The sequence below is a fragment of the Chionomys nivalis genome, chromosome 4 (assembly GCF_950005125.1).
Source record: "Chionomys nivalis chromosome 4, mChiNiv1.1, whole genome shotgun sequence".
Taxonomy (NCBI): Eukaryota; Metazoa; Chordata; class Mammalia; order Rodentia; family Cricetidae; genus Chionomys; species Chionomys nivalis.
Window position 1 is genome coordinate 19,501,898 of NC_080089.1, and position 72,089 is coordinate 19,573,986.

General features: G+C 38.5%; 2 protein-coding genes and 2 pseudogenes across 3 annotated transcripts; 3 read left to right on the forward strand and 1 right to left on the reverse strand.

Moving 5' to 3' along the window:
- The first annotated feature begins 2,452 nt into the window (after window positions 1-2,452).
- LOC130872674 (40S ribosomal protein S29-like) lies at window positions 2,453-3,521 on the forward strand (annotated as a pseudogene).
- A 7,393-nt stretch (window positions 3,522-10,914) lies between these two features.
- LOC130873391 (olfactory receptor 7G2-like) lies at window positions 10,915-11,853 on the forward strand. The gene has a single exon (XM_057768201.1). It carries the CDS (start codon window positions 10,915-10,917, stop codon window positions 11,851-11,853), a length of 939 nt encoding a protein of 312 aa, XP_057624184.1.
- Window positions 11,854-27,642: 15,789 nt separating this feature from the next.
- Znf317 (zinc finger protein 317) lies at window positions 27,643-57,666 on the forward strand. Of its 2 annotated transcripts, none has more exons than XM_057768975.1 (8): window positions 27,643-27,815; window positions 37,747-37,807; window positions 48,492-48,710; window positions 49,446-49,585; window positions 50,089-50,215; window positions 51,105-51,200; window positions 52,584-52,666; window positions 54,524-57,666. In XM_057768975.1, the coding sequence occupies exons 3-8, from the start codon at window positions 48,680-48,682 to the stop codon at window positions 55,841-55,843; spliced, it is 1,797 nt and encodes a 598-aa protein (XP_057624958.1). In that variant the 5' UTR covers window positions 27,643-27,815; window positions 37,747-37,807; window positions 48,492-48,679; the 3' UTR covers window positions 55,844-57,666. The 2 variants fall into 2 exon arrangements, with proteins under 2 accessions (XP_057624958.1, XP_057624959.1); XM_057768976.1 differs by having other exon boundaries at window positions 49,503-49,585.
- A 9,831-nt stretch (window positions 57,667-67,497) lies between these two features.
- On the reverse strand, window positions 67,498-68,464 carry LOC130872675 (olfactory receptor 7A17-like; annotated as a pseudogene).
- Window positions 68,465-72,089: the final 3,625 nt, after the last annotated feature.

Consider the following 72,089-nt stretch of genomic DNA (forward strand, 5'->3'; position numbering starts at 1 on the left):
ATGTACTCACTCATTAGTGGACTCTAGCCATAAACAAAGGACCTTAAGCCTATAGTTCACAAACAAAGGACCTTAAGTCTATAGTTCACAAGCCTAGAGAAGCCAAATAACAAGGTGAACCCAGTGCCATTGTCCTTGGCTTTGTGGGAGCTTAGCCTGTTTGGACGCTCACCTTTCTGGACGTAGATAGAAGGACCTTGGTCTTCCCGCAGGGCAGGGAATTTGGACTGCTCTTCAGTATCGAGAGGGAGGGGGAATGGAGTGGGGGGAGGAGAAGAGGAGTGGGGATAGGGGGAGGGAAGTGGGGGGAGGGGGCAATATTTGGGAGGAGGGGAGGGAAATGGGAAACGGGGAGCAGGTGGAAATTTTAATTAAAAAAAAATAAAAAGTCTTAAGAAAGAAAAAAAAAAAAAAAAAAAACAAGGTGAACCCAAAGAAAAACATATATAGATCCTCCTGGAAATTGGAAGCAAACAAGATTGCAGGGCAAAAGTTGGGAGCATGGGGGTGGGGGTAGGAGTGGGGGTAGATTTGGGGGAAGGGGAGAGGGGGAGAGAGAAGGGAGAAAGGAAAGACTGGAGCTTGGAGGAGAGGAGGGTGGAGATGGAGGAAGGGCGGATATAGGAGCAGGGAAGAAGATATCTACATTAAGGGAGCCATTTTACAGTTGGCAAGAGACTTGACTCTAGGGGGGATCCCAGGTGTCCATGTGGATGTCCCCAGCTAGATCCTTGGGCGGCAGAGCAGAGAGTGCCTGAACTGGCCTTGCCCCACTATCACACTGATGAGTATCTCGAATGGACTAAGCTCCAAAGTTCCGGTTGAAGAGCAGAAGGAGGGAGAAGATGAGCAAGGAAGTCTGGACCACGAGGGGTTGGTCCACCCACTGAGACAGTGTGCCTGTTCTAATGGGAGCTCATCAAATCCAGCAGGACCGGGACTAAATGAGCATGCGATCAAACTGGACTCTCTGAATGTGGCTGACAATGGGGGCTGACTGAGAAGCCATTGATAAAGGCACTGGGACTTGTTTCTAGTGCATGCACTGGCTTTTGGGGACCCTAGTCTATTTGGATGCAAAGCTTCCTAGGCCTGGATGTAGGGGGTAGGGCCTTGGACCTCCCACAGGGCAGGATTCCCTGACCTCTCTTAAGGAGGGAGGGGGAGGGAGGAGGGGGAGTGGGGGAGTAAGAGGGGACTGGGAGGAGGGGAGGAAGTGTAAATTTTTGAATGAAAAAATAAATAAAAATTAAAAAAAAAAGAACCAGATTTACCAGGAGGAGTAGATAACAGGAAATAATCAAACTTAGGTCTGCAATCACTAATATAGAAACCAAAAGAACAGTACAGAGATCCAATGAAACAAAGAGCTGGTTCTTTGAGAAAATCAACAAGATACATAAAACCTTATCCAAACCAACCAAAAGACATAGAGGGAATATCCAAATTATCAAAGTCAGAAATGAAAAGGGGGACATAAAAACAGACACTGAGAAAATCCAGAGATTTGTCAGGTTATACTTCAAAATCTTTAATCCACAAAGTTGGAAAATCTAAAAGAAATGGACAATTTTCTGGATAGGTATCATATACCAAATTTAAATCAAGAGCAGACAATTATTTTCTTGGTGGGTACAGTAGACTTTATTGATGTTATTCAAGAGTGTACAGCTCCCTAAGTCCCTCCTGTTATTCTGGAGGCTTGGGATGGAAATTTTGAGGGAGACACCCAGGAATAGGAGTTGAGTTAGGACAATGACTGCTGAGCATCCAAAGGCTTCTCTCTTGTTCTGTGTCCTTGCTGATATGGGTGGTCCAGGATTGGCTTCTTACTACTTGGAGGCCATGTAGACCATGAGGTCCACCAACCTGTTGCTGTTGCTGAAATCATCATACCAAGAAATGAGATTTACAAAGTTGTCATTGAGAACTATGCCAGCCCCAGCATCAAAGATGGAAGAGTGGGCATCACTATTAACATCACAGGAGACAACCTGGTACTCAGTGTAGCCCAAGATGCCCTTTAGTGAGCTTTCAGATGCCTGTTTTACCACCTTATTGATGTCTTTATACTTGGCTGCTTTTTCCAGACGGTGTGTCAGATCTACAATGGACACATTGGGGGTAGGAACATGGAAGGCCATGCCTGGAGCTTCCCATTCAGCTCTGAGATCATTTTGTACACAGCCTTGGCAGCACCACTTTATGCAGTGATGATGTTCCGGGCAGTCTAACAGCCATCACACCACAGCTACCCAGAGGGGCTATCCACAGTCTTCAGTGTGGCAGTGATGATCTGGACTCTATGGTCATGAGTCCTTTTACTATGCCAAAATTGTCATGGATGACCTTGGCCAAGGAGCTAAGTATTTATGTATATGTATGGGAGGTGACATGAATTAATGGGTACCAAGTGTATGCAGATGTATGCAGGTGCCCATATGGCTAAAAGATGGCTGATCCCCTGGAGTTATTGACTTTGTAAGCCTTTTGATGTTGGTACTGGGAACTGAATCTGGATCTGCTGCAAAAGCAATATAGGCTTATATCCTCACCTACCTCTCTAGCTTCTAATAATGATCTCTAATCCCTGAGAAACTCACTTCCAAGTGTCACTGTAAATGATCATAGGGAGAAAAGAAAATAAGATAGGAACTGATGTTTTATTAGACTACTTTTACTCTATAATTTTCTTTCCTAGGCTTTTTTCCAGTCATATTTTTTTCTAATTATATCAGGAACAAAAATGTGGAACCCAGTAAAAAAAAAAAAAAACAGAAAGAACTGTTTTGTATTTATTTTTGTGATTCACAGTGACATTCTTCAACAACACTAACCGATATTGATGTCTGCCACTTTATCATTGCCACGAAATCATCCCAGGACTTGTTTTTGTTGCTGTTTATCTTTTTTCTCCCAATTAAGGGACCCAGCACTCATGACCCTTTGCATTTGCTAAACATGTGCTCTGCTGCTGGGATTCCTTTTTTGTCCTATTTTCATTATGTCGGTGGCTTTCCTTGAATTATGCCAGAACACTCAATATCTGAAATATCGGTGACAGTAGGGAAGTCGTCTTTGAAAGATTGCAGGTCACCCCCAATAAAGAAACTGAGATGATTGAAATGGATTAGAAAAGTCATGGGCAATTGTTTCACAAATTGTTTTATATATGTCCTTTCTAAAATTGGCATACCTTCCATAGTGAGGCCTTCCAAAAATATAATAATAGAACATGCTGGTTAGATTTTGTCAGCTTGACACAAACTATAGCCACCTTAAAAGAAAAAAAAAAAAAAAAAAAAAACCTATGTCGGCCGTCAGTGAGGCAGCACGGGTCACCAGCAGCTCTACTGGAGTCACCCGCGGAAGTTCGGCCAGGGATCCTGCTCCTGCTGCGTCTGCTCAACCGCCACAGTCTGATCCGGAAATATGGGCTGAACATGTGCCGCCAGTGTTCCCGGCAGTACGCAAAGGACATCGGCTTCATTAAGTTGGACTAAGCGACCTTGAATGGATTCTTCAAGACTCTACCCAGTGGAAAAGATCAATGCCAGTCTTTGTACATAAGATTTAAAAAAAAAAAAGTCAAGACCTTCAAAAAATTTACAATAAAATACTAAACTTTTATAATCATTCTTCACACTTATATATGCAAGACCCATTTTTTTTTTTTTTTTTTTTTTTTTGGTTTTTCGAGACAGGGTTTCTCTGTGGTTTTGGAGCCTGTCCTGGAACTAGCTCTTGTAGACCAGGCTGGTCTCGAACTCACAGAGATCCGCCTGCCTCTGCCTCCCGAGTGCTGGGATTAAAGGCGTGCGCCACCACCGCCCGGCTAAGACCCATATTTTATAGCACAATTCAGAACCAGTTTTTTCTGGAGTTATTGTTTAGATAGTAAATTCTTTGCAGCTACAAAGTATAACTTTAATTTATCTAGACATAATATGTCTACCACCATCACCATCTTTGGAAACTTACTCATGATTCTGGCTACTAGTGATAACTCATCCCCATACTCCTACATATTTTTTTTCTCTCTAATCTTTTACTGGTAGACATCGATATAAGCTCAACCACCATTCAAAAGATGCTAGTAAACTGTGCTGCAGACACAGGATAAGAGCATCACTTACGCAGATTGTCTCAATCAGTCTGCTTTATTTTGGAATTTGCTTCCTTGGAAAACACTTTTGCTGTGATAGCCTATGACTGATATGCAGTCATTTGTCACCTTATAAGCTACAGTCATCTTAAATCTTTCCTTTTCAATTGGTTAATTTAATACTCCTGCTCCTTAGCCTTGTGTGCCGGCTAGTTTTATGTCAACTTAAAAAGAAGGATAATCAGTTTGGAAAATGCCTCCATTTCAACTTCAAAATACGGAAAAAAAAGAAAGGAAAATGCCTTCATAACATCCGGCAGTAGGGCATTTTCTTAACTAATGATTGACAGGGGAGGGCCTGACCCATTATGAGTCATGCCATCCTGGAGTTGGTGGTCCTGGATTCTGTAAAAAGCAGCTTGATTGAGCATCCTTTGGATATATGTACAAAAGTGGTAGAGTTGAGTCTTGAGGTAGATCAATTCCAATTTTCTGAGAGAGCACCGTATTTGATTTCGAAAGTGACTGACAACTCTGTGCTCCCACCAGCTGTGGGGCAGTGTTCACCTGGTTCCACATTCTCTTCAGCATAAGCAGTCATTTGTGGTTTTCGTCTTAGCCATTCTGCCAGGTGAAAGATGAAATCTCAGAGTCATTTTGATTTGCATTTCCCTGATGACTAAGTACGTTGAACATTTCTTTAAGTGTATCTCTGCAACTTTAAATTCTTCTGTTGAGAATTCTCTGTTTAGATTTTAGTATCTGTGCTACTAGTGTTCTATTCAGAAAGTTGCTTCTGCGCCAATCAAGGCTATTTCCCACTTTCTCTTCTGTTAGGTTCAGTGTAAATTAATCTATGTTGAAGTCCTTGATCCACTTGGACTTGACTGTTGTACAGCGTGATAGATATGGATATATTTATATGGTAACATCCAGCTATGCAGCACCATTTATTGAAAATGCTTTCTTTTTCTATTGTATACTTTTTGTTTCTTTTAAAAAATCAGGTGTCCATAGATGTGTGGATTTATGTCTGAAACTTCAGTTCTATTTTATTGATCCTCTCTTGTTTGTTTTTATGCCAGTACCATGCTGTATTTATTATTATACATCTATAGTAGAATTTGAAATTAAGGATGGTAATACCTCCAGATTATTAGTCTAGTCCAAAACCCATACCGTAAGAGTGAGTCAACTCCTGGTACTGCCAGGAGTGCCAGAACCTAAAACCTGGATGATGAGAGACCCAGTATAGAACCAAACACAACTGAGAAAAATTTCAATGTATTGATACCTAATGATAGTCTGCTATCTCCATAGATTGGTGACTACACTAATTGTTATCAGAGAGTCTTCATCCAGTAACTGATAGAAACAGATTCAGAGACCAACAGTTATGCATTGCACTGAGCTTGAGAAATCCTGCTGAAGAGAGGGAGGAAGGATAGTATGATCCAATGAGGGTCAGTGACATCACAAGGAAACCCAGAGAAACAATTAACATGGGCTCAAAGGAGCACACAGAGAATGAATGGACAGCTAGGAAGCCTGTGTGGGACCAACCTAGTTCCTCTACATATGGGTGACATTTGTGTAGCTTGGTCTACCCTGTGGTACTCCTATTAGTCAGAGCAGGTGCTGTCCCTAATGTTTTGACTGACCTTTAGGAACCTATTCCTCCGACTGGGTTACCTTGCTCAGATTTACAACAAGGGGAGGATATGAGTTCTACGGTTACTTGCTATGACATGCTTTTTTGGTCCCCATGGGAAGCTTGCCCTGTTCTGAACAGAAACAGATGAGGAATGGATTGGGTAGGCACTGCTTCAATCTGTATCCTCGAACATTTCCTCCTAAAAAAGCAGAAAAAAATCAAAGTATTATTTATTTTTATCTTTACTTTGTTACCTTATTTGGGTTTTATGTTCAGGTTCCTGATATTAGATAAGTTGGTTTAGAAATGAAGATAATTTTTTTCTCAACTTACAGAAGCAGAGCATGAGCTAGTGGCTTGAGATTAATTGAATTTTAAAATATAAAAATGCAATTTAATGTCAAATGGTTTTTACATTAAGTTATTAAGTACAATACCCTGTGTGTCTAATAATGTTTAATAATATGCACAGGTCAGTAAGATAGCATTTTAAGACTTTTCTAAGTGGACATGAAAACAATATCAATCCACACTAAGTAGAGAAATCAATATTCCAGAGAGTCCAGATTTACAACGTATATGCTATTTTATTACAGTTACTTACAGGACCAAAATTCAATAGCTGTTCATCACATTCCTAATTTGTATGGCTCTAGGCAGCATTGGTGTAAACATAGAAATGACTACAGGCTGAAGCATCTTCAGGTCTTTATAAATTAAACCAAAGGGAAATGTATGGTTTTGGGTGCTTCATCTGGACTTTCACTGTTCTTGGGAAACACTGTAGTCATTAAAAAAATGAACTGTTTCCATATAGGCTGGCTTAGAGAACACATAAGGGGCATCATGCTGTAGAATGGAGTCTAATTCTGTGATGTTTAATACAGTTTTTCATATTGTGATGACTTCCAACCATAAAATTATTTTCATTGCTATTCCATAAGAGTAATTTTGATACTGTTATGAATAGTAATATAAATATCTGATATGCTGGATTTTTTATATGCTAAGTCAGTGAAATAGTTGTCTAGCCCACAAAGGAGTTGCAACCCACAGGTTGATAATGTTTGATTTTTGAGACATCATCCCACTATACTTAACCACTTTTTTATCTGTTTGAGCTCCTTCTTTCTTGTTTCCTGAATCTCCCATGGAATGGCTGTTGGGAGAGGCCACTTATTCATTCCCCAGCCAACCAGATCACGAAATAATCACACAGAAACTATAATATTTAAGTTACTGTTTGGCCAATAACTTAAGTGTAATGCTAGATAGCTCATATATCTTAAATTAACCTATTTCTTTTCATCTTTGTATTGCCATGTGGCTGTGTCTTACTGGCAAGGTTCCAACGTGTATGTCCCAAGCAGTGGCATGGCTTTTCCTGACTCCACCTTCTTTCTCCCAGCATTCAGTTTAGTTTTCTCACCTAGGTCTACTCTGCCCTATCACAGGCCAAAGTGGTTTCTTTATTCATTAACCAATAAAAGCAACACATATATAGAAGGATTTCCCACATCAAAAGTCATATTGTCATTTACTCCAAAATAGAGGAAAATGTTGAATATTAGAACAATAACACAGGTCACAGCAACTGATACTTCAATTTAGAATGATATAGAAACTCATCCAGACAGTGTGTCCTCTATTTCCAGATGGAAGTCCATTATGTTAATCATCAAAACAGCTTATATGACCTAAATAATGATAATACTTTTTTAACCCATTGAAACTGTCTGTTGGTTTTGTTATCTGCACAGCACCTAATGCCAATAATCCCTTAGTAGTAGCTATCCTCCATGGAAAAAATTTAATGTTTTCCTAGAAAATTTTTTGTATAATGTCACTTTCTTCCTTTGTACTGTCTCTCGGTTCAGCATTAGTATGCTTTCATGTGTATATTTTAATGTCTTGGCTATAAAACTGACAAGAAACTTAAGTTAAACAAATACTAATACATTCAATAACCTACTGCCTTGATCATCAGCAGGGCCAGGGTGTACATGAAACATGGCATTCTGGGGATTGGTATCTCCAGAAAAAATTAAGACTTTAGCAATTTAAGATTTTCAGAATTGATTCGCAATGTGTTAGTGGTGTTGATGGGCCAGAAAGATCAAACTGAGTAAGAACTTAACTGTCTAGTTATTTGGCATATATAAGCTAAAATGATTTCCACATAAGGATATCCTACCTGTTTCTGAATAGTAGGCCCAGTGTCTTTAATAGACATTTTTCTTAGTTTATTTAGTTTATCTTACCAGATTTGTGGTAACAGCCTCTGCACCAATAAGACAAGCTATGCCTCATGTCCATAATAATTCAGTTAAAAGAGACAAGTTAATAATTGAAGAAGAAAAAGAATGTTTCTTCAATAAATTCATAATGGGAAGAGTGGAGTGACAAAGAGCCTCAGTGACCCTTAAGTCATCTTCTGGGTCCTACAATGAGGTTACAGTCTAAATATAATCTAAGAAATAAGTATAACTGAGTAGTTGGTTAAGAAGCATTCCCTTGCCCATCATCAATGTGTCAGCTTCAGATCCATCCTACAAAGTTATCTGCTGTTAGTTTTTCATTTGCCAGTCAAAACAGAAACACTGCAATAATGCATTCTATGGTTTATCCAAAAGAGCTGTACATTTTGTATTTTTGAAATTATAATATATAATTCCTCCTCTTCTCTTTCTTCCCTTTTATTCTTCTCCTATATTCTTTGGCTCTCTCAAACAATGCAGAGCTTCTACCATAGACTGAAATCTATATGCAACTAGAAGAATGTTGCAAACAGGGGAAACAGTCTTAGCCAGGCAACATCACAAGGTTTAGTCAGTCCTAAAAACGTACATAAAATATCATACAAACTGATCAAAGTAGAACACTGCTCTGCAATCTTAGTGAGATGGACATGAAAGTGACATAAGCATCACATTAAAATATATATTCAAATATAAAATTCAAATAGGTCTCCTAACTAAATATATTGATATAGTTAAAATAGGGTGTTTGAATTCACTAAAATTTTAGTTTGTTATGTTTGTCGGGTCTATGAAATCAAAGTGACAGAAAATATAATGAAGGCAAATAAGGCCTCATGGGTCAAGATACCAGGCACTCGGAATTTCTTCCATCTACAAAGTTGGTCTTTAAGGACCTACACTCTTGGGATCTTACTGAAATTATTATTTACTGCCTATTAAAAAGCTTTGGCTATTAAACTGTCATGGATCTGGAGACTATAGGTGTCAGTCAGTGAAATCTCCCCTTAAAAGTTCTGCAAAGTCAAAAAAGAATAGTCTCACTTTCCTCTACAGATTTTATTTCTACCAGGAGCCCCTGATTCTTTCCTGTGTGAGCAAGATATGAGTGCTGTTTTTTTTTTTTCCGATTGTGTGGGATGCGGAAGATCATTCTTCATGAAGCCATCCAAGTAATGCAGAGTGCTGTATTTAATGATTTGATATAGGAACAGGTCTTTTATACCAAATCTATCTCAGGGAATCAGTGAAGAAATAGTATGTGAAAGACTTTGAGAGGCGGGTCTACTGTGAGGATCCTGACATTTTATTGATACAGTGTCATTTTCTAATGTGACAAATATTCACCTTTCTTCCATTCTACTAGATATATATTAGCTGTCTTCAAAGGATCCAGGCCATTTTCTGACAAAAAAGAAATATGTTCCTTCTCAAATATGATAGCTGTCCTAAATAATTTTTATTATTACTATCTTTGATGATGAAAGCAAAAGTTTGGGCTACTTAGTATGCTAGCTTTCAAAACTTTCTATAGTAAAGTATCACATATTGGGTAAGTTAGTCATAATATTTTTCCAAAATTTCTGAAATGTTGGATATGTTCATCAACAGAATCAGTCAAACCTATGGCCAGAATAGTTTGTCATTCAGATATAGATGGGTATGGGTATGTTCTTTGTGTATCTTTCCTATTTCTGTCACTGTGATAATTTTATATCCTTGTAAGATCATATTTTATGCTGTATTGGAACATGAACTGTTGGCCAGATTCTTCATAATTGGTTTTGCCATTGTATGATCATAGTTTGAAATACTGAGGATAAATCAAGTAACAAATAAAATATGGGGTAAACATGACACTTTCAAACAATTACAGTGTTCTTACTCTGTGTGGCCTGTACTTACCTTTGTGAAGATATATGGGGGATCTGGGCAGAAACCTGAAAAGTTAAAAGCCATAGTTGTCATCTTCATAGTGCCGATGTTGTATCTAGCTGTAAAAAACATTTTAAACTAGAATCACAGAGAAGTCCTATGCATGGAACATGGTCAAAAGCATTTAGAACATAGGTGGGATAATATCAAACCCAGTATAAAAGCTGGAAAAAGAAGTGCAAGCAAGTATAATCCTAGTACAGAAAATAGGAGACAGAAGGTAGAACATGAAATGCTCCCATAAAGTCCTGGTCCAGATATCTTGTAGTGCTGTATTGTAAAAACAGAAGAGAATTTATCTCAAAGATTTAGAAGCAAAAACACACACCTGAGACTTTCCTCTGATTTTAATAAATGCGCCATACCATGCAGATGGAATGCCTCCTATATGCTCAAAAGTTTTAAACTTGATTTCCTGTGATAGCAGTGTTTAGGAAGATTGTGAAACCTTTAGGTAGTGAATCAAATGGGTATGTAGGCTGGACATTGAAATTTTATAGCCAAGACCCAACTTCATCTGTAGCCCAACTGGTGAACTCACTGGGTTTACAAACCGAGGACACACAGATGGCTTTGGTTAAACTGGGTGGCTCATCAAACAAACAAACAAACAAACAAGCAAAAAGACATGAACATGGAACAGGGACAGAGTGGAATGAGTCAGTGTGTGACAGGGTGGGAGAGAGGTATAGTGGGGTAAAAGTAACCAGAATACATTATAGAAGAATAAAGTTGTCAAAGAAAAAATTTAATCAATAAAAAGGAAATATAAAACATTTGTTAACATATCTGTTAAAATGCTAACTATTCATTCTCATCAACAACTGACATTCAGTAAGACAATAATAATTGACATAATTTTTATTTTTCTTCAGGTGCACTGTGATATTGTTTTTCCTCATTAAAAATTAATTAATTAGAATTCAATTTGTCCCATTTTTCCTCAAAGTTTGACAAGCAACATGGAGCCCAAAAACCTAACATTTGTGTTACAATTCCTTCTTCTGGGATTTACAGATGACCCAAATCTCCAGTCGCTCATCTTCAGCCTCTTCTTGTTCATAATCTTGGTCACCGTCCTGGGAAACCTGCTCATAATTCTAGTTATAAGCTTTGAGTCCCACCTCCATACGCCCATGTACTTCTTCCTCTCTAACTTGTCCTTTAATGACATCTGTTGCAGCACAGTCACAGTCATCAAGATGCTGGTGAACATCCGAGCAAATGATCAGAGCATCACCTACACAGCCTGCCTCACACAGCTCTTCTTTGCACTTGTTTTTACATACTTTGAAAATTTTCTCCTTGCGGCAATGGCCTATGACCGCTATGTAGCTATTTGTCACCCCTTGAGGTATAATATTATTATGAAACCTAATTTATGTGTTCTGCTCTCACTGATTTCTCTGTTCATTAGTGTTATTGGTGCCTTGATGCACACTTTGATGGTGCAGCGGCTGTCCTTCTGCACAAATCTGGAAATCCCCCACTTCTTCTGTGAACTTGTTCAGGTCATCAAGCTGTCCTGTTCTGACACCCTCATTGATCACATCATGCTCTTGGTTGCAATTTGTATATTTGGTGGTGTTCCTCTTTGTGGAATCATTTATTCTTATTATCATATTGTGTCTACAGTCTTGAGAATAGCATCACTGGAGGGAAAGTGCAAAGCCTTTTCTACCTGTGGGACTCACTTATCAGTGGTTTCCTTATTTTATGGGGCTGGTTCTATGGTATGCATCAGCTCTACAACGAGTGCCTTACCAAGAAAATCTGCAGTGGCTTCAGTGATGTATTCTGTGTTTCCTCAAATGATAAACCCTTTTATCTACAGTTTAAGGAACAAAGACATGAAAGTTGCCATTAAAAATCTTTTAACTTCGATCATTTCACTTGCATAATGTATCCTTTGTTTATGGTTTGCATATATAGAACTAGTCCAGATGACTATATTTTTTCTAAAGTAAATATCTGAGATTTCTTTTACTATACTTTTCTGAAATCATACTTCAACAAATTGAACATATGTTTTAATGTGTCTGAATTCTGGATTTTCCTTGTGTCAACAATAATACAAGGTTTTACTTCTTTAATAACATTTTCATTGTTCAGATTTTGCAGAGCGTAGTGCAAAGAAAAAATTTCCAAATCAGCACATTTTATTCTTGTATATTCTCAGAAAATGTAAAAATTTAGAAATATTAATGTAGAAACTGTTTTCAGTTTTCTCACATGCATAGAATAGTATCTGGACCAATAAATAGCTCTCTATGCAAACCCACTTGCCTCTAAGTCTAGGACCTCACTTAAAACCCTGACCACAAGGTAAAAGGAAAGGACTGACTTCTGCAAGATATTCTCTAAGATTCACATACACTCTATGATTGTGTATGTACCAAACACATATGTTGCATGCATTCATACATGTACACAAAAATAAATAAAAATATATAATAAATTTTTTAGATATTTTGTTGATCTTGGCTGTTCTAAATCATATAAAATAAAATCTCAAAGAGTTCTGATTTTTGTTTTCCTGATGACTAAATATGTAAAACATTTTTTAAATTTCTCAGCCATTTCTGTTTCATCTTTTGAGAATTTTCTGCTTAGTCCTCCACTTCATTTTTAAATGGTTTTTTTCTTTCCTTGATTTCCAGGTTTTAGTACTTCTTTATATGTTTTATATACTAAAGTCTTAAGTGTATAATTGTTAAAGGTCAAACCATCATAATCCTTCCCTAGTTTCCTTTTACTTTTTTCATAACATTATATTCTATTTCACCTTCTTAGAAGATTCTCTCCCACCCTCCAGCAACTTATTAGGCCCCTAACTTTGTGGTTATTCTGATTGTATCATATCTAATGAAAGCTTAAAATCTAACGTCTACATAAAGAAAAGATGTGACATGTTTGTTTGGGGGGATCAGATTACCTCAGCTGGAGAATTATTTAATAAATCTATCATTTACCTATAATTTTTATAATATTATTTTTTCTAAACATACGAATGATATTCTGTTGCATATGCATACCATGTTTTTGTTATCTGTTCATCAGTCATTGGGCATCTAGATTGCTTCCAATTCCTAGATACTGTGAATAGACCAGCAATGAACATGATAAGCAACTATCTCTGCATTAGGATTTTGAGTCCTTTGGGAATATGCCCAAGAGTGGTATATCTTGATCTCGCTTCCAGAGGAAACTCTACCCTGATTCCCACAATGGCAGCACCAGTTTGCACTCCCACTAGCAATGATTTCATGTTCCCTATTTCCCTGCATTCTCACCAACATGTTTTATTGGTCTTGACTGTTCTGACTAGAGAATGTGAAATCTCAAAGTAGTTTTAACTTCCATTTTCCAGGTGGCTAAGTTAACTAAAGATGTTGGAGATTTCTTTCTGTATATTTCAGTCAAATATTATTCTTCTTCTAAAATCCCTCTGCTCATTTCTGAACCTAACTTTCAACTGGGTTATTTCTTTCCTTGACAATTAGTTTATTTTTATATATTATAGATAATAGCCCTTTATGAGATGTATATGTGCTAAAGATTTTTTCTCAACTGAGAGTCTGTTACTTTATTTAAATTATGCTGTGACTTGCTGTACAGTTTTTTCAAATTCATGAGGTCACATTGTTTCTTTGCTTTATGTCCTTTAATCAGTGTCTTGTTCAAAAAAGCCCTTCCCTGTGCCAATGAGGTAAAGACTATTCTGTAATTTCTCTTCCACCAGATTGATTGTATATGGTTTGGATGAAAACTATGGTCCCTATGTATTGAGTTTTGTACAGAGTAATAAATATTAATCTATTTTCATTCATTTATATGCAGTGATCTGGTTCTATGACCATTCTTTGCTGAAGATGATATTTTTCTCAAATATGTATATTTTACTTCCTTATCAAAAGTCGGGTGTTTATAGGTGTGTGCAGTTGTCTCAGTGTTCAGTTATAGTCCATTAATCAACCCACCTGGTTTCATGTCAATACCATACTGCTTTTATTACCACATCTCTGTAATATAACTTAAAATTGTGGATAGAGATACATTCAGCAGTTCTTTTATTATTTGTGCCTGTTTTAACAATTCTGAGATTTGTGTGTCTGTGTGTGAAGTGTTTGAGTGTGGGGGGGTGTGAGCATGTGTGTGTATGTCTCCATATGAAATTAAATTTTCTTAGTTTGTGTAAAGAATTTTTTGGAATTTTAAAGTGGATTCCATTTATCCTTTAGATTGATTTTAGTAGGATGATTATTTCATAATACTAATCTTATGAATCTATGATCATGAAAAATTTTACCACCTTCTGGCAGCTTTTTATTTCTTCAGTGTCTGAAAAGTGTTTATTATGACAGTCTATCCTTTGCTATGTTAACAGTCATTGCAAGATATTAGAGGGGAATTTTGTGAATGACCAGAAAGTTTAGGAGAATGGGGAGCTCCCCTTTCCGGGTTGTCAGGCCAGCCGCTGGTCGGGCACTCACTCACCCCTCCGAAAGGACAGATCTTCTGGTATAGGATCCAGGTCACTTGCTGGCCAGGAACCTCACAGACAAAATGGCGCCCTTGCTGGTTGCAGGCTCAGTGGGACAAAGAAAGTCCTGCAGCATTTCCCTCACCACTTTAACCCCAGACCCTCAGCCCTGAAGCAGGCTGAGTTGGAGAATCCTATGACCCCGCAGATGGAGAGGGGTGTTTGGGGGGGAAGCTGGGATGGGATAAGGAGTAATGCAACAGTCACGGGGAAGCCCCCACTGAATAGCCAGAAACTTTAGGGGAAAGGGGGGGTCGCCTGAGCTCCCCTTTCCAGGTCGTCAGGTTGGCCGCTGGTCGGGCACTCACTCCATTTGAAATTCTTCTGATGACAGTTCTCTGTTTAGTTCAGTACACCACTTTTTCATTGGGTTATTTAGAATTTTAATGTCTAATTTCTTGAGTTCTTTATGTATTTTGGAGATCAGTCCTTTGTCTGATGTGGGATTGATTTTTTTCCCATTCAGTAGGTTGCCTTTTTGTCTTATTGACTTTGCTTTACAGAAGCTTCTCAGTTTCAGGAGGCTCCATTTATTTATTGATGCTCTTATTGTCTGTGCTACTGGGGTTATATTTAGGAAGTGGTCTCCTGTGCCCATGCATTGAAGGTTACTTCCCACTTTCTCCTCTATCAGGTTCAGTGTGGTCAGATTTATATTGAGGTCTTTAATCAATTTGGACTTGAGTTTTGTGCATGGTGACAGATATGGATCTATTTTCATTCTTCTACAGGTTGACATCCAGTTATGCCAGAACCATTTATTGAAGATGCTCTCATTTTTCCATTGTATCTTTTTTGCTTCTTTGTCAAAAATCACATGTTCATTGGTGTTTGAATTAATATCCTGGTCTTCAATTCAATTCCATTGGTCAACGTCTCTGTTTTTATACCAATACCAAGCTGTTTTCATTACTGTAGCTCTGTAATAGAGCTTGAAGTCAGGGATGGTAATGCCTCTGGCAGTTCCTTTGCTGTACAGGATTGTTTTTGCTATCCTGGGTTTCTTGTTTTTCCATATGAAGTTGAGTATCGTTCTTTCAAGGTCTGTGAAGAATTGTGTTGTGATTTTATGGGGATTACATCGAATCTATAGATCGTCTTTGATAAGATTGCCATTCCTATCTAAGTGCATGGGAGATCTTTTCATTTTCTGGTATCGTCTTGAATTTTTTTCTTCAAAGCCATAGAGTTCTTGTCAAATAGGTTGTTAACGTCCTTTGTTAGTGTTACCCCAAGATATTTTATGTGATTTGTGGTTATTGTGAAAAGTGATGTTTCTCTGATTTTCCTCTCAGCTTTTTATCCTTTGTTTATAGGAGGGCTACTGATATTTTTGAGTTGATCTTGTATCGTGCCACTTCACTGAAGGTATTTATCAGCTGTAGGAGTTCTCTGGTAGAGTTTTTGGGTTCACTTATATACACTATCATATCATCTGCAAATAACAAAAGTTTAACTTCTTCCTTTCCAATTTGAATTCTCTTGATCTCTTTATGTTGTCTTATCGCTGTTGCTAAAACTTCAAGAACTATATTGAAGAGGTATGGAGAGAGTGGACAGCCTTGTCGTGTTCCTGATTTTAGTGGAATAGCTTTGAATTTCTCTCCATTTAATGTTATTAGCTGCCATATTTCTTTATATTGCTTTTATTATATTTAGATACGATCCTTGTGTCCCTAATATCTCTAAGACATTTATCATAAAGGGATGTTGAATTTTGTCAAATGCTTTTTCTGCATCCAATGAAATGATCATATGGTTTTTTTCTTTCAGTTTATTTATATGGTGCATTACATTGATTGATTCTCATATGTTGAACCAGCCTTGCATCTCTGGGATGAAGCCTACTTGATCATAATGGATAATTTTTTTGATGTGTTCTTGGATTCAGTTTGCCAGAATTTTATTGAGAATTTTTGCATCCATGTTCATGAGTGAGATTGGTCTGTAATTCTCTTTCTTGGTTGAGTCTATGTGCAGTTTTGGTATCATGGTAACTGTAGCTTCATAAAAAGGGTTTGGCAGTGAGCCTTCTGTTTCTATTATGTGGAACACTTTGAGGAGTATAGGTGTTAGCTCTTCTTGAAAGTTCTGGTAGATTTCAGCAGTAAAACCATCCAGCCGTAGGCTTTTTTTGTTTGTTTGGGAGGTTTTTGATGGCAGCTTCTATCTCTTCACAGCTTATAGGTCTATTTAAATTGTTCATCTGGTCTTGATTTAATTTTGGTAGATGGTATCTATCTTTAAAATTGTCCATTTCCTTTACATTTTCCAGTTTTGTGGAGTACATATTTTTGTAGTAGGACCTAATTATTCTCTGAATTTCTTCAGTGTCCATTGTTATGTCCCCCTTTTCATTTCTGATCTTGTTAATTTGGATGTTTTCTCTCTGCCTTTTGATTAGTTTGGATAAGGGTTTTTCAATCTTGTTGATTTTCCCAAAGAACCAGCTCTTTGCTTCATTGATTCTTTGGATTGTTTTCTGTGTTTCTATTTTGTTGATTTCAGCCCTCAACTTGATTATGTCCTGTCTTCTTCTCCTTCTGGGTGAATTAGCTTCTTTTTTATCTAGAGCTTTCAGGCATGTTGTTAGGTGATTGATGTGAGATTTCTCCATTTTTTCTTATGTGCTTATGAACTTTCCTCTTAGCACTGCTTTCATAGTGTCCCATAGGTTTAGATATGTTGTGCCTTCATTTTCATTGAATTCAAGGAAGGTTTTAATTTCTTTATTTATTTCTTCCTTGACCCAGGGGAAGTTCAGCAGTTGACTGTTCAGTTTTCAGGAGTTTGTAGGCTTTCTGAGAGTAATATTGGTGTTGAATTCTAACTTTACTCCATGGTGATCTGATAATACACAGTGGATTACTTCAAATTTTTGTATCTGTGGGTGCTTGCTTTGTTACCAAGAGTATGATCAATTTTAGGGAAGGTTCCATGAGGTGCTGAGAAGGAGGTTTATTCTTTTGTGTTTGGGGGGAATGTTCTATAGATGTTTGTTAAGTCCATTTGAATCATTACATCTGTTAGTTTTCTTATTTCTCTGTTAAGTTTCTGTCTGTTTGACCTATCCATCGTTGAGAGAGGAGTGTTGAAATCTCCTATTATTAGTGTGTTGGGTTTGAGTGCAATTCAAGTTTCAGTAATGTTTCTTTTACATATGTGGGTGCTCTTGAATTAGAGGCATAGATATTCAGGATTGAGACTTCATCTTGATAAATTGTTCCGGTTGTGAGTATAAAATGTCCTTCTCCATCTCTACTGATTGATTTTAGTTTGAAATCAGTTTTGTTAGATATCAGAATAGTCACACCTTCTTGGTTTTTTAGGTCCATTTGATTGTTAAACCTTTTCCTAACCCTTTACTCTGAGGTAGTGTCTGTCTTTGAGGTTGAGGTGTGTTTCTTGTAAACAGCAGAAGGCAGGATCCTGTTTATGTATCCATTCTTTTAGCCTGTGTCTTTTTATAGGTGAATTGAGTCCATTGATATTAAGCGATATTAATGACCAGTGGTTATTAGCTCCAGTTATCTTTTGATAGTAGTGTTTGTGTGTTTCCCTTCTTTGCATTATTCTGTGTTACTGTGGGTGTAGTTAGCTTTCTTGGATCATAACTTTCCTTCAAGTACTTTCTGTAAGGCTGGTTTTGTAGATATGTATTGTTTAAATCTGTTTTTGTCATTGAATATCGTGTTTTCTCCATCAATGGTGAATGAAAGGTTTACTGGGTACAGTAGTCTGGGCTTGCATCCATGGTCTCTTGATGTCTGCAGCACATCTATCCAGGACCTTCTGGCTTTCATGGTTTCCATTGAGAAGTCAGGTGTAATTCTGATAGGTTTTCCATTATATGTTACTTGACTTTTTTCTTATGTAGCTCTTAGTAGTCTTTCTTTGTTCTGTATGCTTTATGTTTTGATTACTATATGTTGAAGGGATGGGTTTTATTTTTTTGATCCAGTTTATTTAATATTCTGTAAGCTTCTTGTACCTTCATAGGCATACCCTTCTTTAGGTTGGGAAAGTTTTTTTTTTTTTTCTATAATTTTGTTGAATCTATTTTCTGGGCCTTTGAGCTGTAATTCTTCTCCTTCTTCTACCCCAATTATTCTCAGGTTTGGTCTCTTCATGGTGTCTCAGATTTCCTGAATGTTTTGTGTTAAGAATTTGTTGGATTTAGTGTTTTCTTTGACCATTGAGTTTATTTCCTCAATAAAATCGTCAGCACCTGAGATTCTTCTATCTCTTGTATTCTGTTGGTTATACTTGTCTCTGTAGTTCCTGTTCGTTTACCCAGATTTTCCATTTCCAGAGTTCCCTTGGTTTGTGTTTTCTTTATTTCCTCTATTTCAATCTTCAGATCTTGAACTGTTTCCTTCACCTGTTTGATTGCTTTTTCTTGGTTTTCTTCAGTTTCTTTGAGGGATTTATTAATTTCTTCCAGCTTTTTGTTTGTCTTCTCCTCCATTTCTTTAAGAAAATTTTTCACTTCCTCTTTAAGTGTCTCCATCATTTTCATTAAGTAACGTTTAAAGTCGTTTTCTTCTATATCATTTGGGTTAGAATGATCAAGTCTTCCTGTTGTGTGTCGGCTGGGTTCTGGTGGTACCATGTTGCTTTTTAGGATGTTGGAGGAGTTCTTGCATTGGCGCCTTCCTATCTCTTCCTTCAACTCTTATGTCTCTTATGTCCACCAAGAATTGGTCTCCACAGAGCTTGCAGGGATCTATGCATAGATGGTTGTCTAGCAGACCAACTCAAGGCTGGTGCTCCTATGTCCACCAAATATTGGTTTCCACAGAACTCACAGAGAAAGATGCATTGGGACTGGGTAGATGGCTGTTTAGCAGAACAGCTCCCTGCTGGTGCTAGGAATGCCAAAGGCACCTGGGGGAGGGGCCCTGGTCTTTCTCCCATGTGGAGGTTTTAGGGAGTAGGAGTCCGGGGTCTCAGGGCCACTGTTGTTTCATCTCCTATGTCCACCAAGTATTGGTTTCCATGGAGTTCGCCAACAGTATTATTTCTAATAGCCAGAACCTGGAAAAAATCTAGATGAACCTCAACTGAAGAATGGGTAAGTAAAATGTGCTACATTTACACAAGGGAATACTACTCACTGGTTAAAAAAAAAATCTTGAAATTTGCATGCAAATGAAAAAAATCATTCTGAGAGAGGTAACACAGACCCAGAAAGACAAACACATTATGTAATCACTCATAAGTGAATATTAGATGTAAAGCAAAGAATAACCAGCCTATAGTTCATGACCCAGAGAAGCTGTGGAACAAGGAGTACCCTAAGATACACATTCATGGATTCCCTGGGAAAGGGGAAATAGACAAGATCTTCTGGGAAAATTAGGAACATGGTAGGGGGAAAGGGAAGGGCAGAAAGGGAGTGGGAAGACAGTAGGGGAAGATGGAGGAGAACATGAGGGAACAGGATGTTTGAGTTGGAGAAAGCACAGAGAAAGAGAGCAAGGAAAGAGATATCTTGATTGTGTGAGATGTTATGGGGTTAACATGAAATCTAACCTAGTACCAGGAAAATTTTCAGTAATCCATAAGGATGAGCCCAGCTAAGACCCTAAGCATAGTTGAGGAGGTGCCTGAACTGGCCTTCCCCAGTAATTAGACTGATGACTACCTTAATTGTCACCATAGAACTTTCGTCCACCAATTGATGGATCAGATATAGAGATCCACAGATAAGCACTGTGTTGAGCTTCCAGACCAGTACAAGAGAAGAAGGAACAATAATATGAGCAAAGGGCTCAAGACCAAAATACGGATACCCATAGAAACAGCTGGCCTGAGCTAGTGGGAGCTCACTGACTCTGGACTGACAGCGGTGGAACCTGCAAAATACCAAACTAGGCCCTCTGAATGTGGGTGACAGTTGTGTGGTTGGGGCAGTCTTTATGGCCACTGGCAATAGGATCAGGATTTATTCTTTGTGCTTGAACTGACTTTCTGGAGCCCATTTTTGAAGAGTTATCTTCTCTGCTATAATATAGAGGGAAGGGCCTCAGTCCTGCCTCAAAACAATGTGTTTTGAGATTTTGTTTTACTACCCCTGGGAAGTCTTACCTTCTCTGAGGAGTAGACAGTGGAAGGTGGGAGAAGCAGGAGTAGTGAAGGAAATGGGACTGGGTTAAATATGTAAAATGAGAAAAGATAATTTAAAAATAATTTAATTAAAAACCAGCTATGTACTTAAAAATGGCATCTTGATACCAACTAGAGACAACTGGAAAGGGGGAACCTCAATTCTCTAATCACCCCTATCAGACTGGTCTGTGGGAATCTGGGGGAACATATTCTTGATTGTAATTGATGTAGGAATGAATATAGGAACATCACTGTGCGTGGTGTTACCTCTAGGCTGGTGGTGCTATGTGTTATAAAAATGGCAATTAAACATGAATCCAGAAGCAAGTCTGTAATAGTGTTCTGTTGTCTCTACTGCAGTTTCTGCCTTGAGTTCCTGCCTTGAATTCTCTTTATTTTGTACTATAATTGGTGGACTAAATAACCCAAATTTTGTTGTTGTTGTTGGGTTTTTGTTTGTTTGTTTTGTTTTGTTTTTTATATCACAGCAATAGAACTCAAACTCAGGGCAGACATTGGTATCAAGATTAGGGTTTTAATCTGATATATTGCTTTTGTTGGGAAGATTGCAGAAGAAAGGGACATTGAATCCTTAAAGTTTAATGATTTATTATGAGGTTTTAAATGATATGAATGTTAATAGTTGTAAGATCATGGAAGCGTAAAAATCAAAGACTCTTTCAAGGTAGGTTATGTTACATTTTGGAATAAGAATCCTTGGAAGTCAAACTTGGTTTTGCTGGAATAGTCAACGGTGCTTACCTGTGGTTCTAGAGTCAGGTGTGACTAATAAGAGACCAGAATCAATGAGATAAACTCTACAAAGTATTTCCTCAGGGTAAGAACCCAGAAGTTGAGATCTAGGGGAGTCAAGGCTGCATCTCCAGATGGCACTCAAACTTGATGATATACAAGGTTTTCCTATACGGTACAGGGTTTATGGAAAACAGCTTAGTCTTGTCAAAAGGCGGGTTCAAAGGTCTCTGTAACAGCTGTCATGAGTGGACCATGGTGAATGAGTTGCAGTAGAAAATTCAGGATAGAAGGGTCATGGACAAAAAGAGAAGGCTGTTACCCTGAGGCGAGGTTGAAGTTCCTGAAGAGAGGCTAGGAAGCCACTCACAAAGGTGCAGCCTCATTTAAGTAGAGAGCCTAGGATATTGGATATGGCAGGTCTGTGGGATGGCCACTGAGCATAGTAGCAGGTGTGAAGTGAAGCAAGCCTGAGTCAAGCAGAAAATCTGCATGTGCTACAGGTGGGAAAGCCAGAGTTGGGGCTACCCAGATCGCTTGCGGTTCGAAAAATTATGGGTGGCTTCTAGATGTCAGACACTGAAATATTTACACTGATGGTGGTTTTATTGATTTTTGTTGAGGTCTACATTATTCTTTCCTGCCTCTCCCCTCCTTTTCAACCCTCCCCCAAGGTACCCATGCTCCCAATTTACTCAGGTTGCTTTTATTTGGTTGTTTTGTTCTGTGTGTTTGATTGCAATTATGTCCCGGTTTCTCTCTTGGTATAAAAAAATCTATGGCATTTGTTTTGAAATTTGCAAAAATTCACAATGAAAAGATTTCAAGTTATTTTTAAAATACATCGAATTTTTAGGTGCTGGAATTTTAAGAACTATGGCACTTTTTAAAAATTTTTTCTTATTTTTCTTTTATCAGAAAGGTTTATTTTTCAAAAAACATATTCTGAATTCCCCTTTCCCAACTCCTCCCAGATCTTCCCTGCCTCCCCTTCCATCCAAATTAATACACTTTTATTCTCCTGTTAGAAAACAGTCAGTTATCTAAAGATTAATAATAAAGATAAAATGAAAACAAATAAACCAGAATAGGACAAGGCAAACCACCAGAAGGGAAAAAAAAGCCAAGGAAAAAAACACAAGAAACACATATAGACATAGAAACAAACATGTTTGCTTATATAGAAATCCCATAAAAATACAAAACCAGAGAACATAATATATAAACAAAGACCTGTAAGAAAAAAAAACTGTCCTGAAAAAGCGTTTTGAGACAAAGACCTCCAAAATTACTATTGAGTTTGTTTAGTGTTGCATATCCGCTGATAGGCATGAGACCTGCCTGCCCTTAAGAGGGGTTTGAATCGTCAGTGAGAATTATTTTTTAAAAGTTAAGCTTCAATTTGTAAATGGTTATCAGTAAGAGATACCTTCTGGGTTTTAAATTGGGGTTTGGGTCCTCTTCCATCCCACAGTCTCACTGGATTCATATGTGCATCAGTCCCCTGTGTTTAGAAATCATTTTTTCCTTGGTGTCCTTCATCCACTCTGCATTTTAAATTCTAGTCCTCTTCCACGGTGTTCCTGAGCCCTGAAGGGAAAGATTTGGTAGAGTATTATCAGTTAGAACTGAGTGTTCTATGGTCTCTAACCTTATTCTCATTGTTGTCTGCGCTTCTCTGTATTTGTTCCCATATACTATAGGAAGAAGTTTCTCTGGTGATGGTTGAGCAAGGCACTGACTTATGAATATACCAGAATGTCATTAGGAGTCATTTTATACTATTTTCCTTCAACAGAAAAGTAGTTATCAGGTTTTCCCCCAGGTCTCTGGCCTATCTTGTTCCTCAAGTTCTTGGCCACCTAAGCAATGTCAAGATGGATTTTCTTATGTAGTGGGCATTCAGTGCAGTCGGATATTGGTTGGTTACTCTCACAAATTCTGTCCCACTACTGCACCAGCACATCTTTCAGGCCAGACTTTGCTGTACATCAAAGGATTTAGAGTTGGGTTGGTGTTTATCTTCCTCCTTTGATAGTGTGCAGACTACCTTCTGGTACCAAGAGCACTAGTCAGTAAGGGTGTAGCCTCTGGGTAGATAGCTGCTTGCCTTTCCCATGTTCAACGAGCTGTGTAGGTATTGTCTTAAAGAATAGAACTTTACAATTAGTTCATAGATACCAACAAATAACTTTGATTTTTTAAGGATTCTCATAGACCCCTAGGGCAAACAGTTATGTTAAATATAATCTATACCTAGAACTGAAGACTTTGTTTGGTAATGAGAGATGTCCAGTATATTAATATTTATCAGGAAGCCTCTACTGTGTTAAGTTTCCATATGACACCTCCAATGGTCCTCAGTTTTAGCTGTTCATCTTTTGTTTTTCCAAACTCACCCTTCTCCCTTCCCTCCCGGTTTGAATCTACTGATCAAATTCCCCCTCCTTGCCCACTTATAACATTGTATTCCATTTCTCTTTCTGAGGGAAATCCATTCCTTCTTGCTAGTCCCTTATCTATAGCTAATCTCAATGCTTATATGAATGCAGTATCTTACCATCCACATAAGTGAATACTTACTGTACTTGTTTCTTTGGTTCTGGGTTACCTCAGTCAGGATAATTTGTTCCAGTTCCATCCATTTACCTAATTTCATAATTTCATATTTTAACAGTTGAGTAATTCCATAGTGTAAATGTGCCATGTTCTCTTTATCTATTCTTCAGTTTCCAATTTCTGAATATTATGAATACAGCAGCAATTAAGATGGTTGAGCAAGTATCTCTGTGATAGAATGAGTGTCTTTTGGATATACATGCCCAAGAATGCTATAGCTAAGTCTGAGGAAGATCAACTCCCATCTTTCTGTGGAACTGGCACACTGATTTCCATAGTGGCTATACAAGTTTGCAACCCCATGTGCAATGAAGGAATGTTCCTTTTATTCCACATTCTCTCTAGTACTACCTGTCATTCATTTTTAGCCCTTCCGACAGGTGTAAAGTGAAATATCAAAGTAGTTTTGATTTGCATTTCCCTAATGACTAAGGATGCTGAACATTTCTTTAAATTTTTCTCAGACATTTGATCTTACCTTTTTTTCTGTATTCTCTGTTAAGATCTATACCCCTGTGGTAGTTTAAAAGAAATGCCCCTCCAAAGAGAGTGGCGCGATTAAGAGGTGTGGCTTTGTTGTAGGTGTGACCTTGGTGGAGGAAATGAATCATCGTGAGAGTAGACTTTGTGGTCTCCTATGCTCAAGTTACTCCCAGTAAGACAAACCATTGCCTATTGACCCCAAGATGTAAGACTCATGACGACTTCTCTAGCACCATGTCTGCCTGCACACACTGCCTTGTTTCACCATAATGATAATGGACTACGCTTCTGAACTATAAGTGAGCCAGTTCTATCAAATGTTTTCCTTTATAGGAGTTTTCATTGTCATGGCATTTTTTCATAGGTGTAGAAAGACAACCCCTCTTTTAATCAGGAATATAGGTCGTTTTCCTGATGTACAGTTTTTAAGTATTTATAAATTTTATTTATTAGCTTTTTATTGGATGTGTAGCTGGTAAAAAAAAATATTTTTATAATAAGTAGACTGATGCTTTCTCCAAATGTCCAAATGATGTTTCCTTTACCATATACAAACACTTCAGTTTCATGAGGTTAATTTATTAACTGCTCTTATTGCTTGTAATATTGCTGTTCTGTTCAGAAAGTTTTTTTCTGATCCAGTGAGTTCAAGAATATTCTCTTCAATTCTCTTCTATTGTATTAAGTATATCTGGCCTTATGCTGAAATCTTTTATCCATTTGGAGTTTAATTTTGGGCAGAGTTTAAAGTGTAGATCTACTTGAATTCTTCCATATGCAGGTGCCCAATTTGAACAGCACCACTTCTTTAAGTTACTGTCTTTTTTCCAATATGTATTTATTTCTGCTTTATATAAAAACAACATTCATAATCATGTGAACTTATGTCTAAGTCTTCAAGTAGATTTCATTCATCAATGTGTTTGTTTTGTGTCATTTTCATGCTGTTTTCATTACTGTAGCTCAGTAGTATAATTTGAAATCAGCGATCCTGATACCACCAAAAGTTTTTTATTATTCAAGATTATTTTAGCTATACTGGACTTTTTGTTTTCTTATGAATCTGAATATTGTCTTTTCAAGTTTTGTGAAGTATTGTGTTGGAATTTTTATGATAATTACATTGAATCTGTAGTTTTATTTTGATAGGCTGATAATTTTTTACACAACTCTATTAGTAACTTTCCTTGTTGTGACTACACAACAGACAAAAAGTAATTTAGAGTTGAAGAGTCATTTGGTTTGCAGCTTTCGAGGATACTGTACATTGCGGTTGGGAAATCCTGGCAGCGGGGTGATTAGGCAGCTTCTCATATGGCATCTGTAGTTAAGAAGTAGTGAACAATTGGGCAGTGGTGGCACACCCCTTTAATCCCAGCACCCCAAAGGCAGAGTCAGGTGGATCTCTGTGAGTTCAAGGCCAGCCTAGTCTACAGAGGGAATGTCAGGACATCCAGGAATACACAGAGAAAACCTGTCTCGGGGAAAGAAGAGAACAAACAGAAGTGCAATTAGACTATCAAACCTCAAGTCCCAACAGGCCAGTGGTGGCGCACGCCTTTAATCCTGGCACTCCGGGAGCAGAGGCAGGCAGTTCTCTGTGAATTCGACACCAGTTTTGTCTACAAGAGCTAGTTCCAGGACTGGCTCCAAAGATAGAGAGAAACCCTGTCAAAAACACAAACAAAAACAAAAAGACAACCCTCCAGTCCCACCTACTCAAAGCTCCACTTGCCAAAGGTTGCACAACCTTCTTGAATTGTTCAACCACATGAGCTATGGCTGTCATTCCACATTCAGACAGTGACAGGGTTCCAGCAACGGCAAGGAAATCACTACTGGGGGTCTCAAATTCTACATGGTGACATTTTTAGCTTCCAGGTATTTTAGATGCTCATGATGAACATACATATTTTAGGTAAATTAAGTGATGTTTTGTGTATTATTGAATGAAAATAAACGAGTAAAATTATGAAAAAAATGCTGACTGTCATAAATGAAGGTTCCCTACTGCCAAAAAGAGAGAAATAATACACATGCATACCTACTTTGAAGATTCTTCAATCCTGAATGACTCCATGATGTTCAGTTTGGTGTCATGGCCCATGCCAGGAAAATATGTTGCAAATGGAAAGATTATAGGGTCATGAGAGATTCATAATTTATGTGGAGTTAGAATATTGATCAAAAGCCAAATTAGTTTGAGCAATTTACAGTATCCTCATTTTATTTCATTTCCCATCTCTGTGTTTGATTAAACAAGCTTTAAAAAAAAATTCTTTAACATGTATTAGTAACAGATGAATAATTTCAACCAATCCAGAAACTAAGGATGCTATTGGATAGTAACCCAGACATATAGCAGTTTTCTCTGCCTTTCTGCAAGGCAGCTATGCACCCTTCCCCCACCCGCCATCAGCATATATGTTAAAAATCTTGATCTTTGACTTTCTTCATTTTGCAACCAATGAAATCTCTTGTAGGCGGTTCTGTGATGAAATTTGTCTTTTGTGACACTCTCAGTTGTTTCTAGGTCATGGTCACTGGTATTTGATTCATAATTTACGTGGACAAATGTGTCTAAGGCACGAGCTGTTTTGTATGAAACTGTTTTTGAAATGGACATGTGATAGAATTGCTATTATTTGAAGTTGGGGTTTCTATTTCAGCATTTTAGCATGTTTATAAAATATCTTCTAAATAAAGTAGCCTGTCTTTGGGGGTAGAGGTACGGATTATGAGTGAAAATTTGAGTTTGGTGAGTGTATACACAATATTCAAAGTTGGAAAAATTACTGCTAACAGGTTGATGATTATAGAACGAAGAAGCTGAGGACAGACGCATATAGCTCTGGTGCAATTAGAACTTGGTAAAATAGGTCCGATACACACACTCGGCTTGAGCATCCTTTCCATGGCTGTCAAACTTAAGAACTACATTTCCCATAAACCAATTCGATTGCGAGTTTCTTCAATCAATTGGTTTCAAGTGGAGATTTCCCAGTTTTTTCAATCTATTTGTTTCAAGTGGAGATTTCCCAGTTCCTCTAGACCGCAGGACGCATCAAAGGTATCGAACTTCATTTCCCAAAATGCATACCGTGAGCTTTTCACGTAATAAAGCTAATGAAGTTCCGCGAGATTTCGGAGGCGGAACTGAAGTCGGAGCCAGTAACCCAAGGAAGCGATTGACGTAAGACACGTGTGAGAAAGAATGTTTAGGGTTTTCTCCCTCCCATGTGTATCTCTCGGAACCCTTATGTTCCCCAAAGCGTTAGGGATCTTTTCTGTGAATTTCTAGCTTTTCCTGCCTTAGCTGAGAATACTTCCGCTTCCTGGATTCCACTCAGTCCGGTAAGCACGGGTTTCCATCACTTAACCCTTAGCTCCCGGAAGCAAAGGTCAGTAGGTGTCTGGAATGAGGACACCTGAAACCTTAGGAGGCGCGTCCTTTGGTCCCAGTAGCAGGCGACCTAGGAAAATTGGGATTAGAACACTCCATAGGTGACAAAGGAAGGTTCTGCCGCCCTGGTTTTAAAGCTCTGTAGAGCATGACCTGGCAGTGGGGTGCACGCCTTTAATCACCACACTCAAGAGGCAGAGGCAGGCGGAGTCTCTGTGAGTTCAAGACCAACCTGGTCTACGAGAGCGAGTTCCAGGGCAGGCTCCAAAGCTACAGAGAAACCCTGTCTCGACAAAACCAAAGCCAAAACAAACAAACAAAAATTCATAGAGCAAGGTGTTCGAGAGAGACAGAATGGCAGGAGTTGCTCTTAGCATGGGTTTTCGTCTAAAACTCGTTAGTATGAGAGCACACTGTTTTTGTTACTGTTAAATTTGCAGAATACTTTTTCTGTCTTAAATCTTCAATTACTTTATGCGTTTGTTGGGTGACAATCATGCGAATAAAGTTACTTGTCATTCGGTTTGATACACTGCCAATTTAACTCAAAAGTTAGTTCATTTAACACTGTAGTCGCTTATGTTTTTGTTTGCCATCTAGCAGGCGACAACAGTATCCATCAACAATAAGCATGATTGGAGAGGTCAGTGATAGTGGTTGCACAACGATGAATGTATTAGGTGCCAGCTAAATTAAAATAAAATGTTTATTTTATATTATGAAAAATGTAAAAAGGTGACCATTGAGTGACTTTACAAGCTAGACTATGATGGAGGTCATTAAACCTTAAAAGCTCATATGCTCTTGTTATAGTGCATGTCACTCTCCCCGTAATTAACCATGCTGATTGTACTCTTCCCCAAATACATGTTGCACTGTTCTGTACTTTCATAAAAATCATGTTGTTCATGCTGATGCAGGTATGCCATTCTTGTAAGTTAGAGATTTCTTAGTATCTTGTCCTCAGCGGGTTGTCTTCATTTTTCAGCAGTGTTATATCTTATATTTTAAAATGAGATTATAAAATCCAAATTCTGGATTTCTATTTCTGAGGTTTGTTGAATCCGTATATAAATCTTCAGAATACTGGCATTTTTATGCAAACTGACTATTAATAACTGAAAACTTTGACCTTGGGTGTCCAATTATATTGTCTTCAAACTGTTGTACTTACTGAATTTGGCATCAACGTTGTTGATAAAAGATATTTCTACTACTTTAGTATACTATTTTGGGTGTTATTCATAGATAGTTGTATCATCTGAATAAAATAAGTAGATATGTATGCTTCCTTTGAGTTATACATACTTGCTATATTCTGATTTGTCTGGAGATTGGAAATATCATTGATGGATTTGTATAGAAAAATCATAGGTGGTTCTGTTTCACTTCTGAGTATAAATGAAATGAACTTATTTGTGCTGGAATTTTTGACTTCTATGTTTATTTAGGTCAAGGAACATGTCTTTCTGGAGGGTTTTTTCTATTTTTATTTATCTATTTATTTTGTCTATTGTTTCCCTTTTCCTCCTTTCTTTTTCTGATATATTGCTTGTAGTCTTTTACCAACTATTTTTTTTTCTGTTCTTTTTTTCACACTGTCTTTCAGGTGTTGATAAATTTAAGTACCTTGACTTAGCTAGTAAAATGATGGTAAGCTGAATGAATGAGCAAATAACTGAGTTTTTGTTTGATTATTTTGTTGTTGTTGTTGAAAGAATAGTGAAATTAAGACAAATGACTTTCCAGTGGTATATTGAATTTGTATAGGTAACTAACTTATTTAGAAAGGACACATTGTCTTGATCTTTGAATTTCAATGTTTTGTGTTTTTGTTTTATGGAAACTTTTCCTTTTCTGTTTCAGGCTTATGCCAGTCATTCTCCTAAAATGAGGCACAGGTTTTTCCTCCTATAAATCTGGAATATTTTGAGTAAGAATATCACCATTTTTGTGCATATTGATGCACCTTTATGATTTCAACACGGAGGAAGAAGAAGCAGGAGGATCAGCAGTTCAGGCCCAGTGTAGACTGCATGCATATCTGTAGGCCACCCTGGACTTCATAAGACCCTATCTGATAAGAACTGCAAATGGGCCTGGTGAGATGGCCCAGTGGGTGAAATAAATCACTTGCAGAGCAGGTCTGCCTGACAACCTGAGTACACATTGTCAAATCCCATCACTCCTTAAAGGAAAATGGAAGGCTAAGACAGTAAAATGGGCTAGAAGTGCACACACTTGTGTCTGTGTGTGTAGGGGAAGGGTTACAGCTGTTCTATAAAACAGCACTGCAGAAATAACAGACCCTTACTTAACAAGGTGAAAGGAGAGAACTTCTTTTGCTTGTCCCGTGGCCTTCATGTGTGTGCTCAGACACACATGCACACACTTTTTTGTCTTAAAGTTATAATCTTATTTTTAGTCTCCCAATCTTCTGCTCCAGAGGCCTGAGTGCTGTGCTGGAGTTAAGGGTTTTCCATCATGCCCAGCTTGGGAAAACTTTATTTTATTAAAGCTGTACTTGAGTTTCTGGAGGACTATGTTGCGTTCTTGTTTTATATTTTGTTATGATAAAAATTTCTTAAGGAGGTTATTATTCCCATAAAATGTTTAAGCTGTGTAATCAAACTTTGTTCACAATCACTTATGTTTTAATGTGTTCTAAATATTCCTAATATTTATATACTTAATCTTTTATTATTATTATCATTATTATTATTTAAACAGGATCTCACAATGTAGTCCAGACTGGCTTCTTAAATTTATAATCATGTTTCAACTTCTCTCTGTGCTGAGATTATAGAGGTGTGTGTACCACTCCTGGTTTAGATACTTTTTTTTTTAATTTTTTAAACAAACATTAGAACTTTACTTAGATAATTCATTTTATAGTATGTATTTTCTGTTTCATAGGTTTCTGACTTTTTGTCTCTTTTTTAATGGGAGGGACAGGGTCTTTGAAGCCCAAGCTGGCCTTGAACTTTTCAGCTAGCTGAGAATGGCTTTGAACTCTCCAGATCCTTTTACTTCAACCTCTCAGTTGCTTCGATTCCAGACCTGCTTTGGCTTCATTATTACTTTCTTCCTTCCTTTAATGCTTGTAACACTATTTCATTTCCCCTGACTTAGTCTAGACAACTGTTACATCCTTCAAAATGAAAATGCTGTTTTGGGGTTTTGTACATTTTGTTTTGAGACAGTGTCTTTTTTTTTTTTTTTTTTTTTTTGGTTTTTCGAGATAGGGTTTCTCTGTGGTGAGACAGTGTCTTATTTTGAAACTCTGGATGACATAGAACTCACTGTATAGATCAGGTAGGCCTCTAACTCAAAGATGCCTACCAGTCTTTCCCTCCCTGGTGCTTCAATTAAAGTTGTGCGTGCATCATCACGCTCTGTAAAGTATAGTCTCTTTCATATATGTGTGTGTGCACATATAGATTTTTATTTCTAAATATGATTATCAATATTATGACTCCTTTGATATGTGGACTAATGTAGCAGTTTCTTCTGAATTTTATTCCTCAACATTTTGATGGAAATATAGCTCACTCTTCCCCTTTAGTTCCTGGAACATGGCCTAGATGGCAGCCAGGCATATTGATATATTGATTTACTGAGAATGCAACTCATATTGTTTTGCCCTAGTGCAGGTCATAACAGAGAGAAAAATGGATTTGAATCATAGTAGAATTGAAGAAATTATAGCGTATGGTCTTCTTCATCTTTGTGTATATTTGCATGCATGAATAGCACTGATTAAAATAGGCCCAACAAAGTGATGTTCTCTATTTAGTAGTTGCAATTAAATATGAATGCTCTGACACTGTTTTGTGCTTGCTTAGTAAACATTATGCCACTAAACTGTATTCCCAGATCTAATTCTATTTTATTGGTTATTTGGGTCAATAAAATGTACATGAATCTGTATTTTTATATAGAATATGTATCATGTGTTTGTCTTAGGTTTTTCATTGCTGTGAAGAGACACTATGACCCCAGCAACTCTTACAAAGGAAACATTTAATTGGGTTGGCTTGCTTACAGTTTCGGAAATTCAGTCCATTTTCTTCATGGTGGGGAGCATGGTGGCATGCATGCAGATGTAGTACTGGAGGAATAGCTGAGATTCCTACATCTTGTAGGCAATGGGAAGTTGGCTCACAGACTGGGTGGTATCCTGAGTATAGGAAACATCCAAACCTGCCCCCACAGTGACACACTTCCTCTAACAATGTCCTACTCACTCCAACAAAGCCACACCTCCTAATATTGCCACTCCCTTTATGGGGGTCAATTATATTGAAACCCCCAAAGAATTTTGTAATTTTTTTTTATTTTCATGTTTTATTCTCATTGTATTGGGCTAAGAAGGGAAGTTTGAGTCATAGTTATAGATTTGTCTAATATTTCAGACAAGATTAGGATCCAGTCTGAGATTACCGTTCTGCAAGGTTGACAGTGGCTGCAGGAGGCAGGGCTCCTGGGAGAAGGAAGGGAAGCAGGTGTACAGTTGACCATGGAGGGTTGCTATACCAGGGTACCAGTTGGGATACTGGAAGATCCTCCACAAAGGCTACAGGTGGTAAGGGCCACAGTAGGTTCTGATAACATAAATGGGATGCTGCAATCTTAGTGGGACTGGTGGTCATGAGCATCCTCACGGAATTCTTGTCCTTTGGTCTGTTTCCTAAGGTACTATTCTGTGTTTCTCCATAGAGACCAGAAAGGCTTGCTGCCTGATTTCTCCTTGGCTTTGCATCTCTGCTAATCTTTCAAACTTACCTGCTGTGGAAACAGTCTTTTACATTTCTCCTTCTAAACTCTCCCACACACCTCTCCCGACTCCTTCAAATTCATGGCCTATTTCTTCATTAATTATTAGTGCTTAGCTATATGTATGTACATAGTATTCCTAAATATAGCCTGCTCAGTCCGTATGTTACTGGTATGTATGTTTCCAGGGATGACCATTTGGCACTAGACAACCAGCTGCTTTTCTCTTCCCTAGGGAGGACCACCCCTGTGTTCCTGCTTTCCTCAACTGCCCGTGCATTGGTGTCATTCTTCAGCTCACATCTGAGCAGTCGTAATTGTGAGAGTTTATGTGTGTAGATTTTTATATGCATAGGAAACAATCTCCTAGCAAGCTCCCTGATCTTCTGGCCATTACAATTTTTCTGCCCAATCTTCCTAAACGTTTTCTGAGCCTTAGGTGCAGGAGTCTTTTGTAGATTTATCTATTGGGTCTGGCCTCCATAACTCTGTGTCTTACTGGTTGTGGTTTTCTATGGTAGTCTCTGTTGCTAAGAGAAGTTCCCTTGATGACAGGGAGGACTAGACTTACCTGTAAGTATAAGAATAAATGTTTAGAAGCCAGTTAGGGATTATGCTTTTTTTTTTTTTAGTGAAGTGGTGGTTATAGGTTCTCCTCCAACATCCATGACTTAACTAGCACTGAGAAGCTAGTTAGGTTTCCAATACCAGTTATGGTTTCCCTCTAGTGGAGCAAGTCTTAAGTTCATTTAAAAAGCTATTGGTTACTCCTTTAGGGTTATTGTCCCATTCTGTTCTTGTGGAATATGCGTCATAGCTGAGTAGGACTGTAGGTTGCTTCTCTCCCACCACAATTCTGTACAGTGAAAGCTATCCTGAGGAAGGCACTCAGGTCAGGTCCCATTTTAGGGCCCCTGGACCCTTTGTCTCAAGTGTTCGGGACCTTCAGCAATGGGCTCTTATATTTGTGGAATGTCTTCAACAGCCCTGGTCAACAACCCAAAAGAGGATTCCCCCTTGTCTGGTATTAGGGTTTTGGTTAGTGTAAGTAGGTGCAACATGAAACTGTTTATCAAAATACAAAACAAAACTTGCTGGACTGCCCCAGACAGTGGAGGACAGCAGCCAGCTGCCAAAGTTTGTTAGGTCTTATAAGGGTAGATGGCAATGACAAGGGAGAGGTGTTCTTGAAACCTGGCACTGCCAGACAGTAAGTACTCTGTCAGACAGTGGTTGTACTGAGAGTTGTGGTCAGGAGCATTCAGCCAACCTTTAACGGCCTCTGAGAAATAATTTAGGTTTCTGTTTCCTTGCAAAACCAGCTCAGTTGTAACTGAATCATCATTATTAACTCTACCATTGGGGGTACCTGTGACCTTAGGTGGTTTTTGGCTCTTGGAAGGAGCACATTCAGACCAGATGAGAAAAGTTCATTAAAAATGGCTACATTTATTTATACACAGATTATGTATGTGGACTGTTGTTTTTTTTATTAATTAATTTATTTAATTATTAAAGATTTCTGCCTCTTCCCCGCCACCACCTCCCATTCCCTCCCCCTCCCCCAATCAAGTCTTCCTTCCTCCTCAGCCCAAAGAGCAAGCAGGTTTCTCTGCCCTGTGGGAGGTCCAAGGACCACCCACCTCCATCCAGGTCTATTAAGGTGAGCATCCAAACTACCTGGGCTCCCACAAAGCCATTACGTGCAATAGGATCAAGAACCCATTGCCATTGTTCTTCAGTTCTCAGTAGTCCTCATTGTCCATTATGTTCAGCGAGACCAGTTTTGTCCCATGCTTTTTCAGACCCCGGCCAGCTGGCCTTGGTGAGTTCCCGATAGAACATCCCCATTGCCTCAGTGTGTGGGTGCACCCCTCGCAGTCCTGAGTTCCTTGCTCGTGCTCACTCTCCTTCTGCTCCTCCTTTGGATCGTGAGACTTCAGTCCAGTGCTCCAATGTTGGTCTCTGTCTCTGTCTTCTTTCATCGCCATATTGGGAATATACCCAAGAGATGCCCAAACATACAACAAAAGTATATGCTCAACTATGTTCATAGCAGCATTGTTTGTAATAGCCAGAACCTGGAAACAACCTAGATGTCCTTCAATGGAAGAATGGATGAAGAAAGTATGGAATATATACATATTAGAGTACTACTCAGCAGTAAAAAACAATGACTTCTTGAATTTTGCATACAAATGGAAGGAAATAGAAAACACTATCCTGAGTGAGGTAAGCCAGACCCAAAAAGAGGAACATGGGATGTACTCACTCATATTTGGTTTCTAGCCATAAATAAAGGACATTGAGACTATAATTCGTGATTCTAGAGAAGCTAAATAAGAAGGTGAACCCAAAGAAAAACATATAAGCATCCCCCTGAATATTAACCTTCATCAGGCGATGAAAGAAGACAGAGACAGAGACCAACATTGGAATGTTGTTTTTTAAGGTAAACAGTTAATAGTATGATTTCTTGTGGCATTTTCAAACATCATTATTGTTATTTTACCCCGCTTTCTTCATCTTCTGTATTTACCTCCCTCCCTGCTCCCTAACAGCCCCCCTTTCTCATTCTGCCTGTCAAATAGATTGCTTGCATTCTGCTATTCCCTTTTGCCCTCTGCCTACCATCTTCTCTATTTACCCTTTGCTCTTTCCCTAATTAGATCATTTGTACACTGCTATTTACCTCTCCAATGCTCCCCAACCTCCCTTTCTTGGCAATAGCTTGGTTTTACTTTCCAGGTTCCTATAGTTACTATAAGGTACACACACACATTTGAAGATTTGGAGCTAGGAATGTCCAATGAGAAAGAACATGCGCTTTGTCTTTCTGGGTTTGGGTTTCCTTAATTCAATATAATATTTTCTAGCTCCATCTATTTACTTGTTCATGATTTCATTTTTTTTTTTTTTGGCTAAATAGTGTTCTGTAGTAGATATGTATGTACCAGTTATACACGCATCAGTTGTGGGACATCTAGGTTGTTTCTATATCAAAGCTATTGTGAATAAAGCAACATTGAACATGACTAAACAGATATCTGTGGAGTTGGATGTCCACATTTTGGCATATGTCAAGGAGTGGAAAGACTGAACATATGATGAATTCATTTTTAGCTTTTTGAGACTTTTCATTAATTTTCATAGTGACTACACCAGTTTGCAGTCCCACCAACGGTGGATGATGGCCCTTTTTCCCTCACACTGCAACAAGAGGCATCTGCATATGGACATCCAGTTTTACAGCACCATTGTTTGAAGACACTTTCTTCAACATACGCTTTTAGAGTGCTTGTCAGATATTAGTAGCTGAAGCTATGTGTGCACATGTTTGTGTCTTTGGTATTGTTCCATTCATTTACACACCTGATTTGGTGCTATTACTATGACTCTGTTATACATAAGATTTGAAATTGCAATCCTAACATTGTTCCTTTTAGTCATCATTGTTTTGGCTATCCTTTCATGGTTTCATATGAATTTTACAATATTTTTAATTCCTTGAAGAATATTGGAAGGCTTTTGATTGGTCTTGTATTAATAGCTTTTGATCTAATGACCAGTTTCATAATGTTAACTCTGCTAATCTATAAGCATAGGGTGTCTTTCCATTTTCTAGTGTCTATCTCTTTCTTTAGAGGTGTAAAGGCTAGGTTTTTTTTTTTCTTAGATACTTTATTTTCTTTGAGGCTACTGTAAATGGGAGTGTATCCACTGTGTCCTCCTCTGTATGTTTTCTGTTGGTGTATAGAAATATATTAATTTGTTCCAATTGATTCTTTATCCTGCCACATTGCTGAATTTGTTTATCTTTTCTAGGAGTTTTCTGGTATAATTTTGGGAATCTCTAATCTATAGTATCATCCTCCACAAATAAGGATAGTGTGACTTCTTCCTTCACCATTTATATCACTTATATTTCTTTTTCTTGCCTACTCCTCGAGTATTTGGAGTACGTTATTGAAAAGGGTGTGGGTAGTGGCTATCCCTGTCTTGTTCCTGACTTCACTAGAATTGCTTCTGGCTTTTCTCCACTTAAGATGATGGTTGTCATAAATAATTTTTATTGTTTGTGGTAATTCCTGGGGACTACATTCTCTGGGACTTTTATCATGGAAATTTTTTTTAACATGCCTGTTCTCTATTTGCTGAGATGATGATGTGATTTTTGTCTTTAAGTCCATTTATGTGGCTTATTACATTTCTTTGCTTATAAGCCATCACATAAATTTGAAAGAAGAATGCAGGTTTACACAAGAGAGATTTGTGGGAGGGAGAGGAGAAATAACATAATAACTTCAAAAACCTAATTTTAAATTGTAATATTCAATTAAAATTATATATATCATCAGGGTAACATGATATATAAATATATGGGAATTCATGCTTAAGTTGAACTAAACATTTGTAGTCATTGTAAAAATGTGAAAACACTTTCTTCTAGGTTTTGAAATGTGTAGTTTTTTATTACTAGCTGTAGTTATCCTTCTGTGCAATAACTTTTAATACTTTAAGTATTGAGATAAAATAAGTGACTAGAAGTCTAACTCGGTAGGTAAGAACACTTGGTATTACAGAGGACTTTCATTTGGTCCCCAACACCCTTGTGGCAACTTAGAACAGTTCCTCCAGTTCTAGCAGTATGATTCTGTTTTTTGATCTCAACAAGCATCAGGAGCAAATGACACATGCGTGCATGCAAGCCAAACACTCATAAACATGAAAATCAATTAGTCGCCAGGTGGTGGTGGTGCACGCCTGTAATCCCAGCAATTTAGAGGCAGCAGAAGGCGAATCTTTGTGAGTTCAAGGCCAGCCTGGTCTACAAGCACTAGTTTCAAGACAGGCACCAAAACTACACAGAGAAACCCTGTCTCGAGAAACGAAAAACAAAAACAACAAAAAATGTTGTTGGGTTTTTTTTTTTTTTTTTTTTAAAGATGAAATAAAACCAAACTTAGCCCTTATTGTTCAGTTCAGTGGTGGTCCATACATTCACAATAGACTGCATTTCCCCATGTAACTTTTGAAGTTTTCTGTAATTTTAAATTGAAATTGGGAATCCCTTAGAGAGTAACTCCTCACTTGCTTTTTTCACAGATCCTGGCAAAAGCATTCTGCTTTTTGACTTCATGAATTAGTTTGACTTCATGAGCCTCATGTAAGTGAAATTGCACATCTCCCCTTCTTTGCCTTGCTAATGTCTCTTAATATATTTTTATGTATGTCACAGAATGTATCAGAACTTTCTTTTTAAAGCTGGTTGGTATTTCACACATTTCCTTATTCACATCTGTTGCGTACTCTTGTAAGATGTTTGCTTCTCCTCTGTTTTCCTCTCTATCCCTGCCCTTTCTCTCTCTCTCTCTCTTCCCTGCTTCTACTTCCTCAGTATGTAGGACTACAAATACCTAAACTCTTCAAGGCTGTTGAAGACAATCTTTTTTTTTTATTCTTTTTTAATTAAAATTTCCACCTGCTCCCCGTTTCCCATTTCCCTCCCCTCCTCCCAAATATTGCCCCCTCCCCTCACTCCCCTCCCCCTATCCCCACTCCTATTCTCCTCCCCCCACACCATTCCCCCTCCCTCTCAATACTGAAGAGCAGTCCAAATTCCCTGCCCTGCGGGAAGACGAAGGTCTTCTATCTACATCCAGAAAGGTGAGCCTCTAAACAGGCTAAGCTCCCACAAAGCCAGTTCATGTATTAGGATCGAAACCTAGTGCCATTGTCCTTGGCTTCTCATCAGCCTTCATTGTCCGCCATGCTCAGAGAGTCCAGTTTCAACCCATGCTTATTCAGTCCCAGACCAGCTGGCCTTGGTGGGCTCCCAATAAATCAGTTCCACTGTCACAGTGGGTGGGTGCATCCCTCGTGGTCCTGATTTCCTTGCTCATGTTCTCCCTCCTTCTGTTCCTCATTTGGACCTTAAGAGCTCAGATCGTTGCTCCAATTGAGTCTCTGTCTCTACCTCGATCCATCGCCAGATGAAGGTTCTAAGGTGATATGTAAAATATTCATCAGTATAGGATAGGGTCATTTCAGGTTCCCTCTCCTCGGTTGCCCAAGGTACCAGCTGGGGACATCTCCCTGGACACCTGCGAACCCCTCTAGAGTCAAGACTCTTGCCAACCCTAAGATGACTCCCTTAGTTAGGATATATACTTCACTGCTCCCGTATCCACCCTTCCTATATCCCAACCATCCCAATCCCCCAAGCTCCTCCCATCCTCCCCTTCTCATGTTTCTCATCCCATTTCCCCTTTGCCCCATGCCACCTCACCCGCAAGTTCCCAGTTTTTGCCCTGCAATCTTGTCTACTTCCCCTCTCCAGGTGGATGACTATATGATTTTCTTTGGGTTCACTTTCTTATTTAGCTTCTCTAGGATCACAAATTATATGCTCAATGTCCTTTATTTATGGCTAGAAATCGATTATGAGTGAGTACATCCCATGTTCCTCTTTTTGGGTCTGGGATACCTCACTCAGGATAGTGTTTTCTATTTCCATCCATTTGCACGCAAAATTCGAGAAGTCATTGTTTTTTACCACTGAGTAGTACTCTAATATGTATATATTCCACATTTTCTTCATCCATTCCTCCATTGAAGGGCATCTAGGTTGTTTCCAGGTTTTGGCTATTACAAACAATGCTGCTATGAACATAGTTGAACAGATACTTTTGTCATTTGATGGGGGATCTCTTGGGTATATTCCCAATAGTGGTATTACTGGATCTTGGGTTAGGTTGATCCCAAATTTCCTGAAAAATCACCACACTGATTTCCAAAGTGGTTGCACAAGTTTGCATTCCCACCAGCAATGAATGAGTGTGCCCCTTTCTCCACAACCTCTCCAGCAAAGGCTATCCTTGGTGTTTTTGATTTTAGCCATTCTGACAGGTGTAAGATGGTATCTCAAAGTTGTTTTAATTTGCATTTCCCTTATCACTAAGGAGGTTGAGCATGACCTTAAGTGTCTTTTGGCCATTTGAATTTCTTCTGTTGAGAATTCTCTGTTCAGTTCAGTGCCCCATTTTTTTATTGGGTTAATTAGCATTTTAAAGTCTAGTTTCTTGAGTTCTTTATATATTTTGGAGATCAGACCTTTGTCTGTTGCAGTGTTGGTGAAGATCTTCTCCCAGTCAGTGGGTTGCCTTTTTGTCTTAGTGACAGTGTCCTTTGCTTTACAGAAGCTACTCAGTTTAAGGAGGTCCCATTTATTCAATGTTGTCCTTAATGTCTGTGCTGCTGGGGATAAACGTACGAAGTGATCTCCTGTGCCCATATGTTGTAGAGTACTTCCCACTTTTTCTTCTCTCAGGTTCAGTGTGTTCAGACTAATATTGAGGTCTTTAATCCATTTGGATAGATATGAATCTATTTTCATTCTTCTACACGTTGACAACCAGTTCTGCCAGCACCATTTGTTGAAGATGCTCTCTTTTTTCCATTGAATACTTTTAGCTCCTTTATCAAAAATTAGGTGTTCATATGTTTGTGGGTTAAAATCAGGGTCTTCTACTCGGTTCCATTGATCAACTTCTCTGTTTTTATGCCAATACCAAGCTCTTTTCAATACTGAGGCTCTGTAATAGAGTTTGAAGTCAGGGATGGTAATGCCTCCAGACGATCCTTTATTATATAAGATTGTTTCGGCTATCCTGGGTTTTTTGTTTCTCCATATAAAGTTGATTATTGTCCTCTCAAGATCTGTGAAGAATTTTGATGGGATTTTAATGGGGATTGCATTGAATCTATAAATTGCCCTTGGTAGAATTGCCATTTTTACTATGTTGATCCTCCCAATCCAAGAGCAAGGGAGATCCTTCCATTTTCTGGTATCCTCCTCAATTTCTTTCATCATAGACTTAAAGTTCTTGTCAAATAGATCCTTCACTTCCTTGGTTAGAGTTACCCCAAGATATTTTATGCTATTTGTGGTGATCATGAAGGGTGATGCTTCTCTGATTTCCATCTCTGCTTCCTTATCCTTTGTGTATAGGAGGGCAACTGATTTTTTGGAATTGATCTTGTATCCTGCAACGCTACTAAAGGTGTTTATCAGCTGTAGGAGTTCTTTGGTGGAGTTTTTGGGGTCACTTATGTACACTATCATATCGTCTGAAAATAATGAAAGTTTAACTTCTTCCTTTCCAATTTGAATCCCTTTGATCCCCTTATGTTGTCTTATTGCTATTGCTAGAATTTCAATCACTATATTAAAGAGGTATGGAGAGAGTGGACAGCCTTGTCGTGTTCCTGATTTTAGTGGAATAGCTTTGAGTTTCTCTCCATTTAATTTGATGTTAGCTGACGGCTTGCTATAAATAGCTTTTATTATACTTAGGTACGACCCTTGTATTCCTAATCTCTCTAAGACCTTTATCATAAAGGTATGTTGAATTTTGTCAAATGCTTTTTCAACATCTAATGAAATGATCATATGGTTTTTTTCTTTCAGTTTATTTGTATGATGTATTACATTGATAGATTTTCGTATGTTGAACTAGCCCTGCATCTCTGGGATGAAGCCTACTTGCTCATAATGGATAATTTTTCTAATGTGTTCTTGGATTCGGTTTGCCAGTATTTTATTGAGTATTTTTGCGTCGATGTTCATGAGTGAGATTGGCCTGTAGTTCTCTTTCTTGGTTGTGTCTTTGTGTGGTTTTGGTATCAGAGTAACTGCAGCTTCATAAAAGGAATTTGGCAATGACTTTTCTGTTTCTATATTGTGAAATACATTAAGGAGTATAGGTATTAGGTCTTCTTGGAAGTTCTGGTAGAATTCTGCATTGAAGCTGTCTGGACCTGGACTTTTTTTGGTGGGGAGGTTTTTTATAACAACTTCTAATTCTTTGCGACTAACAGGTCTATTTAGATTGTTCACCAGGTCCTGGTTTAACTTTGGTATATGGTACTTATCTAAAAAAGTGTCCATTTCTTTTACATTTTCCAATTTTGTGGCATACAGGTTTTTGTAGTAAGATCTAATGATTCTCTGAATTTCCTCTGTGTCTGTGGTTATGTCTCCCTTTTCGTTTCTGATTTTGTTAATTTGCGTATTCTCTCTCTGCCGTTTGATTAGTTTGGATAAGGGTTTATCAATCTTATTCATTTTCTCCAAGAACCAGCTTTTTGTTCCATTGATTCTTTGGATTGTTTTCTGTGTTTCTATTTTGTTAATTTCAGCCCTCAATTTGATTATTTCCAGTCTTCTACTTCTCCTAGGTGAGTCTGCTTCTTTTTTTTTTCTAAAGCTTTCAGGTGGGCTATTAAGTCTCCAATGTGTGCTTTCTCCTTTTTCTTTAAGTGGGCACTTAATGCTATGAACTTTCCTCTTAGCACTGCTTTCATAGTGTCCCATAGGTTTGAGTATGTTGAGTCTTCGTTTTCATTGAATTCAAGAAAGACTTTAATTTCTTTCTTTATTTCTTCCTTGATCCTGGTGTGGTTCCGGTGTTGACTGTCCAGGTTCCATGAGTTCATAGGCTTTCTGGGGATAGCATTGTTGTTGAATTCTAACTTTAATCCATGGTGATCTGATAAGACACAGGTGGTTACCGATATTTTTTTGTAACTGTGTAAGTTTGCTTTGTTACCGAGTATGTGGTCTATTTTCGAGAAGGTTCCATGAGCTGCAGAGAAGAAGGTATATTCTTTCCTATTTGAATGGAATGTTCTATAGATGTCTGTTAAGTCCATTTGATTCATTACCTCCCTTAATCCTCTTATTTCTCTGTTAGGTTTCTGTCTGATTGACCTGTCCATTTGTGAGAGAGGAGTGTTGAAATCTCCTACTATTAGTTTGTGCGGTTTGATGACTGCCTTGAGTTTTAGTAACGTTTCTTTTACATAAGTGGGTGCTTTTATATTAGGGCCATATATATTCAGGATTGAGACTTCGTCCTGGTGAATTGTTCATGTTATGAGTAAAAAATGTCCCTCTCCATCTCTTTTGATTGATTTTAGTTTGAAGTCAACTTTCTTAGAAATTAGTATGGCCACACCTGCTTGTTTCTTAGGTCCGTTTGCTTGATAAACCTTTTCCCAGCCCTTTACTCTGAGTAGATGTCTGTCTTTGTGGTTGAGGTGTGTTTCTTGTAAGCAGCAGAATGTTGGATCCTGTTTTCGTATCCAATCTCTTAGCCTGTGCCTCTTTATAGGTGAGTTGAGTCCATTGATATTAAGTGATATTAATGACCAGTATTTGTTAACTCCGGTCATTTTTCCTTTCTTTCTTTCTTTCTTTCTTTCTTTTGGTAGTAGAGTTTGTGTGTTTCCCTTCTTCAAGTTGTGCTGGTGAAGGGTCATTAGATGTCTGAGTTATTGTGGGCATTGTTGGACTCCTTGGTTTGTGATTTTCCTTCTATTACTTTCTGTAAGGCTGGATTTGTGGCTACGTATTGTTTAAATTTGTTTTTATCCTGGAAAATTTTGTTTTCTCCATTTATAGTGAACGAAAGCTTGGCTGGGTATAGTAGTCTGGGCTTGCATCCATGGTCTCTTAGTTTCTGCAGCACATCTATCCAGGACCTTCTGGCTTTCATGGTTTCCATAGAGAAATCAGGTGTAAGTCTGATAGGTTTACCTTTATAGGTAACTTGACCTTTTTCCTTTGCAGCTCTTAATATTCTTTCTTTATTCTGTATGTTTTGTGTTTTGATTATTATATGACGAGGAGATGTTTTTTTTTGATCCAGTCGATTCGGTGTTCTGTATGCTTCTTGGACCTTCAAAGGAATATCTTTCTTAAGGTTGGGAAAGTTTTCTTCTATAATTTTATTAAATATATTTTCTGGACCATTGAGCTGTACTTCTTCTCCTTCTTCTATCCCTATTATTCTTAGGTTTGGTCTTTTTATTGTGTCCCAGATTTTCTGAATGTTTTGTGATGAGAATTTGTTGGTTATGCTGTTTTCTTTGATCAGAGTGTTTGTTTTCTCTATGGTATCTTCAGTGTCTGATATTCTTTCTTCTATCTCTTGTAATCTGTTGGTGGTACTTGTCTCTGTAGTTCCTGTTCGTTTATCCAAATTTTCCATCTTCATCCTTCCCTCGGTTTGTGTTTTCTTTATTACTTCCACTTCGTTCTTCAAGTCTTGAACCGTTTCCCTTACCTGTTTGATTACTTTTTCTTGTTTCTCTTGGTTTTCTTGGGTATCTTTGAGAGATTTATTCATTTCCTCTACCTTTTTGTTTGTAATCTCTAATTGATTATGGCAGTTTTTCACCTCCTGTTTAAGGTCCTCTATCATTTTCATATAATTCACTTTTGAGTCAAATTCTTCTAATTCTTCTGGATTAGGGTGTACACTTCTTATTTCGGGATTCCTGGATTCTGGTGATGTCACATTGCCTTTCAAGTTGTTGGGGGAATTCTTGCATTGGCGCCTGCCCATCTCTTCCTTCAAATGGAGCCAGGAGAGGCCTGGTGTCTTGGACCAGTCTTTGCTGTGACTAACTCTCTGGGTGTATCTCCTCAGTGTAGGGGCAGGAACCGTTCCCTTCCAGAGAACTCCTCAACACCAAAACAGGGATGTCTGGTATTCCAATGACCCACAGAAAGAAGGGCGAATGCAAGGGGTAGTGTGGGGTCGAGTAGAACACAGGCGACACTGCAGTACAAGCTGGAGGTGCCTGCGCTCCCTTTCGGGGGATGCTGAGGCCTGCCCGCTAGGCAGGCACTCACTGCTCTGGTTGGATAGCCTTAGTGTAGGGGGGTTTGGGCTCTCTACCGGGACAGTCCGCCCCAGGATAGTACACACTCACCCGTCCAGATGGAACTTCTCAGCACCTACACAGGGACTCCTGGTAGCCCCAATGAGCCAGGGACCAAGGGAAGTAGGGGGCAGGCAGAGCGGGTCCAGGAGAGCACAGCAGACACTGCAGCACCAGCAGCAGGGGCCTGCGGGGACCTTGAGGCCTGCCCTCTAGTCAGGCACTCACTGCTCTGGGTTGGTAGCCTTAGTGAAAGGGCAGGAAGCTGTTCCACAGCAAAGGACCTTGCAGGCAAGGCAGGGGTGGGGGTGGGGGCTTGTGTGTAGGAAAGAAGGCCCTGCAGCAGGACTTGGGGGAGGGGCGTTTGTGCTCTCTACCGGGACAGTCCGCCCCAGGGTAGCACACACTCGCCCGTCCAGATGGAACTTCTCAGCACCTACACAGGGACTCCTGGTAGCCCCAATGAGCCAGGGGCCCAGGGAAGTAGGGGGCAGGCAGAGCGGGTCCAGGAGAGCACAGCAGACACTGCAGCCCCAGCAGCAGGGGCCCACGTTCCCTGGCGGGGACCTTGAGGCCTGCCCTCTAGTCAGGCAGTCACTGCTCTCCTTGAAGACAATCTTTATGATTGCATTCTTGGTGTCATATACTTGGTGCTGAATTCATCCTTAAAACGGTGTTTTGTTTTTTTAACTCAAAACCTTTTTTGTGTCTGTAATAAAAATAAAGGTCAACTTACTTTTCAAAACTTCTAAACAGTGATCATAAAGGTTCCTTAGTATTGAATTCCTTTGTGCCCTTATTGAAAATTTGTTTGTTGCCAGGCAATTGTGACACACACCTTTAATCCCAGCACTCTGGAGGCAGATCTCTGTAAGTGCGAGGGCCAGCCTAGTCTACAGGATAGCCAGGGCTGTTACACAAAGAAACCTTGTCTCATAAAAGAAAAAAAAAGAAAGTCTACACATGCCAAATTTCTTTCTAGCCCTCTTCTGTTCCTTTGACTTTCCTATGTTTATACTTTAGTCATTTTCCATATGGTAGAAGACCATTACTGTAAATCTTATTAGTTTTCCTACATCTTAACATTGTTATGAATTTTCTGCAATCATTTTTAACAATCATATTTACTATTACCTTCCCCCTTACTATTTTCCATTTTCTGTTGGTCATCTATTGCTGGCTCTGAGGCCTACCCTTAAGAGTGATTTGTTTCTCCAGAGAAACTCCATTAGAGAGAACTAATTTTTCTTATAGAAACAGTTGTCAATTGAAGATAGCTTCTGGGTTAGGAATGGAACTTGTGTCTGCTTTCCCTTTTAATGCTGAGACCCCACCCAACTCAGATCCATATAGGCCCTATGAATGCTACCATAGTCTCTGAGTTCTTATGTGCATTGGTCCTGCTGTGTTTAGAAGCCTTGTTTCCTTGGTGTCCTCTATCCCTTCTGCTGCTAACAGTCTTTTCACCTCCTGTTCCACAGGGTCCCTCAGTCCTGGTGGGAGGATTTGTTGACGATACCCCATTTAGGATTGGATTTTCCAAAATCCCTCAGTTTCTGCGCATTGTTTGTCTGTGGGTGTGTTTATTTGTTCCTGTCTACAACAAACAGGAGGAAGCTTCTCTGATGATGGCTGAGCAGTCCGTAATCTATGATTAGAACAGAATGTCCTTAGAAGTCATTTTAGTGTTACATTCCTTTAGAAGAATAGTATTTGGTGCTCTGTTAGGTCCCTCGCCTGTATAATTTCAAGTTCTTAGTCACTTGAGCAGTGTCATGGATGTATCCCCTCTCATGGAGTAGATTTTTAATTCCAATCATTTACTGCTTGGTCACTCCTGTAAGTTTTGTACCATACCACTATTGCGCTAGTACAGCTTGCACACAGCCATCATTGTAGTTCAAAGGATTTGTAAGTGAGTTGGTGTTTACCTGTCTTACTTGCTAGCATGTAGAATATATCTAATACCATGAACACTAGTCAGTAGGGGTTAAGGCTCTAGTTAGACACCTGCTCAACAACTTCTTGTTTAATGAGTTACTTGGGTGTTGTCCTCAGCAATGGAACCTCACCCTGAATTGTTTAGGTATTTCCATGGGGCCTCTTTGGCCAAAAGCTCAATTACATGTAACCCATTCCCAGTACTAGAGGCTTCATTTGTTGATGAGAGATGTCCAGTTGAGGTTCCATCTGTGAGATTATTTGGTGATTCCTTTTAGATCACCTTCATATTTGTATATATTTTAGATAACTTCTACTGTATTGGGTGACCCTTCAGATGGCCCTTAGTTTTAACTGTCCCTCCTCATATTTCCTCCTTCGCACCCTTTCTGCTTCCCCCTCATCATTTGATCCTCCTGTTCTAGACCTACCCCCAATCTGTCCATGGCCATCTATTTTTCCCCCATACTTGGGAAGATCCATTCCTCCTCATTAGTCCCTGGCTCTGTATCTCATCTCTGTGCTTATGTGGACTGTGGATTATTGCCTGCTTATCCAAGATTTAGCAGTTAATAAATAAGTTTATTCACTTACAAGCGAATACATACCATATTTGTCTTTTTGAGTCTAGGTTTCCTCACTCAGGATGACTTGTTCTAGCTCCATCCATTTACTTGCAAATTTCATTATTTTTTTTAACCAGCTGAGAAGTATTACATAGTGTAAATATACCATCCTTTCTTTGTTCATTCTTCTGTTGAGGAACGTCTAGACTGTTTCAGTTTATGGCTATTAGGAATAGAGCAGAAGTGGATATGGTTAAACACGTGTCTCTCGAATAGGATGAAGTGACCTTTGGGTATATATGCCCAAGAATGGCATAAGTGGATCTTGAGGTAGATGTGTTCTTAGCTTCCCGAGGAACTGCATTGATTTCCATCATAGCTATATAAACTTGCATTCCTATCAGCAGTGGATAAATGTTCCACTTACTCCACATCCTCCCCAGCATGAGTAGTCATTTGTCTTGGCCATTCTGGCTGGCGTATGATGAACTCTCAAAGTTGTATTGATTTGCCTTTCCCTAGTGACGAATAATGTTGAACATTCTTTGAGGGAGCCTCAGCCATTTGTGTGCCCTCTTTTGAGAATGGGTACTCTGGGGATCGATGCCACATTTTTAAATTGGGTTTTTTATTTTCTTGATGTCCAGTTTTCTTTTTTATTTCTTTCTATATTTTAGATATTAGCTCTTTGTCAGAGTATAGTTGGAAAAAATCTTTTCCCATTTTATGAGCTGCTACTTCCTCCAAATATTGGTGTTGTTGACCATACAAAGGCTTTTCAGTTTCACGAGGTCTGCGTTATTCATTGTTCTTAATGCCTCTGCTATTGTCATGTTTAGAAAATCTTCCCTGTGCCAATGAATTCAGAACTGTTGCCCACATTCTCTTCCCTCAGATTCAGTCTATCTGTCTTATGTTGTAGTCTTTGATCTATTTGGAGTTAAGTTTTATGCAAGGTGGAAAGTATTTATCTATTTGGACTCTGCTGCTGCAGCCCTCCAGTTTTTCCAGCACCGCTTGGTGACGATACTATCTTTTCTCCCAAAGTGTCTTTCTGGCTTTTTTTTTTTTAAATAAAAAGATCAGGTGTGTCCATTAGTATGTGGACTTATCTCATTATTAAATGTGATCCCATTTATCAGTATGTCTGTTTTTATGGCAAACCATGCTGTTTTATTACTATAGTTTTGTAGTACAATTTGAGAATTGAAAATGATGGTACCTCTAGCAATTACTTTATTATTTAGAATATTTTATATTCAGAATCGTGTATGTGTGTGTATGTGTGTGTGTATAGTTATAAAAGATATTGTTTCCCTGATTTCTTTCACAGTCCATTTGTATTTGCCCATAGGAAGAGTTCTGATTTTTGTGTAGTAATTTTGTATTCTGTAACTTTGCTGGTGGAATTTTTAGGGTCACATTTATATATAAACCTATCGTCTGTGGTTAGAAGTCCTTTAACTCCTTCTTTTCCTGTTTGTATTCCCTTGTTCTCCTTTATTTATATTATTTTCTAATACTTCAAGTTCTATATTGAATAGGTATGGAGAGAGTGGGCAATCTTGTCTTGTTCCTGATGTTAGTAGAAATGTTTTGAGTTTCTCTATTTAGGTTGATGTTGGCCCACTATTAGACAGCTTATGGGTCAAGAAGAAATGCCAAGAAAAACATTCAGAGTTCTCCTCACTAAGTAAGAGAGACAGCCTTTGAAGTCACCCAGGGCCCAGCTGTCAGCTTTGAAAAGCAGTGCCTCCTCACATGTGCCTGCATTCAGCTACGGTGGCCCATGCCCCTAAACAATGGCTGCACTTGGTCTGTCTCCCACATTTGGTAAGTTCAGTAAATGAACATGTCTTTTTTCATGCCTCAGATAGAGGAGCTATGGATATGTAAGCTGTTGATGGTGACGGGTGAGCTGAATGGTGGTAGTATATATGACTGATTATAGGCATGTATGGGTTTGGGACAAAGAAGAGCATGTGTCTAGTTCACATATATAATGAAGAAGATAGAGGTGAAGACTGACCTCGTGATCGATTGTTTCGATAAATTTGAGAAAGGCAGTAACTTTACCTTTTGGGATTTCCTCACTCAGAAAATGGACTGTGTAGAGGTTGAATATCCCTAATCTGAAATTTTGTGAGGATAGCTAAGATGCCACTTGTGAAAAATTCTATGCCTTATCTCAAGTGGCAGGTTGCAGTCAAACTAGCCGTGTTGGAAAAGTACCTAAAATGATCTTCAGCTATGTGCGTAACTGTGAAGCATAAATGAATCGTTTATTTAAACATCTCATCCAAAGATACATCATTATATTTATGGAAAGATGCCAAAACTTAAAAAAAAAAAAAAAAAGTACATGGGCCTAAGCAACTAACTCATGTTCAGGATGCATTGCTGCTTGTGGTTGTGTATCACCAACATCATCTTCTCTGTCTTTGTGAATAAGCAGGGGAGTGTATGGGGTGGAGTAGGGTGTGTGTGTGTGTGTGTGTGTGTGTATGTGATTTGAGTATGCTTACTAGAAGGCAGATGAATTTAAAGGATTTTATTTTCTTGCCTTAGTTATATCCTCTCAGGGCTCTGCAGATAGCCAAGAATCAGAACTTCCTCTTCTTTCAGAATACCATTCTTGTCAGCAGAATTCGGGTTTGTTTGCTTGCCGTGCTCCAGAGCCTAATACACCAACTCGTGTTTCTTCTCAGGTACATAAGACCTCAAGGCCCAAGGGTAGGACAAGTACAATTTAGGATACCCTACCATCACCGTTGCATGGATTTCTTTTAGATGCTCATCCAGGTCAGTGAATGCTTGATCAAGGACTAGGACCATAAGGAAAGTCAGATGGTTGTAGTCATTAGGAAGTTAAAAGGAGTGGATTATGTAGCAGGTATTCCTCTCATGTTTGCATAGTGCTCAGAATCAATTTTAAGACTGTAAGTAAAGTAAGTAAAGCTACAAGCTGTCAGCCACCCTAGAGGTGGAAAGCAATTTTCTTCTTGTCAGTTGTACTTGAAGCAGTGAGACAGATCTGGTCTCCTCAGAGGGAACAGACACTGTCTGGGAATATTCATCCAGTACACATACAGAAACCTTTAGCAGACTATATCTTGATTTCACACATCAAATCTTCCATGCCCATGTTCTGCCTCTGTTGTTTTCCTGGGAGCTGGTTTCTCATTGACTTCGAATGTATATTGTATTCTAGGAGTCTGTGACATTCCAAGATATTGCTGTGGATTTTACTGAGAAAGAGTGGCCCCTGTTGGATTCTTCCCAGAGAAAACTATACAAAGATGTAATGCTGGAGAATTATAGCAACCTGACTTCCCTGGGTAAGGCTACCATTGTTCACACACCTGTTTAGGGATAAGATGTTTTACCTAGTACTTGCCTTGACCCAAGACATAGGTGGGGTTTGTAGCAAAGTTAAGAACAAACAGAACTGGTACCTAACCTTGTAGGTTTCTCTAGTAGGAGGACCTGTCCATTACATTGAGCTTGGAGGTTTTCAAGTATGTGACTGAGTTTAACCATAAATTTCTAAGGTTAGTGGTCCCATTCTTGTTGACGGAGAAGGGTCAATGAGTAAGGGAATTTACTGTATCATGTTGTGACCTGAGTTCAAATTCTTAGCAGCCATATGCAAAGTTGGATGTCATTGCAGATAACATGTAAAAATTCCACAGATATGGGAGGTGAAGACAAGATAATTGCTAGAGATTATTGGACAACAACCTAGCTCCAAGTTCAGTAAGAGACCCTTTCTCCAGGGAATGAGGTAGGATGATATATTGGGATGCCCAATGACCTCATATGGCCTCTGAACATGGGCAAGCACACACAGAGAAAAATTAATTTATTAAAATTAGCAAAATTTAAAGTTGTAAAAATTTATTTTTAAAATTTTTCATTCTTGTTTGGGGTTGTAGTTCAGTGGTAGAGTGATTTTCTAGATAATGGTCCATTCCTAACACTTAAAACAACAACAAAAAAAAACCCACATTCTTTGGATGGCAAATGTATAAGTATGAATGGATTTGGCTTTTATGGAAGATTTTTTTTTTTACGTTCCTTAAAAATGTGACATCATCATTTTGCGGCTCCTAAGTCTGCCATGTCCACCTTCAGAAAACTCTGAAGACCAAATTATTTACCCTGGTGTAATGGGAGGGTTGTCCTCTGCACAGTCCTCCTTCCATATGTGTCTTTCCCTGTGAGTAGGGTATCAAGTCGGCAAACCCAGCCTCATCTCACACCTGGAGCAAGAAGAAGAGCTGAGGATGGAGGAGAGAAACATTAAATGGGGTACTTCTCTAGGTGAGTAAACACAAGACGCACAGATGTGATTTTGGCTGTCAGCTCTTCAGTGATTGGAGTGGAGGGAATATATTGTTGCTTTCCTGTTTCTGTTAGAAAATAATCTGGAACATTATTTAGTTCACTTATGTATCAATTCGGGAACACGGTGTCATCATCCTGGTACCAGCTGTATTATATAAAACGTGACAGATTGTCTTTGTGTAGTAGGCACAAGGTAACTTAAGGGGGAAAGTTTATTTGATCACAGTTTCAACGCTCAGTCCATCATGGCAAGAATCACCTGGCAACAGTAACTGATCTCTTAGTATTTGACTCCTGGAAGTAGAGAGAGATAAATGATGTACTCAGCTCCTTTTGTCCTTTTAATTCAATCTGTGGCTCGGCCTCCACCTAGCCTGTGGCATGCTGCCGCCCACATTTAGAGTGGGTCCTCAGTTAAAATTTACCTAGAGTCACTCTCATAGATACACCCAGGGTATGTTTCCATGGTCAGACTAAATCCAGGCAAGTTAATAATGAAGATTATCCTTGACAGCATGGTAGCATAACTGTAGTCAAAACAAATATCCCATTGTGAAATAGGAAGCAAGGGCTAGGAGAGGCCAGTGTTGGTGTTATTTAACTGTTTTTCTAGACAGGGCCTCACTGTAGGCCAAACTGGCCTTGAATTCATGATTCTCCTACCCCAGCCTCCTGAATGCTGGTGTCACATGCATAGGTTACCATATCTACCATTATGAGACGACCTTCTGTTACAGGATGTCATTAACTTTCTAAGACCAACTTGGTTCCATCTAAGAACAGTGTAATCAGTGGCCTATTACTTCACAATAGGCCCCACCCCTTTAAAGGTTCTGCAACTTCAATGTCACTGTCCTGAGGCCAACTCTAATACATGGACCCTTGAACAAATATGTTCAAAACATTAACATGGAAGCACATTTAATGATGCTAACTAGGAAATAAGGAAGTCTTTGTCTTACTATCTATCTGGTTTTTTTTTCTTTTTTTTTTTTTTTTTTTTTTTTGGTTTTTCGAGACAGGGTTGTTCTGTGGCTTTGGAGCCTGTCCTGGAACTAGCTCTGTAGACCAGGCTGGTCTCGAACTCTCAGAGATCCGCCTGCCTCTGCCTCCCGAGTGGATCTCTGCTGGGATTAAAGGCGTGCGCCACCATCGCCCGGCTGTTTCTTTTGACCTGTAGTTTCATCTCTGTTTTCCTTTGAATCTGGCATTTATTATCATTTTATTTATTTTTATGTTCTTCCCTTGTGCCTTGTCTTTCCTGGTATATTGCTAGAATTTACAAACAAGTCTACTCTTCATTCCTATCATCTCACTTTTTTTGAATGAGCCAGGTTATCTAGTTTTGTTTTCTTTCAGATTCGGGAACTCCATCTCAAATAAAGTGGTCTGTTGTTGTGGAAGATATTTTTGGTGAGGAAACATCTAATGGAGTGATATTGGTAAGATTTCCTTAGGATATATCTTTGTCTTTCTTAAGAAGCCCAAGGCAGCCTCTAGTCAGCTCACCAAAGAACCAGTCAAATAACCTACTCTAAAGGAATCAGGAGTTCTACAGTGCCAAGCCACAGTTGTAACTTAGTACTGAGTTCCATTGAGCTGGTTCCACTGAAGTCTCTGTGAATACTAAGTTCTAAGAGTGCTTAGTTTCTTTTTATAAAATGTCACTTAGCATAGACTGCATAAAACCTGTACGTATCTTAGTATATGTTCTACATTATTGTTAGATTGCCTATATCACCTAATACAGTGTGGTATGTAAAATGTGTACATAACTTTATTACTATATTGTCTAGATAATGACGGAAGTTTATGTGTGTTCAGTATTAATATAGTTATATTTGTCTTTAAATAGTCTGAGTCTGAGGTTGTCAAAATCTTGATATTGAACTCATTGATACTTAAATGAGACCCACTGAATTGTCAATTTCGGTAGGATCCCAAATCTAGCCCCAGACTTTCTCATTTAGAGTTCAGATAAGTAAATATTTCTATAACGTGTGATGGAGATTAATTTGGTTTTAAGTACTAAACAAAATTTGCTTGCAAAAAAAAACTTTATAGGGTACTACACATGAAGCTTTATGCTACAGTAGCCACATTTCCTGCTTTTCTTAGGATATTTTTTCTATATTTTTAATTAAAAATTTCCACCTCCTCCCCGCCTCCCATTTCTCTCCCCTTCCCCACTTCCCCCTCCTCCTCCCTCTCCAGTCCAAAGATCAGTCAGTGTTCCCTGCCCTGTGGGAAGTCCAAGGTCCTCCCCCCTCCATCCAGGTCTAGGAAGGTGAGCATCCAAACAAACTAGGCTCCCACAAAGCCAGTACAGTAGGATCAAAACCCAGTGCCATTGTCTTGGCTTCTCAGTTAGCCCTCATTGTCCTACACGTTCAGAGAGTCCTGTTTGATCACATGCTCCATCAGTCCCAGTCCACCTGGCTTTGGTGAGCTCCCATTAGATCAGCCCCACCATCTCAGTAGGTGGGCGCACCACTGGCGATCCTGACTTCCTTGCTTATGTCCTGAGTGAGGTAACCCTGCTTTTATTCTTTTAACTAAGACAAGATCTTGTTGTTTAACCCAGGCTAGCTGGGTACACAAAGGTCTTGTGCTTTAGCCTTCTGAATTGGGTTACAATTGAGTGCCGCCACCACTTCAAGCCTCCTTTTATCTTTGATAAAGCTCAAATGAAAGAGAAACAATGACATCTTTGGTCATTCGATTTGTTTGGGCGCTATTGCTGTGATAAAACACCATGACTAAAAGCATTTGTGAAGGAAAGGGTTATTTAGCTTACACTTCCACATTCATATTCTGTCACTGAAGACCAGAACAGGAACTCAAAACAGGGAGACAGAAACTGGTGGCAGAGGTTATGGAGTGGCACTGCTTACTGGCTTACTCTCCAAGGCTTGCCTAGCCCACTTTTTTAAAGAACCAAAGACCATCAACCCAGGGATGGCACCACTAAAATGGGCAGGCTCTTCTCCATTGATCACTAATTAAGAAAATACCCTACAGTCTTGCCTATAACCCCATCTTATGGAAACAGTTTCTTAACTGAGGTTCCTTCCTCTCAGATTACTTTATAAAACTATTCAACACTGTCACAGTAATATGTTTCTGTTGGTGCTAATTTATTCAGAGATAATGTTTAAAGAGGCTGGGCCTATAGACTTATGTTAAAGCCCATACTCTGTATTTACTAGGCCTTTGGTTTAACCATCAGCACCAAAAACATAAAATGAAATAAGGGGTGTTATAAATGCCAAAGTCAGCTCTCATTTCTTAACCAACAGGAAAAATCTCATCTTTTGGAGAAATCATCTGATTTCGCCCATTTACTTGATGTCTTCAGTATTGGCCCTCACTTAAGTCAGCCAGTTGGAAGACCTGTAAACAAGAGGCCCTGTCACCGCCACAGCTGTGGAGTTGCTTTCAAAAAGAGGACTCACCTGCCGCAGCACATGAGCATGTATGATGGGAGAAAAGTGCATGAATGTCACCAGTGCCAGAAAGCCTTCACCACCAGCGCTTCTCTTACAAGGCATCGTAGGATTCACACTGGGGAGAAGCCTTATGAGTGCAGCAACTGTGGCAAAGCCTTCAATGACTCCTCAGCTCTAAGGAGCCACGCAAGAACTCACCTGAAAGAGAAGCCCTTTGACTGCAGTCAGTGTGGTGACGCCTTCCGGACTCCCTCTGCTCTGAAGGTACACATGAGAGTTCACACTGGTGAAAGACCCTACAGATGCGACGAGTGCAGCAAAGCCTACGGCAGGAGCTGCCACCTCATAGCCCACAAGCGGACACACTCTGGGGAGAGGCCCTATGCGTGTCAGGACTGTGGAAAGGCCTTCCAGCACCCCTCCCACCTGAAGGAGCATGTCCGGAACCATACCGGGGAAAAGCCTTATGAGTGTGCACAGTGCGGCAAAGCCTTCCGATGGAAGTCCAACTTCAATTTGCATAAGAAGAACCACATGGTCGAGAAAAGCTATGAGTGCAAAGAATGTGGAAAGTCCTTCAGTGACCTCCTGTCAAGGAGGAAACACATGAGACTTCATATTGTAAAGAAACCAGCTGAGTGTTGCCAGTGTGGGAAAACCTTCCGAAACCAGTCTATCCTGAAGACACACATGAACTCTCACACTGGGGAGAAACCTTATGGCTGTGATTTCTGTGGAAAAGCCTTCAGTGCAAGCTCCAACCTCACTGCACACAGAAAGATACACACTCAGGAGAGACACTATGAATGCCCTTCCTGTGGGAAGGTCTTTGGTGATTACCTGTCACGGAGGAGGCATATGAGCATTCATCTTGTCAAGAAGCGTGTGGAATGTTGTCAGTGTGGAAAAGCTTTCAGAAACCGATCCACCCTGAAGACTCACATGAGAAGCCACACAGGCGAGAAGCCATATGAATGTGACCATTGTGGGAAAGCCTTCAGCATAGGTTCCAACCTTAATGTACACCGAAGGATTCATACCGGGGAAAAGCCCTATGAATGCCTTGTTTGTGGAAAAACCTTCAGTGACCATTCATCCCTTAGGAGTCATATGAAAACCCACCGGGGAGAGAAGCTCTTTGCCCCATCCATGTGGAAAAGGCTTCAGTGAGTACTCAGATGTAAAGGAAACCTGACAGGTTTAAGAAGTCACAAATCTTTCATGAACTCTCCACATAAAAAATGTAAAAGGTCACATGGAACTTGGGATAAATCCAGTTTGTGGAAAAATTGAAAAGACTTGACTTGGTATTCAGCACTTGTGATCTCTGTGAGAAAACGGGAAATTGGGAAAATTTTTGTATTGAGTATCAAGAAATTTTCAGCATAGTTCATAATCTGAAACTTATGAGAATTTAAGAGAGACGATTCAACTTGAGCGTTTAGTGATAAAAATCAGCAAAAGTTTATGGGCACTCCAGAGTGAATCTTTATCGATACAGTGACTAGGGAAATCTTTCCTCATCACACATTTGTTCCATGGGTAAGAAATCAGAGTAAAGAGAACAATCTCAGGAGTAAGAAACAGGAAAAAGTGAATAAAAAGAGGTGAGCAAACTAGCCAGCCTGTTTATTATTGGCTCACAAGCAAAATGCTTGTTCTTTTAAAAGGCAAAAGGCATCTGGAAAATATCCTACATGGCACTGACATACACGCTTTTGTAAAAATCTTTTTCAGGCAGTATTGATTCTCAGCCTGGGGCAGTTTTGCTCTTCAGAGCATTTGTCAATATCTGGACAGATTTTTGGTTTGATAATGGGGAGAGAGGTATGACAGGCATATAGAAAGATGACATCAGGATACAACGATATCATTGTATCAAATAGCCTACAAATTCACAAAAGTCATCCGTGTCAAAGAATTATGTGTAGTACTATACTATAATCGTGCTGAATTTGAGGCTATCATTCATTCCTCAATTATTATGACCTCTATGAACACTCAGATTTGGAGAAATTTTTGCAGCTTTTTAACAAAAAAAAAATGCAATTCAGTTATTTCTGGAAATGTGTGAGAACATGCACTTCTGCTAACTCTCTGTGAAAATGTTAATAGCCATAGTCTTCTTGTGTCTGAATGTAGAATTGTATTTACAAGTCTTTCATAATGACAACATAATGATCTTTTTATTTTTAGAGTTACAATCTTCTGAATAGCTCTTAGGCCCCTTTACAAATGGTATGTAGATACTATTTTCTTTGGGAAACTTAACCTGATTTAGAACTCTGTTATGTTATGTACTGAGTAATGTGGGTATTTTTGGTACCTGTGTCAAATGCATTGTGATTAAAGCGCGAAGCTTCCTAATGTAGGTCCTTTGGTTGCTTATGACTTTCTGTCAGAAAGAGTAACAGAATTCTAGTTGCTTCCCCAGTATGCATTTTAAACTCCCATAGCAGAAGAATCACAGTTTTATTTGATGAGTAAATGGTGCTATTTTAAAAAATCTTTTGCAGTTTTTTTTGTAACTAGTACTTTCTACATTCTTTTTTGTTTTGTTTGGTTTGGTTTTTAGTTTTTGTTTTAGTTTTCAAGACAGGGTTTCTCTGTAGCTTTGGAGACTGTCCTGGAACTCACTCTTGTAGACTAGGCTGGTTTCAAACTCACAGAGATCTGTCTGCCCGCCAAGTGCTGGGGTTAAAGGCATGCGCCACCACCACATGGCAATATTCTCTACATTCTATGACCCTGAACATTGATAAACAGAGGTCTTTAGCTTTCTGAGAAAAAGATCTTGGAGAAAAAAAAAGTCTGATTTTTTTTTTTTTAATTCTTTGTGTGACCCGGAAGATAAAAACTACAGTCTAAAGAGGACACTCTAGAAAAGTCACAGTAATCCCAATCTGTACTGTGACTTCTGAAAGACTTTACAGTGGTGCTCAATTTATTGTATCTAGACTTTCTATTACCTGAGAAAACAATAAAATTCATTACAAGTTTACAACAGGATGGATATTCGTTTCTCTGTTGGCTTTACTGGTTGGAAGTGAGTTTTCTACCCTCTTGGTTGCTAGCCAGAAACCATACCACGTTATCTGGAAAGTTAATCACTGCTACCTGTATGTAAGGTTTGAGTGAGTACTCTTTGAATTTTTAGATACAGACTTTTAAGTACTTTAAGTATTCATGTGGTATTATTGATGTGCTATGCTTTTGATAGCACATCACTTCAGGGTACTATAGTAGTGCATCCTTATAAACCTATTATACAGTCAAAAATTAAGTCGTTCCATCATTAGATCCAGATCCCTGCAGCAGTGGAGTGAAGTCCTAGTATTTCCGTTGTAAATTTGTAAACTTGAAAATCTTAAATGAACCTCGCAGATACGGTTTTCATTAAACCCCAAGGACAAATATATCAGCATTTCCATTTCGCTTGTTGGCATCTGAGACAAGAAGTTTGGGTTCCTAAAACCCACTTGTTAGCAAGTGTTTCTTAGGATTTAAACCCTGATGCCTGCCTCTTTTATGATAGCATTATTCTTTGATACCTAAGACTGAAAGATAGTTATTCAAAATTCTTACTGTGGTGAGGCTTTCCTTGTAGGAGGTGCCAGGGAACCTCATGCATTTGTTGCTGTGTATCAAGTAATAGCAGCTAAAAAGAAAATGTTACATATGGTGCTGAGAGGCAATAGGGAGCTTATGTAGCACTTGGGATTAGAAAAAAAATAAAATGCTTGAGCAGAGGTGTAGTAACTGTGTGCCTTATAATCCTTGGCAATTCAAAACCATTGAGTACTATTCTTGGCCTAGGTACTCAACAGCCAAGGCCTAGTATGAACAGAAAAAGCTCGTGGTTGAAGATGGTGTTCGAGTGTACCAGGAACCAGGTCTAAAAGACTGCCTGGTATTCTCAGTGAAGTAGGAAATCAATGGTTTAGTTCTTTTTAATTATTTTGAGACAGGGCCTCACTGTCTTGTCTAGACTGATCCTGAAGTACTGATCGAGTGGCATTCTCCTCCATCAGCCTCTCTGATGGCTGAGGCCAAAGTCCATTGGGGAGTTAGGAGGCTTGATAACTTTCCATTTCTCTTTTCTCAAAGGATCACACTGACTTCTAGGTTGATAAAGTGGAAAGGAGCAGGGCACCACCAGAAGCTAGTTATAAGGACTTTCAGAATTAATGGGAGATACAGGGAAGATGAGATTAGTTATGGGTGTGATGGGAGTGAGTAAGTCACATTGTTCAGTGATCTGTGGTTTCAATTTCCTCTTGACACAGTGATCCTCTACTATTTGACAGGGAATGAAATTGTTGAGTCCTCGCAATAAAATACCAGTCATTTTTTTTAAAAAATATGAGATATATTTTATGTGTATTTCCTACATGGATTTACATGTACCAGATGCATGCCTGGTGCCTGCAAGGCCAGAAGAGAGTGTCTCTTTCCCTGAAACTGAAATTACAGAGGATTGTGAGCAGTTATGTGAGTTCTAGGTACCAAACTCAGATCATTTACAAGAGCAGCACATTTTAACAGTTGAGCCATCTCACCAGTTCTGCCAAGTCATTTCTGTAGTGATGGTTAAAAATACACTATGTATATTTTAAAACAAGTTTTATAAATATACACAGGAAATCACTCAGTTTCAGAATCTGAAACTGAGTTAATCATTGCATGAACAACCCGTGTAATCACCAGAACAAGAATCTTGTTTTTGCTACCTCCAATTAGAAGCGCTCGGATTTCCTTAGTTTTCTTTAATGTTTATATCATACATGTTGTTTTGTTTCCCATTACTTATATTTACTTTGTATGAGAATTAAACCTATATCTTAATTATATAGCATTCACTATGTTCTTTTATGTTTTAGTTTTTAACATTGCTTCTTTAAGGTTTTCCATAAATATTTCTCTGTTGAGATAACTTGTTTGGCAACATTCTCCACACGCAGATTTTATTGTGTAGCTATGTTGACTAGTACTGTTGGTAGCAGAGACAGTGTGCAGCCTTGCTTTTTCTAAGTGGGAAATGTCTCTAATCTTTTCCATTAATTGTGGTAGCACTTTTTAGGACCGAGACATTTAGTTTCAACCACCCAAGTAACCCCTGCCTCTTATTCTTCCTCTACAAGGCATCTGGTAACCCTATTTAAGAAGCTTAATAGACAGTCAAACAGATACCCATCAGCAGCTAGTTAGGTCTGTGTGATACCAGATGCCCACTGTGAAGGGAGTGTTCACACTATTTTATAAAATCTGTTACTTAGCTCTTTGTCCTTGATAAATGGAAAAGCTCCAACAACAATTTCAACATATGTTTTCAGAATAGACTATTGCAGTAACAGGGACTGAACTCTGAATTTGGTGGTATATTTGTTAGTTGATTTTCTTCTACTGTTGGCTGCTTGGCGGTACTCATGTTACCTTCTTGGCAGCCTTGTGCTTGTGCTCTATCACTGAACTAGCTCGTCCTATCAACACTCAAGTCTCTGTCTTGTGTTTCATTCGCATTTACCTTTTTGAGGGTCCTTGGCTTATTGTTTGGTTTTCACACACTCATATAGTAGTGCCATTGTTGTTCTTTACCAGAATTAACGCAGAGGAAGCATGCCCTTTATACGTTTATCCTAAGACAGAACATGAGATTTGAAATAGTGTAGTCTAGAACACACATGGGTCTTTATTTCTTAGGGCTATACTTGGGAGGTCTGTATGAAAAAAATCTGTATATACTGCCTTTCTCATTTGTAGAAAACCTTGGGGGAAATATCAGGCTAAATATCATGAGCTTGAATGTGAATATATTGGACTGTAGACTCCCAATCATTTTCATTTTTTGAAGGGCATTTGAAGTCTTGAGACAGCATCTCATGTATCTCAGGCTGGTCTCAAAATCAGTATGTAGCTGAGGATGACCCTGAAAAACTCCTCTGGTTTTATCTGGTACTGGAATTATAGCTATGTATCACTACACCTCGTATTTACATGTGTTTGTAGCAGAAAACCTAAGAATTTTTAATTTGATAACAGAATTTTGTTTCCTTTACTCAGAGACTATATCATAACAAATAATGTTGCCTGTATCACTTTTTTAAGTCACTGAGAGAACAATTACTTTTCACATGACAATCATGGGAACCTAGCTAATTTCCCTCAACATATATCATCTACATGTGACTTAAATATATGAAAGAATTCCATATGTTCTGTACAGATACTGTCCCATTTTGTATAGTGAACATGAATATCTGTAGATTCTTATATTTATAATCTCTTATAAATAACTATGTTGGTCATAGCATCTGCCCTTTTCAGGTATTCCTGGACCCTTCCTAGGCAGGAATAAGAAAGTCGTGTGCATATGAGTCTACACTAGGTTTTTGGCTTCATAATACAAACTGATGTATTTAGCTATATAATGATAAATGCCCAGAGGAAAGACAATGTAAGGGTTTACATAGATAGGCCTAGTATGTTAAACCTCTGCTATGGATAGTAGATATTTTTGGCTGCCTGACCATTTCAGGAAACAATTTTCATAAAACTTCTCAGGAGATAACTGCACTTCAGCTTCCTAGTCACTTAGAATAAAGAAAGTAGGAAGAGGGTTTGTCGTGCCTACTTGCATATGTATTTATTTTGCTATGGCAGAGCAATCCTACTTGTTTTGTGGTATTAGTATTGTAGGAATTGAAAGTAGGTTGCTGGACCATGTCTAAACTTGATTTTCCTTGCTGTTTTTTAAAGCACCTGGATCTCTACTTTCTTTGACAGTTTCTGGTGCTAGAGAAGGAGCCTAGGGTAAATACTAGGTAAATACTGTACTATCAAGTGACATCCCAGCCCAGAGCTTCTTTCATAAGTGTTTTCGCCTCTCTGCTTTGGTCTCACAGATCTTAATCTTTACCCCTCCCCCTCCCAACACACGCGCGCACACACACACACACACTCTTCACTTTAAGCAGTGCAGGATGTTTTATTTGCACATTGCTAACTGTCTTGCTTTCGGAATGAAGGTCAATTTGGAAATCAATCCAGTTAGTGGGCAAATAAAATATATAGACAAACCTACTTTCATAGACAGTTTCTCACTTTGGACTTTTTATAGCTGTCTCCACTAACATAATCGATCTTTTTTTTTTTTTTTTTTTTCTAGATGATAGGGGAGAATGACAAACGAGCTCTTTTGTGACTTATCTGGTCTCTATCCCAGATCCATGCAAGATCCACCATCTACAGAGTAAAAGATGGGGACAAAATCAACTAGCTGGAAATGAAAGGGCAGCAATGCTCACAGTTGACCTTCACATCCTCCAGCTAGTGGTGCATTTGGGCTAGTGTGTGGCGAACAAGTGTTTTAACACAGCTCTGAGTCCTGTCTTTTATTAGGAGTCCCTGCTGCCCTTTCCCACTCATGGTCTATTACAGGCCTTGAGTACATGTAGCTACAGTGTGAACGGTTGTATCTCCCTCAATGACTGCGCTGAATATTTAGCGGGCCTCAGTCAAAAGTTTACCTAAGCTCATTAGTTACTTACAGGTTCTTGCCTAATGTTAGAGGAGAAAGATGTCTATCCCAGAGGCTTTACCTAAGGGAAGGAAACACTCTCTCAGCCTTGAGAAAAACTAGGCTATTTGTTTAATTAGGAGACTTGGGAGTGCAGTACAACTTCTCCCTAGTGCCCAATTGCTCCCTCCCTCACATCAGTTAGGGCAGACAGAGCTAATGAGTTCTCATAGGCACTTAAGTGCCCCAGTGCTCTTACATCTCTATGCCCTTCCCTTCCAATTCCCAGAACAAAGTACCTTACATGTTTCCTCTGAAGGGAATTTCTAATTGAAGGCTAAACTAGTCTTCCTGGCTTTTTTTGTTTTTATTCCTGAGACTTCTCCAGCATGACCCTGTCTTGTGTAACATTAGTCCAACTTCTGATCAAGTTGAACTTTCTCTTGGGAGTTTAGTATGAACATACATTGAATATCAGTTTAATTTTTGACACTTAGCTTTGGGGAATCAAAGGTCAATAAAGCATTTCCTTATCTTTAACTGAGTAAACGGCTAGGAAGAATCCAGGAGATCAAAAGGGGAGTTGAACTTAGGGCTATCAGACACATGGAGAAGTGATGCAGACATTGTGTGTACAAGGCTAATTAAAATTAAAGAGAAACACGTAGTGAATACATGTATAAAGTACTTGCCTAGTATGCATGAGACCCTGGGTTCAGCCACTAGTACTGGGGGAAAAAAAGAACAACCAAAAATAGAAACAATGAATAAGTATGCTAATCTTGAATGCAGAAATATAGGAAGGCTTTAAAGAAATCACATTATAGAAGTAAATAGGGAGTAAGAGACTATATGGTAAACTTGGAGAGAGGTGGAGAACTTGCACAGCATATCAGTGTGCTAGTGAAAACTCAGGTTACTTAGCATTGTGATGTAGGGTTACAGAAGATCGCAAGCCACACTGCTCTTCAGATATCTGCTCTGTCAGTTTGTTTACACCCATTAGAGCCTTCCACGCACATGACTGACACCAGGATGGAACCTACTCAGTTTAATACAAGTGGTGTAGATGCAGGGAATTTATTATTATTATTTTTAACCAGATCTCTTCTAGCTGTGCCTGGCATCAAACTGTAGCAGAGAAGAGAATGTTCTTGAACTTCTGATCCTTCTGTAACCCCAAGAGCTAGGGTTACAAACGCATGACATTATGCACACAATGCTGGAGATCTAACCCAAAGTTTCAAGCCTGCAGTAAGCATTCTATCCCCAGCCCTGTGGTAGCTATTCTTGCAGTGTACCACAAGCCACTTTACTTTCATTATGAAAGTCCAAGTGAGAGTGAGTAATAGTTTTACTGACGTAGCTTTGGCATATAAGAAATAGCATGTATTTAAAGTGTATAATCTGGTAAGTTTTAAGATCTGTAATCCCATAAAACCAATACTACCATCAGGATACTGTCAAAAAAGTTTTGTGATTTGCCTATTATCCCTCCCCATTGTTCCCTGGTCAACCAATCATTTGCTTGAGTACAAACAGATCATGCTTCTATGGTGACTTTTGTTAGGGAATACCTCAAACCATGTTTTCCTGTGAGTAATCAAAGGTGAACCTCAGCACACTACTTTACTATCCTTCTTTCTCATTTCCCTCAATAGATTCACATGATGCTCTGGTTTAGTGCACAGGTAAGTTGAGCAGATCTGCACAAACACTTAATTGGAGTTCAGAATTTGGAGACTGCCACAAAGTTCATTCTAGAAATAGGTAGAAGAAAACTTGGCTTGTGATTCTAAGTAGGTATATAAAATTGTCTAGGAGACCATGGCACTTTCTTTCGTAAGATTTAAATTCTTTGTGAAGCCACTGAGCCCCCAGCATTACTAATTCCTGCCTGAAGGAATATAAAAGATCTTTGTGAATATTTTCGATTTACCTTTATGTCTGAAGCAGAACAATTCTTCAATAAAGGGGAAAGAATCTTGATTATGAAATTCTGTTTTAAAAAGTAGAATTTAGCTAAAGGATGCCCCCATATGACTGGACGATAAGTACCATCCGTACTTACCAGACTTTTTAGAAAGTATTTGAAAAGTTTGTACCATAATTAAAGCTTGGAAATGCAAAAAGAAAAAAAAAGTCTCACCTAATGTTTGTTCACTAACACTGACCTCCAGTTAATCTCTGTTATCCTAAGTGAAAGAGGCAAGCCTGACTTCCAGCCATCCCCAAATCATAGAACATTCCTGAAAGGGGCAGATTAAGAGGACAGTGCAGGATGACAGCATCATTAAGTCTCTGTCTGCCATTATACCCTGATTCAGGAAAGGAATAATTCTGCCAGGTGGGCAGGATGACTGTAGGTAGTACTAATTATTTGAAAAGAACAGTAAGACCTATATATGCTGGTAATTTTTTCTCTTCAAAGGTGGTTTCCTTTTATGTATTAGCCAGAACCACTCACATGTTACTATTAAAGTATATTTCTTTCTCAATTAAGTTCTTGAAGTGATTTCTCACTGGGAAGGCATATTAATTTTATAAAACTTTGGCATTGCTTCTAAATCTCAGCTCTTCTCCAGGCAAGAATTCATGACTAGAGGCCAGTATCTTAGTGTATCTTGTTTGGGGTTTAGTTGTTTGGACACCCCTTGACTTTATTTTTACTGCTTGTACCATTTTCTAACTTCTGATTCATGATAGATCAGTAGTTCCTACCAAAGGAGATTGTGCTCTGAGAGTACGCTAGAGGCATTTTGGGCGAGTAGCCATGATTTAATGAGAAAAGACCACCTGTTAATGTCATAAAATGAATTGGGACTATAAACTATGTTAAATACCTAAATATCAGAGAACACTCAAGGAAGGCTGTGCCACGGGGGGTGGGGGGATGACAGTTACCAGACCTCAAATACCTGTAGTGTCCTCATTCATAAATACTGTAGTAGAGTAATAATTTCTAGAGCAGAAGAGATTAAGGTGAACAGTCTATGCACATGAGGATGAACATCTTTTTACCCCCACCCCTAATTTCAGACAAACTTACCAATGCCAAGAGATCTGTGTATGAAGGGTGAGATTTTATTGTACTGAATAAACCTTTTTTCCTAAGGGTCACTCAGTTTCTGTCTTACTCTTGGGTGCTTCTTGGATAATGTGTCTGGGCACAGCTTTCAAGAATACAGGGTCTGTCATTTGACCTGCCTCTTATTGACATGGAATAGAAGGTTAAATAAACACAATGTTCACAAAAATGCCTGCCACTTATCAAGGATATATGTATCAGGCACATAATGCTGATTCTCTATTCAATCTAATAATTGTTGCTGAGAGACAGGAATTTCTCTAATAAATGATAAAATTACAAGTAAAACTTTTGAATTTGCCCAAGTCTATACCCACTTCTCACCAAGTGGGTGGCTCAGCATTCCTCAAGCCAACTCCGAGTAGGCTTCAGATTTGGAATCTGTCTTAAGGTTTCTATTGTTGCAAAGAGACACCTTGACCATGACAAATCTTATAAAGGAAAACATTTAATTGAGGTGGCCTATTACAGTTCAGAAGTTCAGTCCATTATCATCATGTCAGGGACCATGGTGGCATGGAGGCAGACATGGTGCTGGCTACATCTTGATCAGAAGGCAACAGGAAGTGGTCTGTAACACAGGGTGGTATCTTGAGCACATGAGACCTTAAATTCCATCCCACAGTGACACACTTCCTCCAACCAGACCACACATGCTCCAACAAAGCCACATCCTAATAACACCCTATGAGCTTATGGGGGAGGGCAGCAGTTACATTCCAGCTAGCACAGCATCTAAGTTCCAGAGCATTTCCCTATAAATTTAAAGATATATAAAAGATGCTTTGTCTTATCAGTTCTTTGATATAGAATTCTTGTATGGAGCTACTTTTATGTTTTCGAAGGTATTTAGTTGACAGTTCCATACATTTATAAATTATATCTTGATTAGACCACTCTCAACTTCTCTCATTCCCATTACCAAATCTTCCTCTACATGTCTTCCACACATATTCAGGGTTCTTTTTAACCCAATTGTCTTCACGTAGTGCTACACACATGCTGTGGGTGTGGGCAATCTAGGAATGGATGACCTACCAATTCCCAAACCACCAAGGAAAGATGAACGCTGCCCCCACCACTATTTGCCATAAACTCACAATAACTCTTCACTTTGAAGTGTGACCTCACAAATCCCTCCCCCATCTATGCTGGAATGTTGACTGGCTTGATCTTTTGTAGGTAATCATAGCTGTTGTAAGTTCATAAGTGCAACTCAACTTTTATTTCATGTTTGTGAAAAGGAACTAAATGTGAAGATTTGAGAAAGTATAGCTAAGCAAGAACAATATTGAGCAAATTATTTTCTATGCTTTATTCACCACTGTGAACTTCAGGCTGACTTTGAATTCCTGATTTTTCTGTTTCCACTTTCTCATTAGTAGGCACTCTGTACTTTCATACCTATTATAATATGTTGATATATATGTATATAATATATCATATATGTGAGAAGTGAGAATTTGTGAATTAAGTGTGTGTGTGTGTGAGAGAGAGAGAGAGAGAGAGAGAGAGAGAGAGAGACAGACAGAGAGAGACAGAGAGAGAGAGGGAGAGAGACAGAGACAGAGAGACAGAGAGACAGAGAGAGAGAGAGAGAGAGAGAGAGAGAGAGAGAGAGATGCTTGCACTGGATCTACCACTAACTATATCCTAGCCCCAGAATTTTGATTATAACAAAATTACAATGAGTTTCTCATAAGTCAGTAGTAACTGCCATTTGCTCTTTTATTTTGAGAAATTGGATATCAAGCCCATGTTTCTTGCACAGTAAACAGGAGTTCTGCCACTGAGCTACACCATCATGACTAATAATAATAATAACCATAGCAAGGCTCAGTAATTACATTTTGTAGGGAAAAATAGAAGTTATTTTGAGACATTCTTAGTAAAATTATTTTCCAGACAGAAGCCAAAGAAAAACAGTGCCCAGCAAGCACTGTGCAGAAGACAACAATGACTTAGAGACACTGAGTCAATGATGTGTGTATATACATCTTATTTCTCGTACTTGCTGTGTTTTCTACTTGATTCTCCCATCCTTACAAATATATATTCTTGAAAAATGTTTGCATAGTAAGTATAGTTACTGGTGACCCATGATTAATTTTAATTGTTTCCATGATTATCTTTGGCTGTGGACTCATTTCATGAGTAGTATTTCTTTTCTGTATCTTCAGAAGAATGTAACTTTTTAAGGAATACACTAATTATTACACCCTAGATTAATGTATCCATTATTCTATTATCACACTGGGATCTATCTCCAATGCTATAAAAATGTCTTCTAAAAGCCTGACTCAGGTCCTTATTCTTCAAGCTGTAGATGAAGGGGTTCAACATGAGAAATACCACAGTATACATCACTGAGGTAACTGAACACTCTCTGGAGGTATAGGATGTTTGAGAAGTGAGGTAGACACCAAGGCCTGTACCACAGAACAATGAGACTACTGAAAGATGGGACCCACAAATAAAAAAGGCTTTATATTTCCTCCCTTTAGATAAAAGGCACACTATGGAGTTGATGATTTAGAGTAAGAGAAAAGAATACCTAGCAAACCTGTTACGTGGTAGAGAAAGACATCATTGGCATGGGTGTCTGAGCAAGGAAGTTTGAGAATCTGAACAGGTTCACAGAAGTAGTGATGGATTTCTGTTTTCTTGCAGAAACACACCCTCAAAGACATTAATGTTTGTAACAATGAATAGGTCAGACAGATTAACCAAGATAGTAGAAGCAGAAGACCACAAAGGAGAGGGTTTATGTAGCCCAAGGGGTGACATATGGCCACACACTGGTCATAGAACATTACTGTCAGTAACAAACTATCCAATCCAGAAAAAAAACATGAAAAAATACATCTGGGTGAGGCAGCCTTCATAGGTGATGGATAATGTTCACTAACATCTTGAGAACTATGGTGGAGATGAAACAAATGTCTGTGAAAGATAGGTTACAAAGGAAGAAATACATTTGGGTCCAGAGGTGGAAGTCAGAGCCAATGGCCAGGATGATAAACAGGTTTCCTATGATGCAGACCAAGCAAATTAACAGAAACAGTCCAAATAGAAGTGGTTGGATATCATCTTCTTTTGAAAGTCACAAAAGGATGAAATTTGAAGTGGCTGTTAAGTTCTCTGGTTTCAGATAATTTACAGTTTCTCCCTGGAAAAAAGCAAGCATAGTTACAATAATGAGTTTCAAAATCATTCATGGAGAATTGTATTTTATTCCAAATATTTTATATGATTTACTGCCCAAATCTGCTGTTTCTACCACCACTGCCTACAGTGTCTTTGAGGGCGGAGACTGCTTGTTCATTTCACGACTGCCCAGACCCAAAATAATTACACAGAAACTATATTAATTGCAATACTTCCTGGCCTATTAACTTAGGCTTTTTGTGAACTAACTCTTAAATTAACCCATTTCTATTAATTTATATTTTACCGTGAGGCTCGTGGCTTACCGTTAAGGTTCCTGGATGTCTGTTTCCTTCAGCAGCCACATGGCATCTCTCTTTGACTCTGCTTACTCTCTATATCTCTTCCATCCTGACTATATTTTGCCCTGCTATAGGCTGAAGCAGCTTCTTTTATTAAGAAATGGTAGTAAAACACATTCCCAGCATACAAAGGGAAATCCCACATCATACCTTTTCCATTGCATCTTTCCCAGCTGATAGTAATTGATATTCTCTCAAAATTTCTAAAAATATTTGGGAGGAGGGGAGGGAAATGGGAAACGGGGAGCAGGTGGAAATATTAATAAAAAAAACTTAACAAAAAATCAGAAATAGAAATCATCCCATATATAACACATATCAGATCCCATATGGATCTACTAGGCCCTCTAGTACAGGGCAATGATGAGATGGATTAATAGATCAACTATTGGTAGGAAATGTATTAGACACCTCAGAATTTCATAGGAAATGCCTTGTTCATAGCAAGGATTTGAAAAAATATTTTTCTAGCACTTGCCAACAAATCAAGGAAAAGTCCTACTTATTCTATATATTACCAAACTTGACTACCTACAGGAACTTTGGGTGACTAACCAGACAACCAGCAGGTTCTATCATTTCTTAGCTTTGGAAGCTGTATGCTCTGCACTTCCGATTTACTCAGGTAATATTATGCTTCACAGGTTTCTGATGGGATTGAATACTAAATGGTTATAGTTTTCATTGTTACCAAATTCAGAAAAGAAATTCACAAAAGAGGTATAAAGTATATAGGGATGAGAGACATTGAAAGGATAATTTTAGTTTGGTAATACAAGTTAGGATATAAAGTGATTTAGGTACAAAAATTTGGATCAACAATACAGGATAGATAATGGAGTATTTTCTCTGAATTTGCCAAATGCAAATGGGTTGGACATTGTTAATGTAAATCTTACCTGATTATCTTTGTATATAGTTATTGTACTTATTGTATTAAACTTTTAATACTTACTATATTAAAACTTATAGTTTTATTGCAAAAAAAATTTCTAAAAAAGGAATCTGTTTTTATGGACATCTCCCCTGTGCCTTGTCATAATTTCATTTTACAGACCCAGGGAAATGTTTAGATAAGCATTGATAGCTTGTAGAATTCAAAGACATTTTCTCAGACTATCCTGCATTCTTTGCTACAAAGGATAGTTTGAAAAGTTTTAAAGGAAATCTTACTATGGCTACATTAGCTTTTTCAATCCTCTCTAGCCTTCTAGCTTTATCATATGTCTTAATCCCAAATATCAATTCAAAAACTCAATCATACACTTATATTTTCACTGCATATTTACATTTTTCTTCAATTTCCTTATATTGAAGGAACTTTTCTAATTGCTTTTATATTTGCTATATTGAAGTGACTTTTTAATTTCATTTTTATTACACATTTCCTATACTTCAGACAATATTGGACAATAAGTCCTGCACTTCATGTATTCAATAGGTCACACATCAAAAGTATCTCAATTCCCTAGTATGCAGATGGCTTAGTTTTCATCTTCAACAACTTGAAGAGAGATACAAAATAAAACAAAAATAAAAACATTTAGAAAAAGAAAAGGAAAACAGGCAAGGTATGGAAATACATTTCTCTAATTGCAGTACTCAGGTGAATGAAGCAGAAAGATCTTAAACTTGAGGCAGTCTGAGCTGTGTGGAAAAGTTATATCTACAACAAAAACAAAAAGAAAAGGAAAAAGCCATATATATATATATATATATATATATATATATAATCTCTTCATGTATAATATATATTTCTTCTTATAATTTCTCAAAATCACAGTAAAGCTATAATAATATTTATATTATATTACTCTAATATATATTATCTAAAAGTAATTTAAACATACAGAAGAGAGTATGGAGGTTCTACACAAAAGCTATACTACTTCAGAGAAGAGTTTTGACAGCCACAGATTTAAAGTCATCCTAAGGGGATTACATTGTCTGCAGATACAGAGGAGTAACTATAAGAATACTTATTCTATAAACGTCTGTTCACTGAATGATAGATAGTTCAGAAGAAAACTCCAAGTTAAACTAGAGGCTGTTCACCAAACCATTCAGTTGGGCTGAAGATAGAGCTCAGTGGTAGTGGGTACTCAGCATGTGTATGACTTTGAGTTCAATCTTTACCTCCATAGAAATTAAAAAGTAACATGAACAATCTCTTAGCCAAAAAGAGAGACACCATTTATCACTAATATTTTTAGTTGGACATAAAGGTAATGACAGCTTACTGTAGCTTTTTCTCAATTTACTGCATTTAAATTTGTGTTTAGATACAATGTTCTGGCTCATAATGGAATTAATTAACTTTAATATTCTGTCTTCTATTTTACCCATGCATTACATAAGATTTCTTCCTTTGAGTTGAAATGCCCTTTCTAAAGTGCATGGTCTTAGTTTCTACCTCCTTGGAGATAAATTCTCTTCATTGAGAAAGTCTTTGGATATATGTTGATGTGTATAGTGCCACTTCCATATCCTCACCCTTTTATTAACTCACAATTATTGGACTTACCAGTGCATGCCAGAAATACAATAAGACTATGCATAGAAAAAGACAAATGCACATAGCACACAATTGTAAAGCAGCACTTGGGAAGCTAAGATGGGGGAATAGCAAGGCTGAGGCCATCTGAGACTCATAGACACTGTTTCAAAAAGGAGAAAGTACAAAGCTCCTTCCTGCCTTTCTGGAGATTTGAGTGACACAAATATAGTCTTTGACTTGTGTTCAGTAGTTCTGGTCAAGATATGTGATCCATTTTAGAAATAATAATCTTAACTGTGTTAGGAAAAGTAGCTGTTCAAGGTGAAGGATATTATATCAGTTTTATTAACATGCAAATTAAGATTGTTTTGAGATTCCATCTCTTCCCCAGTGAAAATGGCTATCAACAAGAAAACAGATGTTGACAAGGATATGAGACGAGCAAAACCCTTCTTCACTGGTAATGTAATCTCAAGCAGTCACTATAGAAACCAGTTCAGAAGAAGTACAGTATAGCTCAGCTCCACTATTCTTACATATACCCAAAGGGCCCTGTATTCTACCACAGAGATCTTTGTACATCAGTGCTCATTGCCGCTGTATTCTTAATATCCAATAGAGACAACCTCAATATTAATCAGCTGATGAAAGGATAAGGAAAATGTGGTACATTTGCATGATGGAATTTTATTAACCATGAAAATATTTGAAAAACAGCCGGAATGTGAAAAATATTGTTACATAACCAATAACCAAATCCCAAAAAGTACATAGTGCATGTCCCCTATGTTCTCCCAAAAAATACA

Coding starts and splice junctions, on each gene's coding strand:
- LOC130873391 (XM_057768201.1), top strand. CDS start 10,915: ATGGAGCCCAAAAACCTAACATTTGTGTTACAATTCCTTCTTCTGGGA.
- Znf317 (XM_057768975.1), top strand. CDS start 48,680: ATGGCTGCACTTGGTCTGTCTCCCACATTTG. Junction 50,216..51,104: donor TAGCAACCTGACTTCCCTGG/GTAAGGCTACCA, acceptor CCCTGTGAGTAG/GGTATCAAGTCGGCAAACCC. Junction 52,667..54,523: donor CATCTAATGGAGTGATATTG/GTAAGATTTCCT, acceptor CTTAACCAACAG/GAAAAATCTCATCTTTTGGA.